The 70,944-nt window shown below is 51.0% G+C and overlaps 1 protein-coding gene and 1 long non-coding RNA gene across 2 annotated transcripts in view; one reads left to right on the top strand and one right to left on the bottom strand.

The window, feature by feature from the left end:
- LOC119086780 overlaps window positions 1-168 on the top strand; it is a 1,921-nt gene extending 1,753 nt beyond the window's left edge. The window contains exon 3 of the long non-coding RNA XR_005090135.1: window positions 1-168. This exon is cut by the window's left edge and continues 207 nt beyond it. This is a non-coding gene — a long non-coding RNA (uncharacterized LOC119086780).
- Window positions 169-28,164: 27,996 nt separating this feature from the next.
- On the bottom strand, window positions 28,165-45,188 carry Col6a1 (collagen type VI alpha 1 chain). The gene is made up of 35 exons (XM_028874288.2): window positions 44,746-45,188; window positions 43,860-43,989; window positions 42,375-42,575; window positions 40,720-40,879; window positions 40,271-40,399; window positions 40,168-40,188; window positions 39,974-39,994; window positions 39,845-39,889; window positions 38,946-38,999; window positions 38,433-38,477; window positions 38,287-38,313; window positions 37,811-37,837; window positions 37,668-37,712; window positions 37,327-37,380; window positions 37,068-37,130; window positions 36,620-36,682; window positions 36,482-36,535; window positions 36,358-36,393; window positions 35,956-36,018; window positions 35,511-35,573; window positions 34,322-34,384; window positions 34,039-34,101; window positions 33,698-33,748; window positions 33,455-33,490; window positions 33,133-33,195; window positions 32,892-32,957; window positions 32,653-32,688; window positions 32,210-32,246; window positions 31,890-31,898; window positions 31,302-31,435; window positions 30,795-30,904; window positions 30,501-30,684; window positions 30,206-30,386; window positions 29,708-29,737; window positions 28,165-29,555 (listed from the first exon to the last, which is right to left on the bottom strand). Exons 1-35 carry the CDS (start codon window positions 44,864-44,866, stop codon window positions 28,933-28,935), a joined length of 3,108 nt encoding a protein of 1,035 aa, XP_028730121.1. The 5' UTR covers window positions 44,867-45,188; the 3' UTR covers window positions 28,165-28,932.
- Between the last annotated feature and the right edge of the window lie 25,756 nt (window positions 45,189-70,944).

Genomic DNA, 70,944 nt, shown 5'->3' with positions numbered 1-70,944 from the left:
CACCATCCTTCCTCCACGCCAAAACACAGCTTCTTTCAGCATTGGATGAGGACCAGCAGTCTTTCGATTTACTTTCTTTAGTTTTTTTTTTTTTAAATAATGTCTTATGGTTTTGACTATATAAGCCATGTGCTTCTTTTATTTATTTGCAAGTGTTATCCTTTTTGATGTCCCTATAATACAATTGTTTCCTTAATTTAGCCTTGGCTTACTCATTTTCAGCTTATGGAAATACAGATGGTTTTTGCACATTTTTTTAAATCCTGAAACCTTGAAAAAGCACTTTATTAATTCTAACAGTTGTGTACATTTTGGGAATGTTCTATATGCAAATTCATGTAACTTGCAAATTTAGATAATTTTTTTATGTTTATTTGATATGCTGTCTTAGTTAGGGTTACTGTTGCTGTGATGAAACACCATGACCAAAAGTTGTGGAGAACAGTTTATTTCCCTTACATGTCCAGATAACAAACAGTCCATCACTGATGGAAGTCAAGGCAGGAACTCAAACAGGACAGGAACCTAGAGACAGAAGTTGATGCAGAGGCTGGGGAGGGATGCTGCTTACTGGCTTGCTCAGCCTGCTTTCCTATAGTGCCCAGGACCACCTGGGAGTGGCACCACCCATGGTGAGCTGGGCCTTTCCATCACTAATTGAGAAAATGCTCCCTATGGGCTTGCCTACAGCCCAATCTTATGGAGGCATTTTCTCAGCCGAGGTTGCCTCCTCTCAGTTGACATAAAAACTAGCCAGCACATAGCCATCCACAAAGACTTTGTTCAGATATGAGGTAGGGATGTTGAAAGCAGGACAGGAAAAGACCTTGCACCAGCAGCGTTTTCCAGGGGAGTGGAGCCAACAGAAGGCACATCTATATCCTAAAGGTCATTTGCTAGAGTGGCTTACAGTGACTAGGGGCTGCACGGTCTACACTGACTGTGTCTGCCAGAGGTCTCAGCTTTCCCAATATGGTTCTGAAAGCCTAGAAGATGCTGGGAGTCCACACTGGTCACACACTGTAACTTACACAACTGTGAAGATACTATCCTGATCGAGCAAAGTCAATCACAAAAGCTACATGTTGAGGGTTCCAGGACAAAATGCCTGCAACAGGCAAGTCTAAAGAGGTCAGTGGCTCCAGGTCCTGGGACAAGGTGCTGCTGGTGAATGACTTCTGGGGTCCCCTGTGGAGTTAGCAGGATGGATTGAAGTTGAGTACCAGCTATGGTGCTCATCTTGGTCAATGTACCACCAGGATGGACACTTGATAATGACTATGCTGGTGGTGACCCAGCTGTCCCTGCTGCTAGGTGAGGACAAGAAGGAATCTACTAGACAGTGTGATGTACTTAGGGGAAAGAGCAAAATGTTCATCCTCTTCAGTTTTAATGGCTTGAAGTGTTATCAGAACAGAAAAAGGGAAACAGAGCATGTAAGTGATGGGGTAGGGTCCTGATGCTGCCCCACATCCATATTCCTGGAGGAAGAGCTGTTCAAAGAAGCCTGGGAATCCAGCAGCACCAGTAGCCTCAGCCATTCTGGGAACAGTCCCCTCTGGGGGACCTCATGGGGGACTCACCCAGCCTGTAGCTCCTTCCTCCTTGGTTTTTCTGGTGTCACATAATTCTTGTCCATAGCCATGTACACAAGAGCAGGCACTCATGGGGTGGGAAGAGCCACTGAGGTAGATGGAGGGTGCATGGACAGTACACCTGAAGGCAGGACCTGTCTGCCTGTGGGTGCCCATGGTCCCTAAGGAGGCTACTCTGAGTATGGTGGTGTATTAATTTGCAGTGTTTATATTAATGTGAAATCTTGGGGAGGAAAAAAGGAAAGGGTAAGGCTGAACAGTGACGTGTTTGTGTCGTGCTGGTTGGTTGTGTGTCAATTTGACACACACTGGAGTCATCTGAAAGGAGGGAGTCTCAACTGAGAAAATGCCTCCATAAGATCTAGCTGTAGATCATTTTCTTAATTAGTGATGCATGCCCCCCCCCACCCATTGTGGGCAGTGCCTTAGGCTGGTGGTCCTGGGCTCTATAAGAAAAGCAGGTTGAGTAAGCCAGCAGAAGCAACCCAGTAAGCAGCACCCCTCCAGGGCCTCTGTATTAGCTCCTGCCTCCAGGTTCCTGCCCTGACTCCTTTCGGTGATGGACAGTGATGTGGAAATGTAAGCCAGATAAATCTATTTCTTCCCAAGTTGCTTTGCTGATGGTGTTTAATCACAGCCTAGTAACCCTGACTAAGACACATGGCTACAGAGAGCCTGGAATAAAGGGTCGAGGTCTGTGCCCCTCCTGCAGGCTGGGTACACCCGATCTCCCTGACAGTCTGCATTGTCCTCGGCTCGGTCCAGGGCTCCTGACTTGACTGTGGCCCCCCAAAGCCAATAGTCACATGACTTGGGGGAATCATTATGGGGGGGACAAGCTAGGGAAACAGTACAATAGGGGACAGTTGTCTTTACTTCTTGCAACAAGTCCCCTAGGGAACAGGAGCAGGATGCTGGCTGTCTCAGAAGGAACCCTCCCTGTGTGCAGAGGTGCATTTCAGCACCCCTGGGTCTGCAGCGTATAAAGAGGCAAAGCTCTCTCTCCACAGAGGGAGAGCAGAGGCTTCATTAGTAAAAGGGCCGCCTCCACCCCCAGCCAAGGCCCAGGGCAGGAGGTACCAAATCCTAGCCCCGCCCTGTGGAAGAGTCATCACCCCGATCACCTTGGGTCCTAGATGGTGGCCATGCTGTGAGAGGAAGACAGGGAGAAAAGGAGGGAGAGAGGGAGAGAGAGAGAGAGAGAGAGAGAGAGAGAGAGAGAGAGAGAGAGGGAGGAAGGGAGGGGGAGGAGGAGAGGGGGGAGGAGAAGAGAGGAGGGGGAGGAGGAGAGAGGAGAGGAGGGGAGAGGAGAGGAGAGGGAGGAGAGAGGAGAGGAGAGGGAAGAGAGAGGAAGGAGGAGGAGAAGAGAGGGGGAAGGAGGGAGAAGAGAGGAGCAGAGGAAAGGGGTGGAGGAGGAGAGAGGGAAGAAAGGGAGAGAGAGGTGATTCAATTGTGCCCCCAGAAACCCCTACAGCTGCCCCCACCCAGCCTTGGCCAACTACCCTGGGCCTCCCTCTCTCTCTAGTTCTGAGGAAGTGCCCTGCAGATGTGTCCTTCTTACTGGGTTTGTTTGGAGCTGGCCGACATGTTCCAGAGAAGGGATGACTCCCATCAGGGAGGAGGAGGAGGGTCAGCTTCCTGTGGGGGAGAGGCTGGCCTCATCCTGAGCATGGGAAGGCAGGGCGCTCAGTTTAGGGGCTCACCCTGTGACTTTGGGCTAGCCAGGAGATATCCAACATGTCTTGGCAGTTAATCCTCTTGCTTCCAGAGAATGAGGCCATCAACTTGGGCCTGACCTGTGAGTGGCTCCAGGGATGAGCTGCCCAGCAAGAGTAGCTCTTAGATCTTTCTGGACTCCTGTGAATGTCCTGAGACCCAAGTTGGAGCAACCATGGCATGTGAACCATGGTATGAGCCACACCTCTGTCCCCTTTTGCCAGACACCCAGGTAGTGTCCATCTCTACAGACCAGCACCATGAATGACTCCCAGCTGATGGTCCCAGGCACTTCGTAGTGAAAAGGCTCTTCCTACAGCAGGCTACTCAATGGGCCTGCCTCAGGCTTTCCTACTACACAGACAGCTCCTGGCCAGGCAGAAACCACCAAGAGGTCCTAAGGAGGTGATGTGAAAGCAGAGGTACCTCATGAGTGTGGTGTTTACGCCAACCACACTGGCATCCGGTTTTCTATGACAGGAGTAGAGTAGAGTCAGCAGGTCAGGCCTGAGGCTTGAGGAGGATGGTTGTGAGACACACAGACCCCACCTTCTACCTGCTCAGGTGATGCAGCTGTAGATGTAGGTTTCTCAGACCCTGGATCCAATACCCCGCCCAAAACCCCTTCCCAGGCCTAGGCCACATAGGAGGCTCAGACAAACTGATTCACTCAGAGGGAGTAAGGATTCCCTTTGGGGGGGGGGGGAGATGGGCTCTTGTTCCCGTGGAGTGATCCTCTTTTGCCGTCAGGAGTGAGACCCATGTCCTAGCTCCCAACATTTCACCTCTCGGGGCTCAAGATTGGCCGGTACTCGTGTTGGAGCTGCTCTGAGCATCAGAGCTGGAGCAACAGAATGTGGGGTCCCTTTGAGGGCCATTTGTCTTCGCAGAACGTAGCCTTTCTCAGCTACCCCCTCAGTCCTGCGCACAGGAAGAGCTGGACTCCCCAGGCTGCACATTCCTCCATGTGTCTGGGATGTTGGCCAGGCGAATGCATGACTTCCTGATGGCTCCCTTGGGTGTTGCCCTCACCCTGAAGAGCGATAAGCATGCTCCAGAGCAGCTCGCTAAGGCCCAGGCCGCCTTGCCCTGGGTCACAGATGGGGCAACAATTTAGGTAGGGTACAGCAGCTGTGTAGAAGGTCTGGGCCACATGTTCCCTCCAACTGGAGCTGCCTGGGGACAAAACTGATCTTCAGCCACCTCCTTAGGGACCCTTAGAGCCTGATGTGGGAACTCTGGACTGGGAGTAGGGTCTCCTCTGTCCTTAGGTGTGGGTGTGGCAAATCATTCTTCCTCGTGGCGCTGTTCTCCTGGTCTGCAGGTCCCAGACTTGGGCCTGGTATGAGGCAGGCCCAGCAACCGCTGCTCATGTTGTCTGGTTTTCATTAAAACCACAAGGCACATGTAAACTATTCTCACTGGTGGTCATGATACATTTGAAGATTAAATACTGAAGCTCTTTTTAAAAATTACTTGAATGGATTTTGTAACCAGGTAACCAGCAGTTAAGTAAAGCTGGATCGTTGGCGTCTCTGAGTCCCCATTCTCACGGTCTCCTCCGTCTCATATTCCTGCCCTCGAGACATCATCAGCTGGAGCTGGCTTTCCTGTGGTCGCATCTGCAGGGAGGGGAGAGATTTAGGGGAGGTAGTTGGGACATGGCTTTCATCTGTTTAATGTTTCTCTCATAGCTGTCTTTCATTTCACATTCTATCCCACATCCTGGGACATTTTCCCCAGTGATTTTAGACACTGTAGCTTTCTATACAATCAAAATTTGCGTTTAAACGTGGAGAAATGGGTACATAGAATCAGGAGAACCATCTAAGATCTGGACCTGCCTCTTCCTATTGGCAGGAGGTGGAGTTTGGTTCTATTTGTTTCCAAGCATTTTCTTTGAGAAATAGAATACTACTAATATAACAAAGCCCTTCACTAATCTCCAAAAGCACAGGCCGCTAAATTAAATAAGGGTTATGTTAACACCAATACATACATACATACATACGTATGTATGTGTGTGTGTGTATGTGTGTGTGTGTGTGTGAACTTGTGGGACTCCAGGGACAAATTGAAAGAAAATCTATGCAAAAGTTTTAATAGAACCCCCCAAAATACCATTTAATAAAATCCAAACTTCTCTTAGAACATGAATTATTATAAGTAGAAAGAGAAGGACATGTTCTTGCCCCGATAAAGGGTATTTATCAAAAGTCCATAGCTCCTGGAGACCTGTTGGAGGTGGTGGGTTAGAAGCATCCTAGGCAGCTGGAAGATGGGCCAAGTTGCCGCAGATAGCCCACTTCCCCTGGGGAAGGCAACCCAAGCTCAGGGCTGTGGCTCCTAGGTCCCTAGGGAAGGGACAGAGTGGAGACAGCAGAGCGGATGGGTGCCGCTTCTCTCTTGGTGGTTTCCATCAGTCTTAAATTTGAGTGTGGTATTTGCAGGCAGACCTCCAGTCCTGCTAGTGTTGGCCTGGCCTGCAGGTCTCTCTTGGCCATCAATATGGCTGGTTTTAGAGTATCTTCTGTGAACAACATGGACTGACCTTCTATCTTTAATATTCAAACTGTGAGTTTCATCTACTTACAATTACAGTAATGTCTTGCATATTTTAAACTTTCTTTTTTCCTTTTGTGTTGTTTTGTTTTGAAAGCCACTTTCTGCTTTGGGTCTTTGTGTTACTGGGGTTTATCCACGCCCTACATTTTTCTTTCTTTTGTTCTCAACTGCTGATGGATGTGTTTTTAAAGTTAGCTTCCCTTTGCCACTGGTTTGGAAACTGAGACCCGCACCTCTGTCTCTTCCTGCTGACCACCATTATCCCCAGGCAGTTTTCTGATGTAAGCTCACTCAGCATTTGAATTCTCCAGAATAGAGACCATCAACTTCATATCACCATCTACTTCAGCTGGCCTTTCCAAGAGACCAAACTTCCCACACATCTGTACCACAGGCCAAAACCTCCCACACGTCTGTATTATGGTCCCTGAAGCTGGACCACTTTTCTTAGAACTCATCTCTTGAGACTGCTCTTCCTGATTGTGCACCCAGCCCCTCATTATTAGTTAGCATGGCCTTTGGGGGCTGGTCTCTGCTCTGGCCCACAAGTCACTCCAGAGCAGCCCTGACCAAGCCCCCACCAGGTAGCCTGCTTGTAGCTCACAGGGATGGCGTCCCTCAGGAGGTTTGGGGTCTGGGCCAGCTCTCTAGACAAAATCAGCTCACATTCCTCTCTCAAGACCTTCCCAGCTGTCCCACTACAGTTTCAGTCTCCTGTTCCAGGCGGGCACTGGTCCTTAATCAAGCCCAGGTGAGAACAGTCCGAAGTTAAGTATCTGGTTCTGGGCACAGCTCCCCTTGTTCTGAGACTTGTAAGAAAAGAAAAAGATTGTTTTCCACCTCCTCCCAGTACACAGTGGTGTGACAAGAATAGGAGACTCGCAGCCGACCACCCTTAGGGAACACTGGTACCCCAGGGCCTTAGCTGGGCTCCCCCACCCCCTGTGATATTTTTCCTGGCCTCTCTGTCCTGTCCCTAAGCTCAGTGGACCTGCTGGACCTTACTGCTTTCCTAGGAAATGGCCAGAATCAGAGTCAAGTTTGGGGCTCCCCTTCTGCAGAAGTTGAGGGGTCCAAGGCCTGTAACTTGGTACATCTGTTCCTTCAGTTTGCATGTCTGAGGAAAGCCATACCCAGGAGCTCCACCCTTCAGTAGCTCCCCTGTGACCTGCTGTGGGGTTTGGAGTTCAGGATGCTGCTTTCATGATCCTTGTAGGAGGCAGACCCGTGACATCATTAGAGAACTGTGAATTGTGTGGCCTTGAGGCGGGGCTTTGGAGATTCCTGGGACAGTCTTAGTCTGTTCTTGCTGCTATAACAAAAAAATATCACAAACTGGGTAATTTACAGAGCACGTCTGCACCTCCCAGTGTGGGAGGCTGCAGGTCCTAAGCTTAAGGTACGGTGTCTGGTGAGGGTCAGCTTGTTGTGTCCTCGGTTGGTGGAAGATGGAGAGGAGGAGGCAGATGCTGTGTCCTCACACGGTAGAAGATGGAGAGGAGGTGAGCTAATGCTGCATCCTCACACAGAAGAAGATGGAGAGGGGCAAATGCCTCGTCCTCACAGTAGAAAACGCTGCATCCTCATACAATAGAAGATGGAGAGGAGGTGGGCTAACGCTGCATCCTCACACGGTGGAAAGCAGGAGTGCGGAGGGACAGACAGTTTGTCTGTGAGGAGGAGAGAACAAGCCCCTTCTACTGGCTTCATAATGGGGCCGACTCCCCTGCAGGTCCAAGCCTGCAAAACTGCTGCCAGCCTTGTTGCTCTCCCCCTGCTGATGGGGACATGGCGGCGGCGGCGGCGGGAGGCGGGGGGCGGGGGTTGCAGAAGCCATAGCTAGGGATTCGGTAGCCTTTCCTCGGCTCCATCTTTACTCTCAGTCCATGCCGTCCGTCCGTTCAGTGGCTGGGATCTTCATCCCACTCCACACTGAGGGGAGAGCAGGGACCAGCTGAGGGGACCGTCCCCTCTTACTGCCAGCAACGTCTGCCCCGCAGCACATCCCCGGCTGGCGCACTGCCTAGGTCTGCTGACTCGAGGTCTGCTGACTCCCGAGTGGACTGATGTGTCGCTGTTCCTGGCTGCCTCCTGTCATTTTCCAGGGGCGGAGGAGGTTTATGGGAGGAAGAAAAGCCAGGCTGCAGCCCCCGCCTTGCTGTGGGATTTGATTCCAGAGTCTCCAGTCAGTGTTCTCCAGAAATGTCTGGCGGGCACCACTGTGGGGAAATCGACCGCTGAGGAGGCCAGGGAGCTGCCTTCAGTACCTGGGTGAACAGACTGAATAGCAGACAACAATGGAGGCAGAGGCCTTGGTGCCTCGCTGTTGCTAAAAACAGCAATACATGTGTGCATTGGAAAGACATTCCAAATTCAGCCCTTCGTGATGAGCACAGTGGAGGTCGGAGAAGACCGTTGATTCACATCAGCATCAGTGATACGGAGCTCTGCTGTCAACTGTGTTAGGTGCCGCCGCCGGCTGGCCATGTTGGTCTGTGGTTGTGTGGCACTGGTGAGCAGCTGAATTAAAACCAGCAGAAGCGAGGAAGCATGTGGCTGGGAGCAAGCAGGAAAGGGCCAGATCTCTCCTTGGAGCCTGGACCCCATCCAACGACTGTTCCAGCAGATTCCCCAGAAATGAAAGCCATTTGTAAACAATGCCAGATGCTGGGTTGCACTTTGAAAGTTCTCTCAAGATAACCTCCCGGAGCTGGCCACATTTGGTCTGGAAGCCATGGCAAACACTGCATTTTCAGGGCTGGACTCACAGGTTCACGTTACGGGGGGAAAGACAATGGTGTTTTTCCACTGTAGGGCCACAGAGCCTGCCAAATACAAGCCAGGGCACAGGTACTGTACAGGGTCATGGAATTGTGAGTGGCTGGTGCATAGCCAGTCCCATCCTCGCTGACACTGGGTGTCGCCAGCTCTTTAAGTTTTAACCTTGTTTAAGTTTAGCTTGAGTTTGAGTTGCCCCATCCTGGATGTGGCCATGCGGGCCATTGTGGTTGACCACCAGGATTTGTGGATCTTCTGAGACGTGAGTCTTCAGGTTGTTGCTTCATTTCATTGGGTTCTCTTTTAATCACTATTGAGTTGTAGGGCTTCTTATGAACTATGAATATGTTATTTTCCATATAATATATATCATAAGTATTTACTCCAAGACCCACATGATAGGAGGAAATAGTTGATTCCTGAAAATTGTCCTCTGACTTCCACACATGCTGTGGTATACACACATATGTATGCATATATTAACAAATAAACAAACGCCGGGCGTTGGTGGCACACGCCTTTAATCCCAGCACTCAGGAGGCAGAGGCAGGCAGATCTCTGTGAGTTCGAGGGCAGCCTGGGCTACCAAGTGAGCTCCAGGAAAGGCGCAAAGCTACACAGAGAAACCCTGTCTCGAAAAACCAAAATAATAATAATAATAATAATAAAAATAAAAATAAATAAAAAACAAATAAACAAATGTAAAAGCAAATATCTCCACTAGTGAGAGCTCTTATTCTGATTTTTAGTACCATAGATTTGGTTTTCCTGTTCTCAGGCTTAATATAACCAGGCATGGGTGGCATACACTATTGTGACCGGCTTCTTTTGTTCAAAGAAAGCTTTGAGAATCATTCACATTGTCATGCATCCCTACTGCTTATTTTTAATTGTTGCATAATAGTCAACGTGTGAATTATGGTGGTGGACAATTAAATTGCTTCCTGCCTTTGGTTTCTTAAAATGTAGCACACACCTTTTATCCCAGAACTTGGGAGGCAGAGGCAGGTGGATCTCTGTGAGTTCAAGGCCAGCCTGGTCTACACAGGAAGTTCTAGCCCAGCAATGATACACAGTGAGACCCTGACTTGAAGGAAGAAGAGGAAGAAGAGTCAAGAAAGAAGAAGGAAGGAAAAGGAGACTGAGGAGGAAGGAGGGAGGGAGGAAGGAAGGGAGAGAGGAAGAGGAGAAGAAGACATTTGGTGAATGTCATGTACAGGTTACTTTTTGTTGGTCACTTCATTAATTTTTCACATAGGCTTGAACAGTTGTTCAGGACTATCCTCTGAGCTTCACTGATACCCTTTTCAGGAATTTCAATCATAGCTGGGCTTGTTGACTGCTGACACCCTCTCATGGGCGTGTTCAGGAAAGGTGTGGTACCCTCACCTGAGTATCCAGCCATCCTTCCCGACTAGTGTAAAATCCTGCCCTAACGGCCTGTGGCTACAGTACACAGGCGGAGGAGCACTAACAGAGGAGCTGCCCCGTCCAGTCCTGGAGGAGTCGCCATCCGGGCTGACCTGCCAGTGTGGTTGCTTTAGGGTCCTCTATGCCCCTTTCCACAACCCCCCACCCATCACGGTCAGCGAGCCTAATAAACTCATTGGTCCCCCACAGTGAACGTTGGTGGAATCAAACCTTTGGTTTGAGATGGTTGGAGGAAGGCATGACATTTTTCACCTCGGCCCCTGAGAAGGAATTTTTAGCAATACATGATGGAGGGGTGGAGCCTTGCATCTGTAGTCATAACCGAAGCCCCCGGTTTCCCCGGTGGAACCAGTCTGTCGTCCGAGAAGGTATGAAATTTCCAGCTATGTAACATCCCCACCGGTGTTCGGGGTTGTGGATCTGTTTAGATTTCTGCCGTGCTGTTGGTGGGCGGCAGTTTCGATGTATTTGTCCTGTGCTTCCCCAGTCTCGTGGCTGTGCAGAGTTCACCAGCTCACGTGCGCCAGAACTCACCTTGCCATTTCCAGGTTGATGGGCAGCATCGATCTTGAAAATGTTGTCTTATTTTAGACTCCTGGCCCCTCCGGAGAGCCCACATGCAGGGATTTCTGGTGGCAAGTGGGGCCAGTGCTCTGCAGAGCAAAGCTCAAAGGGACAGGCTGTGGGTGTGAGTGAGAGCTTGCAGTCTGTTCAGCTTTCCCATGACAGCCGCTGGAGTTATCATAGAGTGCTGTGGGATGTCCGGCATGCTGTAAATATATGTTGTATGACTGATAAATAAAACGCTGATTGGCCAGTAGCCAGGTAGGAAGCATTAGTGTAGGCAGGACAAGGAGGAGGAGAATTCTGGGAGGTGGAAGGCTGAGTCAGGGAGACACAGTGAGCCGCCATGAGGAGAAGCATGATGTAAGCCACGAGGCACGTGGCAAGGTATAGATTTATAGAAATGGGTTAATTTAAGATATAAGAACAGATAGCAAGCAGCCTGCCACAACCATACAGTTTATAAATAATATAAACGTCCCTGTGTGTTTACTTGGGGGACGCGAGTGGGAGAGATTTGTCCTGACCGTGGGCCAGGCGGGACCAGGAAAACTTCAGCTACAATGGAGATGCAGAGCTTCTTTTCTGAGGAGTTCAGGGCCCTGTCCCATGATGCCTGTTCGCTTTCCTGCCTCTTCCTGTGGAGCTCAGGCTCCCACCTCACACTGCCTGTTCATACTCCTGGCTCTGGAAACTCTTGTTTTGGATCATTGTTCCTTTGACACCAGCATAGATAGGATGCATTCCCTGGTGCTCCTCCTTAGCTGCCTTTTAGACAGGGCATTCTAAAGCAGCAGTTCTCAATCTGTGGGTTGCGACCCCTTTGGGGTTCAAACAACCCTTTCACAGGGCTCGCCTATGACCATCAGAACACAGCTATTTCCATTACGATTCATAACAGTAGCAAAATAACAGTTCTGAAGTAGCAACAAAATCACTTTACAGTTGGAGGGGTCATCACAACCTGAGGAACTATAGTGAAGGGTCGCCGCAGCATTAGGATGGTTGAGGACCACTGCTCTAAAGAAGCATTTCCCTGTCTGTCACCTCAACAATAGACCAACAGCAGAAACCACCCAGGAGGCCGCTCACCTCTGAGGTGGGTCCTCCTGGGGAACGTCAGGTCTCGCTCTGCTCTCTGCTGCTGAGATGGGAGTTGGAAGCTGCTCCCACTTAACTTTCCTTTTCTCTGGTCTCATCAGGAAGTTGTCCCTCATCTAGATCCCGTGGAATATTCCCTTTTAGAGTCCCTGATGCTGAAAAAGCTGAATGCTTCCATTCAAATACAGGACTTGAGAGGATAAAGATGGACGCAGGTAGGGGTGTGTGTGTGTGTGTGTGTGTGTGTGTGTGTGTGTGTGTGCCAAGAACCATCCTGAAATCCCTCCCTAACTACAGGATAGCGTAAAGAGTATGAGTTCCAGTCCTTCAATATTTGCCTAAACTTATGTATGTGACATCTTTTCTGCCATTGAGATGCAGGGACAGGATTCCTGGAGGATGCTGGGAAGGGTGACCTTTCCTGACAAGAGAAACAGAGCGTGTTGTGTTTTAGAACTCTCAGCCAGAGGTGTGCAGAGTATGAGCCCTGTCTGTGTGGTGTGAGCCTCTCCCCTGGGTTATGAGTCTTGTCCCCCATGTGCTGTGAGTGGTGAGAACACTGTCCTTGTATGGTGTCCCCAATCAGTCATGTCATCGGGACCTTGGGCAACATGGCCGGAAGAGGGACCAAGCTATGTTGACACTGGGGGTGGCCTCACCTTCATCTTGGCCTCTCATTTCTTTGGTTCACTGTTGAAGGCCCCCTACCATAGGGTGAATGCCGGTGACCTCACTGTCTGAGAAGCTGGTGTGTGACATTGCTTCTGCGGCCCGTATTTCCTCCAACAGCCAGTCAGGAGACTCACTATTTTGTTGAGGATGTTCTCTCTGTGCGGTGGGTGTGGCTCTCAGGGGTGCCTAGACACACAGCCTTATCTAGTGGTTTCTAGGTCTCATTAACATATGAGGAATGCAGCAACCCAGACCTGAGACCCTGGACTTGTCTCTAAGACCATGCCTGGGATCGAGGTGGCTGGTCCTGAGATCTCCAAGGGTCAAGGCACCAGGACTGAATTGGGCCTGGTGTCAGAATCCTTGTGAGCTCCTCCCCACCCAGGCCCTGTCCTCAGGTGACGATGCAAAGGACCTGACTGGGCTGACGGAGCCATCACTTGTGTGTGCCTGGTCTGAGCAGCCATCTCTATAGTGGCAGGGGACCGCTGAACACGTGGTCAGCCCATGTGTCTGGAGCTTCCTGTAGATTGTCCCCTGGGGCTCGTCACCTCAACTGCCCTATCCTTGCCATTCCCACCACAAAGGACCATTTTTAATGCTGTCATGGCCTCTGCCACATTTGGGGACCATCTTGAAGAGATCAAAGGCAAGCCTGTGGGCAGACCTCATTATCCCCAACTGGCAAAGAGAAGATCTGTGGAGGAGGGGGCAAAGCCCACGGAAAAGCACAAAGTCATCATGGCATTGTGATGGGCACCTGCCCAAGGACAAGCAGACAGGCAAGACGGGTACTTCAGGAGTTGACATTGCTCACTTCATCTCACGGTTATAGGTAGACTGACTCTGGGCTGGTTTACTTCCTGTGGTATTTTCTGAGGGGTGCCACCCTCACCCTTTGCAAAGGCCTGTCCGGCATCTCCGTGGACATGCTCCACATCAGAAACCTACAAGCCTCAGACCTGGGCTGAAGAGGTGGACTTAGACAGGTGCTGTCTTCCACAGCCATACTCTTCACATGGTGGCAGGCTGAGCCCAAAAGACAACTTGTCCGTCAGTGATTCACACATGGAGGGCTATCTCTTCATTCACAGGACTCAAGCCAGCCCTGCCCTGCATCCATGAAGGGATCCGAATGCCACAGGACGCCTCCAAAGTGTTTGTGGAACTACCCAGAGAAGGGAACAGGAAGAACCAGGTGTCTCCCAGACTCACCCTACCCACCAACTCCAGACTTGTCTCTCTCCTCCTGTGGTTTCCTTTCCCTGAAGCCCTGTGGCCTTACAGGCCGTGGAGAAGGGAGCAGATGAATCCATGCTGTCTGTCTCAGTGCCTGTCAGGAGTAGTTCATGGAGCTTTATCCCTGCGCCCCGAGAGTCTCCATTCTGTGCCTGGAAAGCAGCCCCTGGGTCTCAGTTCGGTCCCTGTCCTACAGGGATGGTATGATAACAAGACTGGCTAGCATGTGAGGGGTGGCTCACCACTCTATCTGAGGAGCTGAGGGACTCAGGCGCCTCTTCAGCAAACCTGGACACCTTCGTTCCTGCTTCACGGCCCCCCTGCTCTCCCAGAACAGATGGCCTCACCACGCTTCACAGCTATCAATTGACTTGGATGCCCTTGGAATGTTCTTTTCTGGTTAAGCCTATGAAAAATCCACCCAAGGCTTCAAAACACACACATCATCTGGGGGTTGGAGCTGGGGTCAATGAATTTATGAAATGGATGTTTTAAAAATGAAGTTTGTTTCTGTGCCACTGATCCCGGGTATGAATTGGATAACGTTGGCTTCTAAACATGGATTCTTCAGCAAACCCTCAGCCAGGAAGACTGGAGAGACCTGTCTTAGCCAGGCTCCAGCTCCCACAGGCCAGTGGAATTTATATCTTACCTCAGCTGTGACATAATGCTCCCTTCTTGGGAAAGAACACCGTAACTGACATGTGTTTCATAGGGCCTGAGAGATTTGGCTCTGGGGTACCCTTAGTTCATGTTCTATGAAAAGAGGAAGTGGCAAGTTATATGTGGACAAGATTGGTTGGTTTTAGAGACCTTCAAATCCATGTCTGGGCTCCCTGGAAGAACAGCATGAGTTTAGTTAGGGTGGCCTATCCTGCTGTTCTCGGGCTAAGGCCACTATGCTGGCCTGCCATATCCCCTCTAGTGCCCCACAGTCCTACCTGGGATTTCACAGAACTAGCCCCTGGTGGAACTCCTAGAGGTGCCCAGGGCAGGAAGGAACTAACATTCCTCTGGGGCTGGGAGGAGGAAATAGTCCCTTGTCTTTGGCAGAGAGTCACAGCTGGTTTGTCTCCAGGGCCGATCACAGTTTCCAAAGAAGCTGCTGGCTGTAGACAGAGACATCTGCTTTATGTAAGAGGCACAGCTCAAACTTGGCTAAACTGGTTTCTTCAGAGCATAGCTTTTGGATAGCATTTGTTATCTGAAAGTGTGCCTTTTCCGAATGAAGAAGGAACACTCTGTGAAAAGGGTTTGGGTCCACTCCCCTGCCCCTAAGCTCAGAATAGTCACCCCCTTTCTTGTCTTCACAGGTCAGCACCTACCCCATGTTTTGTCTGAATCAAGTTCCTTTCTTCTCCTCCTTCTCATAATTATCAACTTCATTTTCATTCATGAATCTTTGAGACTACAGAGGAAAGAGAATGATCCTGGGCCACTGTCACCCCTCTCTAGGCCACCTGCTGTTCATTTTGCCACATCTTTGTGATTTTGTGGCATCAGGGTGAATCAGAGACATCCAGCACATCACAGTCATCTCCACAATAGCAGGGTCTCTCTGAACCAATGTCACCCCCAAAATACTCAACCCACCTTAAACTAGCTGCAGAACTTTCTCTAGCATCCAGGCCATATCTCATCTCCCTGCTCTTCACATCTGTTTTTTTTATAGTCATTTTTTTCTTCTTCTAAGTTTTATGAAGCCTTGAGTTTCCTCCAGGCATCTCTGATTCCATGGCCCTTGGGTGGAGGTGGTGATGATCCCAAGACGTGGGACTTGTGTGATTTATGTGAACCACAGATAGAGTTAGATTTACTCATTTCAACTTGTTCTTTCACCAGGACATTTCTTCTCATAAATTTTATTTAAACGTTTCAAATACATAAAACTTGACCTGGCCAAAAAGACCAAGATTAAAGGGTCCACTGACCATTCTTTGTCTCAGAAGGAACTTGAAAGTTTCTGGGAAGTTCTTTTTAAAAATATAATATTTTTTATTAATTCTTTGAAAATTTCTTTTTTTTCATTTATTTAAAACATTTTATTTATTTTACATACCAACCACAGATCCCCCTCTTATCCCTCCTCCCACTCCCCCCAGCACCCCCCACGGCCCACCTCCCATCCCCTCCTGCATAAAGGTAGGGGCTCCCATGAGAAGTCAGCAAAGCCTGATACATTCAGTTGAGGAAGGATCAAGCCTCTCCCCTGCCTGCATCAAGGCTGAGCAAGGTGTCCCACCATAGTTAATGGGCTCCAAGAAGCCAGCTCATGCACCAGGGATAGATCCTGATCCCACTGCCAGGGGCCCCTCAAACAGACCAAACTACACAACTGTCTCCCGTATGAAGAGGGTCTAGTTCAGTCCCATGTAGGTTCCACAGCTGTCAGTCTAAAGTACATGAGTTTCTATGAGCTTGGTTCAGTTCTCTGTAGATTTCCCCATCATGATCTTGACCTGACCCCCCACACACACTCATGTAATCCCTCTTCCCTCTCTTCAACTGGACTCCTCCAGCTTGGCCTGGTGCTTGGCTGTGGATCTCTGCATCTGCTTCTATCAGTTAGTGGATGAAGGCTCTATGATGACAGTTAGGGTATTCACTAAACCGATTATCAGGGTAGGCCAGTTCAGGCACCCTCTCAACTATTGCTAGGAGTCTAATCTGGGGTTGTCCTTGTGGATTCCTGGGAATTTCCCTAGCACCCCTAACCCCATAATGTCTCCCTCTGTCAAGATACCTCTTTCATGGCTCTCCCACCCCTTCCCTCCCCATTGCTTCATGTTTATAATATATTTTGATCATATACCCCTGACACCTCCACCTGACTCCTTCTTGACCTATTCACATCCTCTTCTAACTTTGCCCATCTTTAAAAAACAAACAAAAAACTAAATCCAGTTTGTGCTGCCCATATACTCACAGGTGAGGAGCTATCCATTGGAGAATAGTTGACCTACTGGGGCCATGTTCTTAAAGAAAACTGACTCTCTGGTCCTCAGAAGGACCACCCACAATCAAAGGCTCCTTACCTAGAGGTAAGAGTTCATGAGCCCTTCCTTTGAGGTTCTTTGTGGTATGTTGATGGCTACTTTTATGTCAACTTAACACGATCTAGAGTCATTTTTGGAAGAGGAAATCTCAGTTAAGAAAATGCCCCCCACTAGATTGGTCTGTGGGCAAGCCTGTGGTACATTTTCTTGATCAAGGATTAATGTGGGAGGGCCCAGCTCACTGAGGGCAGTGCTGCCCTGGGGTTGGTAGTCCTGGGGGCTATAAAAAGGCTGAGCAAGCCACGAGGAGCAGCCAGTAAGCAGCACTGCTCCATGGCTCCTGCTTCAGTTTCAACCTCTAGGTTCCTGCCCTGCTTGAGGTCCTGTCCTGGCTTTCTTCAGTGATGGACTGTGATGTGGAAATAAAAGCTGGACTCAGTCCTTTCCTCCCCATGATGCTTATGGTCGTGGTGTTTTAACACCAACAATAGAAACCCTAACTTAGACAAACGTTGGTACCAGGAGTCAAGTGTTGCTGGGACAGACCTGACGGTGTTGTTTTTGGAAGGATTGTGGAAGGACTTTGGAACTTTGGACTGGAAAAGCCATTGAGTGTTGAGAGTTTGATGAACTGTTGTGGGAACCTGGGAGATAAGGCTGAGAGCAGTGCAGATGATGGAGGCCTGGCCTGAGAATTTGCAGAGGGAAACAAAGATTATATCAGAGCCATTCAGGCGATATTTTGGATTAAAAATCTATGGAAGTTGCCGGGCGGTGGTGGCGCATGCCTTTAATCCCAGCACTCAGGAGGTAGAGGCAGGCGGATCTCTGTAAGTTCGAGGCCAGCCTGGGCTACCAAGTGAGTTCCAGGAAAGGCGCAAAGCTACACAGAGAAACCCTGTCTCGAAAAACCAAAAAAAAAAAAAAAAAAAAAAAAATCTATGGAAGTGAAACCTGTTCTTTACTGGGACAGCCGATGGTAGTTAGCTGGAGCTGAAAAATTAGCAACAATAACGAAGAGATCAGCGGCCCTGGGGAGAGTAAATCTGCTACTATTCCCTCAGTCAGCAACTGAACTTGGTAGTGTAAGGGTCACCCACATGATGCTGGTTTTGAGGGCATGAAGGAATTATGGATAGTAGCTGAGGCTTGGCCAGTGTGGTAGGGCTGGAGTCCCTGAAGAGAGGCCAGAAGAGGCCATTGGTGATGGTGCAGCCTTAAGCTGTGCTAGAAGGTTCCTGTTTGAAGAGAGAAGTTGAGAATGAAACAGCAGGAGATCCAAGCATTTTGGAGATGCCAAGGACAGCAGCAGGTGAGGCGTGGAGTCAGCCTGAGTGTATGGAACAAGCTGTGTGTGATGTGAACAGTAGAGCCAGAAAAGTGCAGCTGTGCAAGTCCTTGGGAGCCCAGAAGGTCGTGCACAAATCTCAGCCATTGGACACTGAGTTGTTCAACACTATTGGAGTTTGGGTTTGCTTTGTTTAGGTTGTGATTGTGCCCTGACTTTTTTTTTTTTAAAGTGAGAAAGTATACAACTTTTATTTTCTTTTTAGGAGCCCACAATTGACAAATTTTGGAGTTTTAGAAAGACTTTAGATATTTTTAAAAGACTTTGGATATTGTAAAGAGATTGAACTCTTAAAGTATTTGAATTTATAAAGACTGTAGGAGTTTTTAAAAGTTGAAATGTTTTATATTGTGATATCAGTATTAACATGGGATCTTGGGGATAAACAAAAAAGGAAAGGTTGTGGTTGAATATGATGTATGTATATGTCAAGTTGACAAGAGGTCAGTTGTGCTGGCTAGTTTTATGTTAACTTGACACAAGTTAGAATCATTTTGGAAGTGGGAACCTCAATGGAGAAAATATCCACACCAGATTTGCCTGTAGGTAAACCTGTTGTACATTTTCTTGGTTAATTATTGATGTGGGAGGGCCAAGCTCACTGTGGGCAGTGCCATCCCTGGGGCGGTGGTCCTGGATGCTGTAAGAAGGCAGGCTAAGGAGCAATTCAGTAAGCAGCACCCCTCCGTGGTCTCTGCATCAGCTCCTGTATCCAGGTTCCTACCCTGCTTGAGTTCCATCAATGATGGACTGTGGTGTGAAAGAGTAAACAAAATTAATCTTTTCCTCACCAAGTTGCTTGTTGTGTTCAGGGCGTTTTATTGCCAGCAATTGAAACCCTAACAAAGACAGACAACTTTTTACACAAAGTGAACTTAGTTGTATTTTTGGAGATGTTTTGTATTATAATGCATTGTTTGGCAGTTTTTTAACCTTACTTATCTTTTGCTTAACTATTGTGTCTTCCAATTTTGTGTTTTTATGGGTTTTGTATGAGTGTGTGTTTGTTTCATGTGCTTTTTTGTTTGTTTATTTTTCTCTGTCTATTTTCTTTGTCTTATTCTGCTTTATTTTTTTTCTAGAGAAGGAAAGAAAGAAGGCATGGAGTTGGACAGGAGAGGGGAAACTGTCATCAGAATATATTATATGGAAAAAGTATTTTCAATGGAAAAAAAGAGATGGGTCTGAGGTCATAAGAAAATTACCATACAATTCAAACCATTTGGGCAAGGCAAACAGTTTGCCTTCTACTAAAGGCTATGTGGCTTCATTAGACAGACAAGTAAGCAAGAAGAGCCAACAGGGGCCCTGCTGTGACTTTGCTCCCACAAAGGGGTCCCGTGCCTCACTGTTGGCTGATTCAGAGCACCACACTTGATGATCAGAATACAACTTTGAGCACCCAGTTGCAATGTTAAGCCTATATCTGATTTCAACTTCTTGAGAATTTTTTAGGTGGCATTTTGTCTTATTTAACCTTTTTCATAGAAAAGGCATTACATTCTGTTTACATTTCCCACAAGGGAAACAGTTTGTTGGGGCAAGTAGTGCCCTTTGCCAGGCCTTGTCAATTTTTGGTGGCTGGAGGTACCCAGTTAGGCTCCCCAAATCTGCATAGCAATATGGACTGTTGCGGCTGCCATCAACCCAATGGATGAGAATGAGTTTGCATCTATCCAAGTCCAAGCAATGGCATTGGCATTTGCTTGTGCGTCAAGGGTCCTGGCAGCCATTGTCCTGACAGGTCCATTCATGACTTGCTGTACTCTTTATTTTTTTCTTCATGGTTCTGAAGACTCTTCATATGAAATGGATGCGTTTGTGTGACAGCTTGCAAGGGCTCCTAACTCACTACCCTCACATTTCCTCTAGTCGTAGAGAATCTTACACATTATTGGGAAGGGTTTTCTGTACCCAGGTTAGGAAGCAATTCCCAAGCTATTCTCATATTTGTATGACCTATAGTTTATTTCTGGTCTTTGATCCACTTGGAACTTGCCCTACAGTGTCTCATGTGACACGCGAGGACCACGGAGAAGCTCATGTGGCTCTGATTAAAAGCACTGTCTGCTCCTACATAAACCCTCTCCCTGCCGTGAGTATGTGGTTGATCTGGCCCTCTCTGCCTCTGGCTTCTTTATACGCCAGTGCTGCACTGTTCACTGTGGACACTTGGGAGTATTTTTAACATCTGCTGGAGACAGCCCCACACCCCTGCCATTGCCTAATTGTTTCCAGGGTTCTCCAGACTCTTCCTGCTTATTTTTTCATATGGGTTTTAGAGTAAACATGTCTGGAGACTTCTGTAGCCTTCACTGCTGTTTGTCTGTTGTCTGAGGACTATGGATTCCCATCAGTTTGATGTTTTGGGCCCTCATAATTCTTCTTCTTCCTTTGCCTTGTGTTTATAAGAGCCATGGTTTACAGTGGAGACAGTCTGCTTCTTCCTCTCTGGTCCCCATATGCTTAAGCACTCCAGCATGCCTCTCAAAGGATGTTGAGTGGGCACCTGCTCTAATCTCTGGCTTTGGTGGGAATGCCACACTGGGGATGCCAGCCTGGCTGTTTGTCTGTGGATGAATTTCCTCTGTGTGGGATGGTAATGAGATCTCCTTGTCTGGAAGCCCCTGAAGGGTGGTAACATGGAGTCTGGAGTGTGAGGAGCAGTTAGGTTTCTACTGAGCGAGTCTTATTGTTGGTTGTTTTTGGTCTTTTTGGGGGGGGGGTGCCATCCAGCTCCCAAATAAATTACACAGAGGCTTATTTTTAATTATAAATACCTGGCTTTAGCTTGGCTTAGTTTCTAGCCAGCTTTCCTTATCTTAAATTATCCCATCTACCTTTTGCCTCTGGGCTTTTTCCGTTCTCTTACTTCTGTAAATCTTACTCTTACTCCATGCCTTGGAGTCCTCCTCCTTCTCTGGCTCTTAGATCTTAGATCTCTTCTCAGTTTTCTTCTTCTATATATTCTCCCTACCTGCCAGCCCTGCCTAAGCTTTCTCCTGCCTTGCTATTGGCTGTTTAGTTCTTTATTAGACCATCAGGTGTTTTAGACAGGCATAGTAACACAGCTTCACAGAGTTAAACAAATGCAACATAAACAAAAGTAACACACCTTAAAATATTCTACTACACTGCTTGGACTTCCTGTAAGTTATGGGTCCCGGCCTCTTCAGCTGTGTTTGCCCATATCTTGTCCTGAGATGCTGCAGGCCCTTACCACCCACCTCTGCTTCTCCTCACCCGGATCCCTTTTTAGGATTTGTGTGTATCACATGTAATGATTTTACTTGTATTATGTGTCCTGGTTTTGCTTTGCAGTGGGCAGGAAGGGGCGGTCTGGACTAAACTACTTGTGATATTTTGTTGTGGTCAGACTTATGGCTAGCTGTCATGTCCACTCTGTGTGTAAGAGAAAAACCCTCCTGTCTGTCTCCAGAACCACGCCTGGGGAGAACCAGGGCCCCTGCAGGCGGCTCCACTCCTGCCCAAGCTCACGGAGGGGCTGCTGTTGGCTGTCAGCATGTGTTGTTTCCTGACCTCAGGTGGCTCGCTCAGTGGCTGCTGCCATGTCCCTGGGGTGTACCACCTGCCTCAACCTTATCGAGACAAAACCTACATGTAATGAAGTCATGATTTAATGTGTATAGTCAGATTAATCTCGACAAGCCCAGGACGTTTGTGTCACCCCGGAAGAAACTCTTCCCAGAGACCCTCCAACATGCCCGGCAGTGAGGACTTCTGATGCTGTTAGACCAGCTCTGGGAGCTGCATCTTAGGGGGGGACAGTGTGCGTGCTCTGCTGCCTGGCGCCTGCCACTTGACATTCAGATTTCCAGCTGTCTGCCATCACAGGCGGCAGGCCCTGCTCCTCTTGCTGCTAAGTGGCATGTCCCTGGCATGGTGGCTTGTCTTAACACACAGAAAGCACATGGACCTCCTTCCAGGTCTCGGGTTTCACGGGTGAAGCTGCTCTAAGCTTCTCCAAGCAGGACTTGGCTTAGACCAATATTTTTATTTTCTTGGAAGAAAAAAATACCTGAGGGAAGCAAGCTTCTGCTGAACACTTTCAGAAGCCATTTTCCAAAATGCGTGTCCCACTGAGGTAAGAGCTAGCTCATAGTAAAGGAGAAGGGTCTATGATTAAAAAAAAAAAAAAAAAAAAAAAAACCTCCAAATTGCTCCAAAATAGTCCAGTGAAAACACATTCTGGTTAAAGAAATATTAGGGCTAAAACAGTGAAGCCAGGTCAGGATGAGAAACAAGAGCTTGTAGCTGGGTGTTAACAAGCCAAACTGGGGGTGGGGGACAAGCCAAACTGACTTTCTAGGAGGCAGACGGGACCTCTAAGAGGCAAGGCCAGTATGGACAGGCCAGGCGGCTGGCTTCCACGGGGACTTCCTGGGGGAATATACAGAGACCACTGTAGTCTTTCTGATGCAGGAGAAACTTGAAGGAATAAAGTTGAAGGGATTTACTAATAAAGTTGCTCAAGCAATCTTAAGGCACACAAAGTAGAGTTTAGCTAACAGAGGTCTGCCTCTACTACCACTGGAGATAGGAGTATGCTAATCAGGCCGGCTGGAAACTGAGAAGACCGTACAGTAATTGAAGACTAGGGTTGCTGAGAACACATTTCTGCCCGTGTTTATTCACCAAGATTGACCTCCAATTAGGCTCCATGCCCATAACAAAAGGAGACACCCCTGACTTACAGCCAGCCATGGGGCCCGTCCCCATATCAGAGGACATGTCTCTAATGAGCAGCTCCAGGGAGGAGCACAAGGCGAGACTGTGATCACTTCTCAGGAAAAGCATCATTCTGCCAGGTGGGCAAGATGATCCGGGTGACAACTATTCCAAAATAACCACACTGGTGTACTTAAGGAAGAATTCTGGCAATGCCTTTGCTGTATAAACCTCCCATCTGCCCCAGCGGCCAGACTTGCAGTCTCCCGTCTGTTTAAATTGTTCAAAGTGTGACCTGGGGCCGGACCTCAAAGAGATTTAAGGATGACAACATATGTGAAATATATAAGCCTAAGGCCTATATAAACTGGTAACATTTTCTGTTCGAGGCTGGTTCCTTTTGTGCGTTAGCCAGAACCTGTGACGTGCTATAATTAAAAGAGTTTTCCCCTTCATTAACCTCTAAATGCATGAGTGATTTCTCATTGGGAAAGCATATTAATTCAGTAACATTCTCACATATTCTTGTTGCTAGTGCAGCTAATCATAGCAGACTACATGTAAGTCAGGAGTGTTTCTAAAAAACCTCCCCCTGTAATGTGAGGGCTGGAAGGCCGTCTGAGGGATCACCAAGCTTGTTCCATGGGACAGACAAGAACTGAGTGTCTGAGAAAGACAAGAGACCAAGATGCAGAGAAGTAACACCTTACTGAAGCATGCAAGCATCTCCCTTTGGGATGGGTGGGGTTCCAGAGCTGTAAGTCCACTGAACAGACTCTGGGGTGGGTGTTATATAAGGTCCCTAGGTCCTCCCCTTTACCCTATCAGTCCCATTTAGATACTAGCCCCATGATTTCCCATCATCCCTTCTTTGAAGGCTTTCTGGAACCGAGAAGCTGCCATTTTAGGGAGGCCGCTCTCACTTGCCCAGTCTAACTTCTAACTCTCCCTCAGATCTATTCCACAAAGAGACCCTGAGATTGTCCCGAGGAGGAATTGAATAGGAGGTAACCGAGGAGGAAAATTCCGACTCTATCTTTGTAGCCGCAGTAGAGAATCTACAAGCTGTGAGGACAAACAGTATAGTGTGATTCACAGTCAGGAAGACACCCACAAGCTTGACATTGGCCGAGGCTAGTGGCTAGCAGATGAGGGACGGTCAACAGCAAAGCAGGTCAAAGATGGGGCTTCAGACCATGACCACCCTGGATGTGGGTGGACAGTGTGTGAACAGCATGTGATCATTTTCCTGGCTGGACCAGAAAAGCATGCATAAAGTGGAGGGTCTGCTGATTGACCAACTCATGTCCAGTTCTTGCTACAAGTCCTATGAAAACATCTAGACACAAAAAAAAGCATCATCTTTTTTCCTCCTACTTTTTCCAATCTAAGGGTCTCTTTTTGTGGAATAGATGTGAGGGAGAGTTAGAAGTCCATAGTTTCTCTCATTTTCCCTTCATTTCTACCAATGAAATTTTCTTCCTTCTTCACTCTGCCCACAAGTGTCCATATCTTTCATCTCCACTGGCTCGAGACAATGCCTATCTTTTGTTTTGACTTTGGAGACAGGGTCTCGCTATGTGTATTAGTTACTTTTCTATGGCTGTGATAAAACATCATGACCAAGGCAACTTATAAAAGAAAGTGTTTCACTGAGCTTAGAGTTTCATAGGGGTAGAGTCCATGATGGTGGAGGGACCGTGTGGCTCCAGGACCAGCGGAGTGCTCACATCTCAAAACCACAAGCAGGAGGCAGAGAAGGCACTGAAGACAGCAAGGGACATTTGAAGCCTCGAAGCCTGCCTCTGGTGACACGCTTCCTCCAACAAGACCACATCCCCTAATTCTTCCCAAACAATTCCACCAACCAAGGACGGAGTATTCAAACATACGAGCCTATGGGGGCCATCTCATTCAAACTATCACACTATATAACTCTGGCTGGCCTGGGTCTCTGTATGTAGACCAGGCTGACCTTGAACTCCCAAGATCCCCCTGCCTCTCAAGTGCTAGGGTTAAAGGCAGACACCACATGTGGCCTTGAAAGCTGATGTCTAATGGCCATTGAGGGTCCAGCATCTCAAGTCTCTCCGTCAAACAAAACAGAATCAAGAAAGGTCCTCGTGCACTTTTGAAACTGTGTCACTATTTACATCACCCTCAGGAATGCACAGTAGTTATAGCCAGCTTCTCCCAATGGCTTCTTGACGCCAGGCTTGCTCATCACAACCCATGGGCAGGTTTATGCTTTGGTTTTCCTTTCCTTGATGTCCGGGGGGACTGACACTTGCTGTCCTCACGCTGTCTCCGCTGTGATCCGCCTACAGTTTACTCTGTTGCCTCCCTCTTGCTCTGGAGAGCTCTTGCCAGCCTGAGGTTGCAAACTACCCATGGTCTGCGAACTCCAGAACCATCTCAGGAACCAGACAGCCCTCAAAACAGCAGTTTCTGCTTGAGAAGAGCTGAAGGGGAGGCCAGAGACTTTAATTCCCCATTCTTGTTGGATATGGGAGAGTCAAATTATGGGATCAGGTAACAGAGGTAGACTACCCAGACCCTATGTCCCCAGAACTGGCAGATCCCAGTGATCTGAGCCCTGACAGTCTGCTAGGACACACAGTCCCTCAGATACTCTCATGGGCCACCTCCTATGGTTAGGAGGGAACAGTAGCCCCATACTCCTATAAGGAGAACTGGGTCCAGATGTTGCCTCCTCAACTCTGGTCATCGTGGTAGAGGCTTCTGACAAGTGACACTCCAGATTTCTCACCAACCCTGGCTTTTCAGAAAAAGGAAGAGACAATGACAGGAGACCTGCTGGGATCCCCAGATCATGGACTTAGGTGGGCAGTGTGGCCTGTACACAGCCCCGTGGATTCCCTGCCAGCCTTCCAGGAGTTAAAGACTCATTATCGTCTTAGGGGGAAACCCACGTGTCTGGTTCCCACTGTCCAGGAGAATTTTGAGCTGGCTCGAGTGACACCTGACAGCATCAGAGACCTTTGTCCAGGGAACTATGCATTGAGAGAGGCAAGGGATGGGAGAGGAGGATGTGGAGACGGCCAGAGCCTCCAGCTGTTGGAGCTCCCTTGGAAGGACAGCTGATACAATCTCAGAAGAATGGGGCATGAGCAGCTGGGCTCAGTCATCCACCAACCTGCAGCCTCTACTGGCCTTGTGGGCACCTTGTGCTGGCCTATGTGTGCAGAAGGGCTGACTGACTAAAGACTCACTCTGTGGGAGGCAGGGCATAGCCAGACGCTGAGAAGCTACTTGTCGCTGTCTGGCCTCCTGTTGTTATTCATGGCCAAGAAAAATCCAGGAAAGAGGTAGGAGGTTCAAAGGGATAAAGGAGAGGGATTAGAGATTCAGGGGGCTCAGGTTTGGGCCGAAATGGCCAAGGGTCCTGCTTAGGAATAGTTAGTAGATGATGTGGCAGGAACCACTGGCTTCTTGTGACAATGGCCAGGTCCCCCACTGTATCTCAATTTCTCAGTCTGGAGTTGATTCTGAGAGTAGTGATTTCCACTGGGCTCCAACAAGCATCTGTGACAACTAGGCCCAGTAGTCCCTCATGCCTGGAGTCACTGGTGACCACAGTAAGCCTCTGGGGTGGGGGACCTTGGGGTGACTGTCAAGGCCTACCTGGATCTGGGCTGCAGACCTGGAGTGACCAGGCGGTCTGGGTAGTAGGGAAGGGAGTACACAGTAAATACCTTCCCTGCTCCCTCCCAGCTCAGGCTCCTTGCCCTGCTCCAATCCAGCCTTTGGTCCTCCTCCTAGCTCCTGGGCATAGGGATGAAGGATGTGATTGGCTCTTCCAGGCAGCCAAGTGTCATGTGTTCCTAAGCTAGTTTGTGGTGGGGAAACTGAGGAAAGAGCTTGATGCCTGAATGGAGACAGGGTGGCCAAGGCTAGCAGCCCCTCTGGGTTCCTCACTGTGTCCCTGTCCTTGACTTTCCCCAGTCTTTTCTCTTTCCAGTTCTGCTTGGATACTTACCCTCCATCAGCAGAAAAGATCTAGTACAATGGTTCTCAACTTTCCTGTGGTGCGACCCTTTAATACAGTTCTTCACATTGTGACCTCCAACTGTAAAATGATTTTTGTTGCTACTTCATAACTATAATTTTACTACTGTTATGAATTGCAATACAAATATCTGTGTCTTCTGATGGTCTTGGGCAACCCCTGTGAAAGGGACATCAACCCTCTCAAAGGGGCCACAAGCCACGGGTTGAGGACCACTGGTCTAGTGTTTTTTGTTTGTTTGTTTTGTTTTTTTGTTTTTTTCTGTTGTGGGTTTTATGCCATGTGTGAAGCACTCCAGTGTGGATGTCCCCACACCCTACCCAGACACCACTGCCTCCCGGGTCAGCCATTCCACTTCCTGTCCTCCCAACTCCCCAAGAATGGAGAACACAGCTTTGGGGACTCTTATGGCTGCACTCATCCTTCACCACTTGGCCAGATTTGCATTTGCAGCCCCCACCCTGCCGGGTGCCATTTCAGAAGCCACAGGCCATCTCCAGGCCATAGGCACAGCCAGCGCCATGGCAGGCTCCCACCTCATTCTGAGGAACTATCAACCGATCCAGGCATCTTCTTCTTATGGACTTCTGGATTTTAGAAGCAGAATTAGTAGTTACTTGTCTATTGGGTCTTCATCTGGTTAGATCTGGTTCAATCTGGTTGGAGCTGGTTTAAGCTGTTTGGACATGAATTGATCTAGTATAATATGGTTCTGGTATAATCTGCTAGGATCTGAGTTGATTTGTTATTATCTGGTTTGGTCTTGTTTAATCTGGTTGGATCTGGTTTGGTCTAGTTGGATTGGTTTAGATTTATGTAATCTGGAGCTGGTATAGTCTGGTTGGGTCTGATTTGGTCCAGTTTAATCTGGTTAGATCTGATTTGTTTCAGTTTAATCTGGCTAGATCTGATTGGTTCCAGTTTAATCTAGTTAGATCTGATTTAATCTGGCTAAGTGCAGTTTGTCCTAGTGTATCTAGTTGGATCTGATTTATATCAGGTTTATATGTGTTTGGGTCCATGTATCATGTTGGATCTTATTAGACATGGTCTAATCAGGTTAGATTTGGTTAGGTCTGGTGTAATCTCATTGGATATCATTTGGTCTTATTTATTCTGGTTGGATATGATTTCATTTGGTTGAGTTTTGTTGGAACTGGAGTGATCTGGCTGGGACTAGGTGGTCTGGAATTATCTGTTTGGACAAGCCCATCAGGCCCTTGTGTCTTTTGAGTGTGCACTGCAGGGTGGTATGTACCTCAGCATCCCAGCTCCCTGGTGTGGGAAGGCCTTTGTGCCCCTGGGTTCTTCCTCTCAGAAACAAATGGGCCGTGTCCATGGGCCAGGGCAGCGTCTCCTCGGCCCCGTGGTCTGTCTGGCATTGGCTTCTTTCCAGGAGTGTTGGGTAGTGTGTGTGTGGATAAAGGGAAGAGGCACCGAGAAAAATGGAAACCTTTATTGGCAGAGATAGCCGGCTTGGGCCAGATGAGGGGAGCATGGGGGGACCATGACAAAACTAACTAAAGGAAGTCTTCAAAAGGGAGGACAAGTCACCAGTTTGAGGAACAGGAGCTCTGGGCTGGTTCTGACAGAACACTCGAGTGTGAACTGTCCAGGCTAAGCCTCTGCGTGGGTAGCACCTTTGCTCACAGAGTGCAAGGACAAGAGGCGGGAGCCAGCACTTCCGGCAGCTCATGCTGAGCCGCTCTTAGGGGCCAGGACCAAGGTCCACGTCGGTCACTGACAAGCACCTGATGAAGAGGAGCCGTCTGCTCCACGATTGTGTGTTTGAAAATGCTCTTGATCTCAGTTTTCCGAAAAGCCGTAACCCGGCAAGCTGGGCTCATGCGAGGTTTTGCTTCACTCTGAGTGTGGAAGACTCGACACAGACAGAAGCTGCAGGGATGGTGTGGAAATGGTTAGGGGCAGCGAGGAGGAAGACGAGATGGCTGGGGGAAGCCCAGATGCGGAGGGAGGTCAGCAAGGACAAATCGAGGGAGGAATATAGACAGGAGCTCGGGTGAGCCACGGAGGACATTATACAAAGCCAACAGTGTGCATCTCAGCATTCCCTCTAAGACAGTGGAACTGACCCGTTGGTCAGGAACATTTGGGTCACATTTCCCTACTCCTGTTTGGTCAGTGGTGGGAAGGGCAGGAAGGCCGGTCAGAGCGTGTCCCCACGCTCACAGCCACGTGCGTGGCCCTCTAGCCCAGTGCCACCTTCCTGGAGACTGTCTGGTAGAATACACCCCGAAGCAGGGCCTGGTAGTTTGGTACACGGAATAGGTGGCGCTCACCGAAGGCCACGTCATACTCCGCGGTCTTGCCGGTGACGAGCACACGGATGTGGGGCTCATTCACCTGGGGGCCCACCACCACCACAAAGATCTCAATGCCTGCACGCTGGGCCTCCTGCACAGCCTTCTCAATGGCCTCCGCTGTGGCCCCCTGTGAGTTGCCATCCGAAAACAGCAGGATTCTCTTCTTGGTGGCACCCGATGAGGCTTCCCGGTAGAAACGAGTTACATAGCTCAGGGCGTCATTGACGTCTGTGGCGTCATTGATGAAATCCATGCTGTCCACAGAGCTGGCCAGCACGGTGTAGTTCTGCAAGAACTGAAGAGCTGCCCGCCCTGGCTGTTGCTGGCCTACGCCACTGTACTGTACCACAGCTACCCGCACATCCTGGGAGGGGTCCGTCCTGCCTGCCGACAGGAAGCGCTCAGCTAGGCGCTTGGCGAAGACCTTGGTGGTTTCGAAGTTGTGGCTGCCGACACTGGCTGAGCCATCCAGCAGGATGGTGATGTCAGCCGGGGAGGAGAACGTGACTGTGGGGTAGAGACAGTGGCCTGAGACTGGATGAACTGAAAGGGACTGGCCAGAGAGCACCCAGATTCTCAGAGCTGCCAAGCCCCAAAGGAGAGAACCCAGAGCACTGTGGGGCCTTTCCCACCCTGTCCTTCCCGGTCCTTGTACTCACTTGGGCAGGTATAATCCGGACACTTCTTATCTGGAAAGAGAAATTGGAAGAAGTGAATGCCATGCCTCCGTGACCCTATGCACTATGCCCACTCTGAGCCTCAGAGGAGGGGAGGTGGTTTGAAGGTCAGGCACTGTACCATGCGACTGACCAACTACCCGTCATGCATGTGGCACAAACTGCATCCCTTGACCAGGTTGTCCACATTGTGGAGTCAGACCGACACGAGGTTGACATACAATGTACCCGTGGTGTTGGGGTGGAGACCTTGGCCCATGCGTGTGGGTACAAGAACACCTGCCCTCAAGTTGTTCTGCTGGGCCAGAGGTCACCCTGGACAGTGCCACACAGCCTAGTCACAGTCTTTTTTGAGGTGACAGGGTCAGGTGCATTCTGAGGAGGGCTATTCCTAGCCCAAACAGTCCCAGAAAGCTGAGGGGACACGTCTAAGACAGGCCCTGGCACTGCCCACCCAGCCCTTTGATCTCAAGCACGCACCTATGCAGATCTGGGCCGTGATGTTCTTCAGAAAGCCGTCGTCTAGAAGCTCGGCATAGTTCTCCTTCACCAGGGAGATACCTGGCCGGCCTTGTGACAATAGGCCTTGGCAGGAAATGACGTTGAGTTGGTCGGAGCCCGCGACAAAGCCAAACACATCCTTGATGCCCACGGAAACTACCTGCAGAGGACGGGTCGCGTGGGTCAGCCTGACTCTGTACTTCTTCCCTGGAGAACAGTCCCCATGCTTTCAGGAGGCCCTGTTCAGTCACTGTGGGGTTGTGCAGCCGCCCACCTGAATGTCTGGGCCACAGAGCACACTGAGGGGTGTTGTGTCCCGTTGAGTGTCAGAGCGCCCATCGGTGATGACCAGAGCGATCCGGTTGTTCTGGGTGGGTGGAAGCAGCCGGTCCCGGGTGTACTGCAGCGCTTCTCCCGTGAATGTGCCGCCAGCCATCCACTGCAGCTTCTTCACGGCTCTGCACAAGAAGACAGATTAGACCAGGGTCAAAGCCAGAGTCAGGCTCCTGGTTGGGCCAGGCCCACTCTAGGACCAGGGATGGGGCCGTGATCTGGGGAGTCCTCTCACTCTTTGAAGTCCTGGGCGTTGCGGATGTTGGGGCTTCGCATGTCCACGTGCTCTTGCATCTGGTTGTGGCTGTACTGTACCACACCTGCATGTGACTGCCCTGGCTCAAACTGTAGGAAAGATACCATCAGATCTGGAGTCCAACACCCCTGCGGCCTAGAACCCCAGCCTGCCAAGGGCCTCTGCCCTGAGGCCTGAGGCCCCGGATGCTCCTTCACGCAGGGCCTTCTATAACTACTCCCACGGGTCCCCAAGGCTCTGCACATAGCCCTCCCAGGTTCCGTCATTAAAGGGTGAGCTCTGGACCCATTGCCAAGATTCTCTGTGCCGCATGGTGAAAATGCATACATATGGCGTCCGTGGACATTAAACGTGCGTTTGGCTTTGCTGCAGGCTCCGACCAGCTCAATGAATATACAAACCAATGTATCCAGTGATGAGCCAGGAAGCTGAGGTGGCGGGGTTCAGCTCTCTGTTGGCTGTGAACCTAGGTTGACCTATACTCACCTTGACCAGCTCATCCTTGCTCAGCCGGTCAATGACCTTGATGATGAAGTCCTTGGCAATCTCAAAGTTCTGTAGGCCAATGCTCTCAGAGCTGTCCAGCACGAAGAGGATGTCAATGGGGCCGCATGTGCACTCTAGGAGGTGGGATGGGCCAGCCCTTAATGCCCTTCTACAGGCTTCTCTCGGTACCCCCATGGTCCCACCCCACATTGTGGATTATGAGTCTTCTCCCATGTCTCCTTGGGAGCTAGGCATGCCAGGTTGGCCTTCATTGACCAGACCCAACAGTTGCCCACCCTGGCCCTTCATCCTGACTCTCATCCTGTGGAAGAGTGAATAGGACAGGCCTGGAGGTCAGGTTCCTGCTCCAGCCTGTTGATGGTTCCTCAAAATGTTAGGGAGAAAGCACAGGGAATAGCAGTGTCCTGGGCCTGCGTGACCCCAGGGTACTGCTCACTGGGAAGGCAGATGGGTAAGAGAGCAAGGTGGATGAATGCATGGCTGCTTCTTTGGTAGCCCACTGCAGAGCCAATACGGGTCCACTTAACACTGCACAGGAATCCCCAGGAGTGGAGAGGTAGCACTCACCACAGCAGGCTGAGGAGAGAGGAGAAAGAGCGCTAAATAGAACAGCTCCACACTACAAAGTGTGCCCTGCCCTGCTCTGCCTAGCTTCACCTAGCTCTGGCCAGACCCTCAGCATCTCAGGGTCCCTGAAATCTCAGAGCATGTGGAGCCCAGCCCAGGTTCTCCCATGTGGGGGACCTGCCAATCTCAGTAGCACCTAGGCCCTGCCTGGCTATGCCTCCCACTCTCGGAGATCCTTCTGGAGCAGGATGCTGGGCCCCCGTGGCTGCCAGGGACTTGCTGGCTCATTAAGAAAGTCCCCCTAAGGTTCAGATACTCACAGCACATTTTCATGATGATATCCAAAATCTCGCACTCCTGGGGAGAGAGGTGAGAATATTAATGTGGCTTAGGCTGAGGCATCCCCGGTGGTCCCTGAGAAGCCCCTGGGGGTTGGATCTGTGAGGGACTTCTTACAGACTAGAGTGTTCCTGGATTAATGCCCCCCAAGAATGTAAGATATGATGCTGTTACCAACACATAGCTGTCATGTGTCCCCCATGGCTGTATGTCTCCCACGGCTATCTCATGTCCCCTATAGTCATCCCATGTCCCATGGTAATCACACATCCCTGCGGTCTTGAGTGCAAGGCTTCATGCCTCCTGTCCCAGACGCCCCCATCTGTGAACAGGGTCTGGGAGATCCAGGTTTCACTAATGCCCCATCAACATTCATGGCCACAGTGGGCAGCCCCCAGATCTCATTTGCAGACACCCTACTTACATCTGGCCCAGGTGGTCCCACATGTCCTGGAGGTCCCTGTCAGAGCAAGAGCAGACAACAACTGTAAATGGGGAGTTTGTGCCCAAGGATTCCTAAACTATTTGTCTTCTAGGGACCTCAGCGTCTCCAGTTGCCCTTGGGACAAGTCTGGTCCCGTGAGTCTTTTGGCTTTCACCTCTAATTGCTGCATATGGCCCTGTCTCAGATCCACCCATAACCCCTGCAGCCACATCACCTACCTGGGGTCCTTCTGGGCCTCGGTACCCCTTTGCCCCTTTGGCCCCACGGGGTGAAACGTCATTGTTCTGGAAGGAAACGGCGTGGGGTCAGCAGGAGTAGCTGTGTGTACCAGTTGCCCTCACTCTGGCCCAGCTGCTCCGGCTCCTCAGAGGACATCTCCAGCCTCCCCTGCTCCTCCGTTCCAGTGAGCAAAGCCTGCAGGGTTCACACTCTTGAAAGACGGCCCCTCACCCCACTTACATCGTCTCCCGGGTCTCCAACTTCACCCTCATCCCCCTTGAGGCCAGGGTAGCCTTTGGTGCCCTGCGGGAGACAAAACACATGGGTTAGTGGGATCTAGGATGTAGGGAAGGCAGAGGAGATGAATGTGAGACATGGATGGAGTGTCCTTGAAGTAGTCAGTGATGTTGACCCCAGAGTCACTTCTAAGTGCATGTGCATGCCGCCTGATGCCATGTGGAAAAGTGCTCACGGGGTGTTAATTGTGCAAGCCCATGCAGGTGCATGTGTGCAGTGTGAACACACATCTATGGCCTGACAGAGGCATTGTGGGGATACTCACGTTTAAGCCAGGGGGCCCTCTGTTGCCTGGATATCCCTGTGAAGGAAGATAGGATGGTTATTCCAGAGTCCAGTGAGGCAGGGGTTGACGACAGCCAAGTGAGAACCACAGGTGGATGGGCTCAGTCCCAAATGCCTGGACGAGCTGATGGCTCTGATCTATCTCATCCAGCCAGGTGCCTGGGTGGCCAGAGGGATCCCAAGTGGGTCTTGGTAGATACGTAGGGAGGCCTATAGCACTCACAGGGAAGCCGGGGAAACCTTCTGTGCCGTTTCCTGGTGGACCATCTTCACCCTGAGAATGGATAGAGCTGCCGTCATCATGTGAGATGGTGGCTAGATGCCTGGGGGAAGTCCAGGACAGCTGTGTCCCCAGCCAGGTGGAAAAAAACCCTCCCCAGGTCTGCCCTGGATTGAACTTTTAAGTAAGAGGGTCTTGCCTGAGGCATCCTCATCCCTGAGAGCTGACTGTGGATCCGCCCCCTCCCAGCACCTCCCCAAGGGGCCGAGTAAGGCAAAGCCCAGCTGCTGAGTCTCTGGTGACCCCGCAGTAGGCTCAGTTGGGCTGTTCTCCCAAATGCTCACCCTTTCACCCATCAGTCCCGGGTCTCCAGGGGGTCCAGCAGGTCCTGGAGCTCCTCTGAGACCCTAAAGGAGAGGAACAGGTAACAGCCAGGCCATAGACAATGTGAGTTTGTGGCACACTATGCCCCCTGGGACCCAGTCTCTCCCAGGGCAAGAGAGGGAAGACCAGGTTCAGAAAGGTGGGATGGGGGTATGGGAGATGCTACAGGACCAGGGTCATCCTCAGGGTGACACTCAGGGCTGGCCTCCTAGGTGAATAGCAACGCAGTGGGCATGTACTCACCTCAGGGCCTGGAGGACCCTCATCACCTCGGTATCCTTTAGGTCCAATGGGGCCAGCCTCACCCTGGGGGATTAAGAACCATGGGAGCTCAGCTCACTGTCCCCAGGCCACACTTGTCTTCCTTCCCTGAGAACTGAGAGTCCCAGACCATGGGGGTTCTATCTCCTATGGAGAAAGTGGGCTCCACCACTGCCATCTAGGACCCCTGGACACAGGGGTGGAGGACCCTCGGGGCCTCATGACAGGTGGGGTCAGTGGCCGGCATGGGGTGTGGTCAGGGTGGGCTCCCTGCTGGTCCCTCCTCTCCGCTATCCAAGCTGGCGCCTTCTCTTTAGGTCCCAGGCTATGTGGCTGTCTTCCTTTTGTTCATGAGCCCTCAATGGCTGTACTGGCCTGGGAGGGACGTCTACCCCTGGCAGTACCTCCATAAGTAGTCTCTCTTAACAAGTCTTCAGCCCCTTCCTTACCAGACGTCTGACCACATGGACACAAACAAGGACAATGACAGACTCAGGCATGACGTCTGACCTATCTGCCTAGTTCCCTCCTGATGGCTCTGGAGACTGTACCTGGTCTGGGGAGCTGAAGCCCCAGTGTCTCTGGGTTGAGCCTGGCTGTACCAGCCCTGGCTCCCTGAACATGAGCTCTGAAAGACCTTACCCACACCCTTAGATTATGGAACCTCTTGTGTGTTAATTCTCCCAAACTCACCTCTATCCAGTCTCATACTCATGTCTCCCAAGGACTCAAAGAGCTCATCTCCATCCACCCCACAGACTAGGGACTCACTTCTGGTCTCATGGCCAAAGTCTCTCTCCCTGTGTGGGTGGCCCGGTCCCGATTACCCCTCACTCCCACACTACCAGGCCCTGTAAACATAACAGCTCAAGGCCAGAGATCTAGGGTGGCATGGAGTCTACAAGTGACCGTGTCCCACAGCCTCCAGGACATCCCTTGGCCTCGTGTTGAGTACTGACGCACATCCATACCCAGCCAAACCCAGGCTAGCTCTGAGTGTGGACATTAGGTGTCAGCAGGAACACACGTCTCTAGGAGGTCCCCCATGCTGACCCACCAGGAAAACTTCTTTCAGAAGACCCGAATGAAGCACTTAGCTTAGTACTGAGCAATGTGTGAGCCTACAAGCTTCGAGGCCTCACGGTTCCCTGCAATACGTTAGGCTTCCTACCGAATCTCCAGGGATGCCGACAGGACCTTCTCTTCCTTGGTCACCTTGTGGTCCAGCTTCACCCTGGGGAGAAATGAGCCCATGAGTGCAAAGGTAGAGGCCACATGGCCACCAGCAATGTGCTCTAGGAGTCGCAGGCTATCTCGGTGGCCAGCACTTGAGGCACTCTGGTGAGGGTTGAAAGAGCCCGCTGAACTCAAAACTGTAGACCAAGGCTGGCTCTAGATTCTCCTCCTCCGGTCGGGCCCACCAATGAGCAAGCCTCTGATGGGATACGGCTGATGCCCTACCTTGGATGTGCAGAGCCCTGGACAGTTCCAGCCCTCCATAGGAAGGCTGGAGGGCTGAGGTCTAGACACCAATTAGGCTGCATGGTTGGCTCTGTAAATCTATGTTCAACTCCAGCCTCAGTGTGTCCCTTAGATAGCCTCAAGGCATGACTCACCGGGTCTCCCCTTGGGCCCCTCACACCAGGGGTCCCCCGAGGTCCTCTTTCACCAGGGCCACCCTGTGTGGAGAAGAGCAGACATGAGGCTACCTGAGATCCAAAGCTGGGAAGGGTGGGAGCTTGAAGGCCAGGCCCAATCATTTCCCCAGTTGTCTCTGTTGCCAGATGGTTCCAGAGGTAGGCCTCTGTGCTCTTCAGGCCACCTACCTCCATAGACTGCCAAGTGACCCAAGGCCCAGCACACAAGGTGAAATCTAGAATGGCTAGGGTCTGGCTTCCTGCCTAGCCAAGGTCTATAGAAGTACCAAGGACCTACAGTGGTCAGGCCCAGGCCAGGCTGCACAAGCCTTTCCTGTTGATGGTGAGGACAGTAGTGTGGTGCCCATTCAGCTGACTCACCCTCTCTCCAGGGGCACCATCTGGGCCAGCGTTCCCCTAGGGCAAGGAGAAATAGCGTATGTTAGTCTGTGCACAAGCCTGTACTCAGCCCGCAAGTGGGGATAGACAAGGATGGGGTGTTTACCTCGTCACCAGCCTCTCCTTTCTCTCCGGGGGGACCAGGCTCTCCCGGATCACCCTGGGGGAGGACAAGTTGAGAATGACCACAAGCCCCAGTGTCCACGAGGCTCATCCCATCTCCTCATATGTCACGTCATCTCACCTCATCTCCAGGTGGCCCTGAGCTCCCTGGTCTCCCAGGCTCACCGTCTGCTCCAGCTTCACCCTGGGGAAGATCAGAGAGGTCATGGACGCTTGGTCCATGGTCCCAGGCACTGGAAGCCACATCAGGACCTGGGTCCAGTGACTACACTCTCTTACCCAAACCTCAGGTCACCCCAGCCAACTCTGGAAGAGTTCTGACCTCCCAAGGTCCTCACAATTCACCCACATCTGCATAGCGCACCCTGGACCACTTCAGCCTTAAAACTCCTCAGGTCCAGACTGAGATGCTTGATGGTTAATGGCAAACTTGAGCCTGCCTGTTGAGGCTCCATGGCTGCCCTTCTCAGAGCCAGGCTTGTCCCTCACACTGTGGGAGCCAGGAGGAATGGGACCTGAACCTTAGTGGATGTTGAAACCCCCATTCTCTGGGGCTGCCTGTCACCTACCTTTTCTCCTTTCAGGCCAAAGGCACCAGCATCCCCCTTAGGACCTGGGGGTCCTTGAATGCCCTGGTGGGAAGATGGAAATGCAGGTCACAGCTAGCCAAGACCCCCATGGGCCCCAGATAAGCGCCACCCGCAGACTGAACAAGCGAATCAAATGAATTCACATACAGCCATTGGGCGGAGTCGGTATAGCAAGGGTGGAACCAAATCCCCAAGCACTATGATTCCAAAATATAGGGGGGAAGAGGAAGTGACTTACATCGAATCCTGGCGAGCCCTTGCAGCCTGGTAGTCCCGGGAACCCCGTTTCCCCCTGGGAGAAGAAAACATCAAGATTGGAATGGTTGAGCAGAGACTTGAGCTCTGTCCATCCAAGCCCCTCCCAGGAAAGTCAGGAGCCCTCTGAACTTAAGTGAGTCACTTGAGGTTTACTACGACCTGGGTCCAGGGCAGGAAACATCACCTGACTCTCACTTCCAAGTTTCCCAGGAAGGCCCACCACAGGAACTGCACCTGCGCACTTGGGACGGCCCCTGGCTCTGTCCACCTTTCTTCTTAGACAGCATACCCACCCTCTTAGCCCCCCTGCCTTGTGATTACCTTCATGCCGTCCACCCCGTCAATGCCACGCTTGCCTTTCTCACCCTGCGAGACGCGGAGACAAAGGAAGGTTAGACAAAGGGCAGATGTCTCTCGCACTGGCCCATGAACAACACTTATTTCCTCGACCCAGCCATACTCACCTTGTAGCCTTTGGGTCCTCTGGAGCCCTGTGGAGACAGAAGAGGGTGAGAGGTAGTCCCCTCGCTGGAGCAGAGGGCAGCCTCCACCACACCTCCATTCTCCCATTAGGTGGGAGTGAGGCGTGTGCAGTATGGTGGACCCACTGTGAATGCAACACCATCCCTTCGACCCAAGAGAGCAAGAATTGTGGTGATCGGGGACACAGGACAGAATGGGCTGGGAAGAGGACAGGGCCTGCATTTGGAGGCTCTCTGGGAACTTCCCACTGAGACAAAGTGACATTTTCCATCCCCCGTCCTCTCTGATCCAGGTGGCCTGAGGTGGCAGCAGAGCTCAGGAGACCAGCTGCACCCCCCCCCCAGGCACTCCCCCATGCTCCCCGTGACAGAAACACTAGCTATCGCCCTGTGATGGTCATCAGTCAAGATAACTCTCCGTACCCAGAGGGACAACCCTGAAGCTGGCTCTCACTCACCTTCTCTCCACGGCTCCCTTTTTCTCCCTATGAACCAAACAGAAGAAGAAGAAAGGGTACGTTATTGTACAGACCAGTTTGCACCTGGCCACCAAACCCTGATCCATTCCACCCAAGAGAGGTCACTGGGCATTCGGAACACGTACCTTCATACCCTGGTACCCGACTGGTCCAAGATCCCCGGGTCTTCCCTGGAACAGAACAGGAGATAGTCAGACATCCCTGGAGAGCAGGGGAAGGTCCCACTCAGCCCACCTCACCTCTCACTGCAGAAAGACCCACATAGGATCCTTGAGTGATCTGCTGTGAGGCTCCCTAGAGGGTCTCCAAGATCTCATGACAAGGAGGAAACCCAGGACACCCAGAGGGAGGAGATGGGGAGGGACACAGTACCCCAGAGGAGAGGGAGGGGAGCCAGGTCACCCTGAGGAGGCCTAGATAAGAAGGGGAATTGCCATGAGACTGATCATGGCCCAAAGCAGAGGTCCTGGGCTTGTTGGCTTGACCCCTGGGGCAGCCTCTCTTCCCCCATCAAAGGACAGGCTGTGTGATCTCTGTGTTCAGAGCTGCTGTTCTGGAAGTTTCTAAGGCTCAGATCCCCAGCCTCAGGCTTCTCAGCATTTGTCCCCATCCTCATGCAGACAGTAACCCATACTCACGGGGTCTCCAGCTTCTCCCTTCTCTCCGGGAAGGCCAGGCTTTCCTCGTTCCCCCTGGAAGGCAGAGGAGATGAGCTCAGGAAGACCAGGTCAGAAGCCATGCCCATCTGTTCTGGAAAGCTGGGCAAGACCCCTTGGGCATGAAAAGGGTCTTCAGAGCGATTCCAACCAGGCTCCAGAGTTCTTCTGGCCATGCCTGGGTTCTGGGAGTCCTCCTCCCGTTCCTCATGCTGTGTCACCCTGGCTGGACTTGGGCCTAGAGCTGTGCCTCTGCCCCCAAGTTCTCGGGGCTGAGCTGGTGTGCTGCTCCAGGTCCAGAGGAACAGGAGGACCCAGCATGGATGCTCCCTGAGGGGGCCGTAGCTCAGCCCTGTGAATGATGGCCATGTGGCAGGAGAGCCACCCTAGACCTGACCTCAGCATCTCCCATGGTGTTCAGATTTGTCCCACGTGAGTCACAGTAGGGCCTGGACCCCCGGTTTCATTCCCAGCTCCACCAGAAGGCCCTTTGATTTCAAGAATCAAGCGGATGTCGAACTGACCCTTGAGCCCAAAGGCAGCCTTCTGGATCACAAGCAGAGGGCTCTGCAACCCCAACTCCCACACCCCAAACCCACTTTCTCCCCAGACAAAGGCACCTGCCCAGCCAGTGTTGGGTGTACAAGGTTCCCAAGGAGGTGGGCACAGAGCTATGGCTTCCAGTGGTTCCATCTTTTTGTTTTGTTTTTTCAAGACAGGGTTTCTCTGTGTAGTTTTGGTGTCTGTCCTGGATCTCGCTCTGTAGACCAGTGACTCGAACTCACAAAAGATCCGCCTGGCTCTACCTACCAAGTGCCGGGATTAAAGGCATGCGCCAGTGGCTCCATCTCAATAGAAGCAAAGCAATTTCAGCCACTCACCTCATAGCCAGGGTCACCTCGGGGCCCAGGAGGTCCTCGGGCAGCCTGAAAGAAACAAGAGAGACCCTATTCATCCCCAGACCCTAGACAAGGGTCAAGGGGCCAGCAGGGAAGGTGGGCCACACTTACCTGGCACTCAAAGGTACAGCACTGTGGAAGAAAGGGGTAGGAGATCAGTCAGAATCCAAAAGCAGTGGGTGGGTGCCCCAACAAGGACAAGGAAGGGCTTCGGGACACTCACTCCAACAGGGGGACCCACTGCCAGAGCTAGGACCCTGTGCCAGACTCAGGCCCTGACTCGTAGCTCAAGGGGAAGCACTTACCACTTGCTCCACATTATTTTTCTGAAATGGAAACCAAAGCGTGAGTTACTCTCTCCTCTGGGCACAGCCCGCCTTCCCCCACCCCCAAGAAGTCAGTGCTCACAATCATGTCCACAATGGTGTCAATAGTCTGGCTGATGGTCTCTTCTGCATCGCGGCTATGGCCCCAGTCAGCGGCTGTGAAATTGCGCCGGTATGTGTGGTCTGTGGCGATGATGCTTAGGCGTGGTTCCTGGGCACATGGAGGAGGAGAGAATCAACTACCTCCAAAAAAGTCTGTGCGCCACTGTGAACTGGGTAGTGGTTACAGAGCCAGTACGGAAATACCCAAGCTCCTCAGTGGGGTGGGGTCAGCCCTTTGAAGGGCTAGGACTATCTACTGGGATGTCTCGACCCAGGGGCCCAGAGAGGGAGAGGCTTTGAAACAGACGGTCTGTGTGTACCCAAACAATAGCAGAAAAGAGGGCGCCAGTGGCTCAGGGACCCAGCAGGCAGGAGCCCAGAGGCCCTCCATCTTGTGCGTTGAGGGCGTAAAAGGAGGTGGGGTCTTACTAGGTGGTCAGGTGTGATGGCCACAGAGAAGACTTTGATGCCCAGGTGTTTGGCTTCATTCACTGCGTCTTCCAGGCCCCCACACGGTTCCTTGTAGCCCTCTAGAGGGTGCCCATCCGTCACCACGATCAGGTACTTGTTCTCCTTCAGGTGGGAGCCCCTGGAGAGGTGGGTAGCATGAGGCCCCGCTCTAGGGCTCAGAGCCTGGGAGCCAGAGCTGAGACCCTCAGAGCTGGTGGCCAGAGGTCCAGGAGAAGGACCCGAGGCAGCTCTGGACATGCTGTCCCCTTGTCACCCAGGGACCAGGATTCACCATTGATTGTAATTATAAAGTATCAGGTCTTGTTGCATGTCCACATCTTTGAGGTGCACACTTCCAGGAAAGACACGGGTCCTCAGTTTGCACTCTAAGTGGGCATCATCTCAAGATGCCTTGGACCCCAAACCTCTGAGACAAGAGAGCCAGGAGTGACCCTGGGCTACTTCAGGGAGGGCTCCTGTGGAAGGCAATTGATGTAGGAGGTAGAGGGACTCACAGATAGCCTGGAATTGTTTCACCCGAAACAGTGCAATGGGCCTCTCTGAGGAAGGGGTCAGAGTGGGGTCGGGGGCCACACAGACATCAGGGCTTTTCCACATGCTGGAAGCCACACCACGTGCATTCTAGAACATCCACCTTCAAGTTTATTCTGTGGATTGTACATGGCGGCCATGCTCTAAGCCATGCCCTCAATCCAGACACTCTTACAGCTACAGAGGGGAGATGGGGTCTTGTCCATCCCGTGCAACGTCATCATGCATTGGTGTTAACGTGGAAGGGTGAAATGGGCCTTGGAATGGGGCTCAGCCCTGCAGCCTCACAGTGCTGGGGTATCTCAGTGAATACCACAGAAGGGAGGAGTGGTGAGGGGCAGGGATCTCTCCCCTGAGCTGGCTGCACTGGGCAGCTGATGCCGTGGGAGGCTGGGTGGATGTGTAGCTTGTGCCTACCCTACTGGTCATGGGGCGTCCTGGGAAGGAGCAGGGTCACAGCCACCTGTCACCCATCAGCTCAATGCCTGGGTCTTTGTGGGAAGGCATCTAGCCATATGAGGAAAGGGCCTCAGACCCACACATGATAGGAAGTGAAGCGGAAGCCATTCTGTCCACTGCTGAAGGATTTTGGTTGGGAGGTTCCAGGCAAGCTGGACTGCGGTAACTGGTCTCTCTCTCTCTCTCTCTCTCTCTCTCTCTCTCTCTCTCTCTCTCTCTCTCTCTCTCTCTCTCTCTCTCTCTCTCTCTGTCTCTCTCTCTCTCCTTCTCCGTCTCTGTTGCCGCTTGCTCTGGGGGGTGACCAGGGCCATTTAGTTCACCAGCTGAGACAGTGGATAGACACGTGGGTGGGTGGAGACTGGGGCATGGCCCCGCGCTCTCTGGCAAGGTGAAAAGGTTGGTGGCGATAGGCACACTGCCCCCTGAGATAGAGTCTCTAGACCCCAGTCACTTCGGTGCTCGGTGGGTGACAGGCAGCCTGGCGGAAGTTCACCTGGCCGTGAAAAACAGGTAAGGGAGGCCCCGTACATAGCCCACGGGTTGAGACGGCCTGTGTCTGGAGTCGCCCGAGACTGGTCCCGGCTGATAGGGTCAGACTCTGAGAATGGCCCTGCACCACTCACCCTATGAGCAGCTCCTCCAGCCCCTTCTTAATGGCGCAGTCCGTGTAGGTGCCTTTGCCGAAGTACTTGATCGCATCCACGCTCGCCTTGAGCTCGTCGCGGCCACTGGGCATGCGCGTGAGCCCTCGGATGATCTCCACCTCGTCACTGTAGTGCAGCGCACCCGCATTCCAGACCAAGTTGCGGTCACAGCGGTAGTACCTGTGAGTCGTAGGGGGGATGAGGTTGAGGGGAGCGTCACCCTGACCTTCAGGAAGGGACTTGCTGTCCCACGCGAGGGTGCTGCGTCCCCATCTCACAGATGGGCAGGTGGCCCAGGGGCCTATGACAGAAAGGGGCGGTCCCTGTCCTGGAGCCACACAGTAGGCCTAGCTGGACAAACTAACTTGAGTCTCAGCTGAGCTGTAAGCATGACCCCAGCTGGGGTTCCGGACCCCCATGTACTGCAGAGGGATAGGTGAGGGTAGAGGCAGGCACGGGCCAGTTCTAAATAGGACATGGGGAGCTCTGAAGTGGGTCCAAGTTGCCTCTACCCTGCTCGGTACACAGCTCTCAGAGGTCTGCTATGGTGGCCCATGTGGTTTTTCAGGAGACAGGGTGACCACGGCCTCTGTAGTAAAAGGTAATTCCACCCATATCATGCGTGGGATCCTGAGACATAGAAACCGAGTAAAGGGACTGAGGACACCTCACTGCCTTCTGCATTTGGACCTCCCTTTTCCTTCCTACGACCCCAGAGACATTCTCTCTAAGTTCAGGTTTTTGATCTCCAAGGTCCCTGATGTGGGCAGCCCTGGGGGTGGATGGTTCACTCCAGTCTTCCGGGGACCACGTTTCTGTGGGCAGGACCTGGGCCCTGGATGGGTAGTTAGTAGGGTGGAGGCTTGGATTGGCTGAGTGCCTGTCTTCACACTGACTGACCACTGTGCAGGAACCTTGATGGGGGGGGGGGAGGCTCACCACCTACACCCTTCCTCGGGACCTGTCCCCAGCCACACCCTCCGTCCTCAGTGCCCCATGGAGGAGGCAGCGAATGAAGTGTGCTATGTCCCCTCCCCCCCCTCCTCCCCGCCTGTATTGAGGACACTGGGATGTTTGGCCCAGGACTTAGGCAGAAACTCTGATGGCCGCGTGGACCAGGTGGGGTCCAGCTGCATGCAGGGCTCTAGGCATCAGGCATAGTGACACATCGGGCTGACTCCTCAAACTCCTGTCTGTGTTTGGAGTACGGAGACTCCAAGTCTCTACACTCAGCATGGTCTCCTCAGTCCTGCTGACAAGATGGCCCCTCCCCATTGTTCCGTCCCACACTTACTCCTGCATCCCCTGCACACCTGCCCCCACCCCCACCCCCACCCCCCAGCTGCATTCACACAGGACGGAGCTCTGGGCTGTGGCTTCTGGAGTGGGAAGTTAAGGCTCAGCTCTGCATGCAGGTCCACCCCCTCCCGAGGTCTAAGACCGGCCAAGGCAAGCTCACACTACCTGTCTCTCAGGTTGTCGATAAAGCGCTTGGTGAAGGATTTCACCTTGTCCACCAGGGCCCCGTAGGGTTTCAGCCTCAAGGCCACGCTTTCCGAGGTATCCAGCACGAAGAATAGATCCACAGGGCAGTCTGAGCCAGGGAAGGTCCCATAAGGTCACTTAGCCATGCCCTGAGCCCCGCTGGGAGCACCAGGCCCCTTCACATATCCCCATTTGGGCCAGGGGCTCCCTGAGGTACCATCCAGTCTCAGCAACAGAGCTCTGGGCAGGTGATGGCGGCCCACCCCATCACCTGCCTGGTAGACAACACCCAGCGGCGTCTGAGTGACACCCAGGGTGTCCTGCCCCTTGAACAGAGCCTCGCTCAGTTAGAGTGGCCTTGGCCAGTTGTGAAGGGCAGGGGCTGCCTGGGAGAACTGGATTATTTCTCATTATGTTCTCAGGTTCGACTCCAAGCCATGACCTCATGCTGAGGTGTGAAGGGACAGGTCACCTATACCGGCTATCAAAGAGAGAAGAGCAGTTCTGGGTCTCCCCGATGGTCATTCACTCAGGACAGAAAACGGACCGGGAGTGGTGGCCACAGGCTCCCCTCGGTAGGTCCCCCTGGGGTTTCCCAGCCTGGTCACCTCCCTAGCGAGGGGTGACAGGACTCCAGGGCCTTGCGGCTGGGAGCTGAGTGTTCCGCTACTTCAAGATGGGAACTGGGTGGAATGCAAGCTTGGATAAGGGACAAGGCCCCTTCTTGGTGGCTCTCCACGGGACGAAGATGAAAGAGGACCAGGGACAGTACCCGGGTCGGGGGAGGGGGGTGGGCATTGAGTCTATCTCCTTCCAGGCCTTCGGGCAGCCAAATACAGCTACTCAGCACCACCAGTTCACTTACCTTGGAAGGCAATAGCTTTGGAGTCCTGGATGTCCTGTGCGGCCACCCAGCAGGCCTGTAGCAGCAGGGGCAGCAGAGTGTGGGCCAGCCTCATGTTTCTGGCTGGCCTGCAGGTCACCATCAAGTGTGGGCCAGGGTCAGGGTGGGCGCTGGTGATGAGAGAGGAAGAAGTTGTCTCTGCTTGCTGCAGTTAGAGCCCAGGGCTGGCTGGCGGGAGGGTGGAGGGAGGGATGGAGGGAGGGAGGTGCCGGGAGAGGAGGGGGAGAGGAGAGGGAGGGCCTCAGAGCTGAGTGAGTCACAGCATTGGGGCTCCGGAACCCTGAGGAGAAAAAGCCCCTCTCCTCTGGCAGACTGTGATCTGAGATACTCCTGGGCTGTGGGATTCCAATTGCCACAGCGTGTGGGACGTTTGCTCGCTCGTAGTCGACTGCCCTGTGTAATAAAGAATGAAATGTAGTGTGGACGAAATATGTGATCCCAAAAGAAGTTTCAGGAAATATTTCTGGCAGTTTCATTCCAAACACCGCCTGTGGGACTGACCAGCCCAGTTTACTGGTGTGAGAGCTGACTCCCACAAACGCTGTTTTCTCGGGCGTTGGAGATGTTCCTATAGCTGCCTCTCCAGTTTAAAGACTTGTTTGCCGAAGGTATTTTGATCTTTACTAATGGGAAAACGAAGTTGTCAGCAACAACCATATAGATGGATGTGTTTGTGTAAGAGTCTCTCTCTCTCTCTCTCTCTCTCTCTCTCTCTCTCTCTCTCTCTCTCTGTGTGTGTGTGTGTGTGTGTGTGTGTGTGTGTGTGTGTGTGTGTACACTGATAAAGTCCCTGGAGGAGAGGGCTCCAGATAAAGCCAGGGCCATCCTTGCCCAGAGAAGATTCCAGAAGAGTGCTGTAGTTGTTATAGCACAAAGCTTGATTACAAATAGTAACACCACTAATAGTAAAAGTTCTTTGAAGAAAACAACAGTGACGCTTGATCCCAGGACTCCATGAGATTGCCTCCTTAGTTTCCACGTCTGACCTACAGAATGTGTCACCGTGGTGGACACATGGTCTTACTGACACTAAACTCATGTACCCCCACCCTGTAGCTTCAGGCTGTGGCCTCATGCTCTCCATACGGCTTTCTTATTTGGGCTTTGGAGGCCCACAAGCTGGGCTGTTTCCTCCATAGGGTGGTGACCCTCGTGGGCTGACATTTGGGGAACAGAACAGGGATACGGAGCAGTAAAGACAGCTCAAACCCTTCCAGCCAGGGCCTGGTGTGGCTGTGTTGATGGATACCCTGGTGGACACATGGACAGATACACGGACAGTCGCGCTGATTCCCACGCTGGGCTCTCAGGAATGTGCTCTCCTGAGCCAGAGAGAGCAGAGGTCTGTCGTGCGCAGCAGTGATAGCGGACGCACAGCATCACATGGGGACAGTCACAGAGGTCTCCTGGTGGGGTTTAAAGCCATACACTGCCAAGCAGGCCTGGAGGGTCTTGGGACAATAAATAAAGGGTGGCCAGGGAAACACAGGGTACCAGTGCTGACCCCCCAGCAAGCGACACGCCAGTGGCGGGTACTGGACCACCACCCCTGCTTCACTTAGCCGGTGTTTCCCAGGATGGGTGGATGATACTGCAGAAGAAGCCTCGAGATGGGAAGTGCAGCCCAGTGGTGCCGCCAGCTGTGGCTGGGGGATGTTCTAACCAAGGAATTCAGGGCAGACCCTTCAAACGGCTTTATTTGTCCTTTTATAGCTAGGCTGGTGCTGAGACATTGGCTTCATACAGTGGAGGCGGGCGGGGGTGGGGGGCGGGGAGCTAGTGCTCTGCAGTCCTCAGCCCAGGCATACACGCTCACCGTCCCCGTCCCCTCACCCCCAGGCCCCCAGCAGCCCAGGACACCTTCTTTTCCTCTCCTCAGGTTGTCTCTGTGGACAGACAGGAGAGCTGTGATGGAGAGAATACACATCAAGTCCTGGAGAATCCAGCTACCTGGTCCCCCCACCCCCACTACTGCTACTGTTGCAACTCCACGGCACTCCGCCCCAACCGCGACACTGTTCCTTCATCCCTACAGTCTCTCCCTCCATCCTCTCTCTACCTCCTTACCTTTGGGTTCTGCTGTCTCCCCCCCCCCCCCCCCAGGATCCCTTTAGGCCCCTGCCGAGTCTTCTCAGATCATCTCTGGCCAAGCTCCTTGCTACTGACCTCCCCGACTCAAATCTTTGCCAGGCCGCGGGTCACCTTTGGGGGTATCTCTCCTCGGCAGTGTGCTCCTGAGCCAGCCGGGCCTTTAGTGCTGGGAGAAAACTGCCCTATGGAGCAGTCATGGGAAGATTGGGGCTGGGAAAGCGTGGGGTACCAAGGACCTTGAGACTCAGCCCTGTGTAAGTAGATGCCTAAATCCGTGTGTGTGTGTGTGTGTGTGTGTGTGTGTGTGTGTGTGTGTGTGTTTGTCCAAAAAGGGCGGAGCAGCAGCAAGCCCACGACTATCCCTGTGACCTGAGGTTTTCTCTTCCTTTGCAGACTGGCGTACAGTCCCTGGGGGGCACTCAGGGCCAGGTGAGCCCTGGATCTGAAGTTCCAAACCAAGTTCCAGAGGCTTTGTCAGGTCTCAAGCACCCAGGCATCCTGGTTGGGGGTCAGTGAGTCAAGTGGGCAGCAAGGAGACCTGTGGGCACAAGGCTGCTAAGCAGAGGGGTCAGGCCTGAAGGGGGAGGGGGGTCACAGACAGGATGCCCGAGAGGCTCTTTCCTAATCCCGGCTCCCTTGCGATGGGGATGGGGTGGGGTGGGGGTGTCGGGCTTTTTACACACCTAAGAAGTGAGTAGAAACTGTAGAGAAGGAAAACCCACTGACATCGCCCTTGTCAACCCTTAGGTGGCTCTGGAGCGAGGCTCTGAAGTCTTGGGCGTGGCCAGGAAGGAGTGGGGAGCCACTTTTCTCCATGGAGCAGCAGCGCCCCCTCTGCCTGCAGGGGACCAGCCCCGGCAGCACGTGGCCTCTTTTCAAAGGGTCTTTTCTACCAGCTCTTTGAGAAAGACAAAAACAAAACTTTTTTTTTAAAGCTTGCTTCGGGGGAAGATAGGGGTATTTAATATCACTCAAATCCTGCTCAGTGTATGCAGCCCCAAATGTCACAAGGGCACCACGATGGGAATGATCTCGGTGTCTGACTTAAAACAAATGTCCTTAAAACTATACTTACTCCAAATAACATACTCCAAAGCACGAGATTTGTTTTTAAATATATGGTCTATTTGTAGTTGCAAAAACAAACAAACAAACAACAAACCATTTTAGAAAACTAAAAGATGAAAACCCCTATGTGCTTTTTGTCTAAGAACTGCAGTGGTTTCATGTGACCCACGATGGGTGGCAGGTCCCTGCCTCTGTGGTACCTGCCTGCCCGGGCAGACATACATACATGGCATCTTCTACCAAGAAGGGACAGGCTGTGACCCAAGGGCTTCATGATGGGGTGGTGGGGTCTTCAGGGAGAAGGACTATAGATAAGAGAGGCCTGGGAAGCCTCTGATCTTGAGCCAGCGTGCCCTGGCAGTGACCCACTGACTAGGCCCCGCTGTTCCTGAGCCCCATAGCCTCCAGAGAGGGCTACCTGTGAAGAAGAGCCCTATAATCTGTGGTCTCAGTTGGTGACTGCCACGCCAGTCTGAGTTCCTTGCATCTCTTGCAGTCTCTCAGTACCTGCCCACCGTTGCAGACAGCAAGGAACCCCCACAACACACCCGGTTGTACAAATCAGGCTATCGCCCATGTCACCCGGCAGTGGCAGCACTGGCCTGTGTTAGTTCAGAGTCCAGAGCATGTGACCCACTGACCAGGACCTTCTGGAACTCTGGTGGCTCAGGGACCTCTTAGCCATACTCTTTGTAGTCTGGTGGCCACTTGGCCAGCTATATAGGACCAAGGATAAGGGGCTTTTGCTGTGAGACCTGAAGGCTGTAACACACATCCCCAGTGCCCTGTGGTTGGGTGGGTATTGTAGCTCAGATACAGAGTCCCCTCGAGTGGAGGGCTGGGCTCTCTGGTCCCACACCAAGTTTCTGGCTTTAATGGCATATTCAAAACCTCAAACACCGGTGCCAAGGTTCTAGCCCATGCCTTGTAGTTTCCCATTCTGACAGAATTGGGGAGGGCTCATCCTATTTGTCCAACTGAGGCATGTGGTTGATGTATGGCCCAAAGAGATAGGTCCAAGTTTGGGATTCTGCTGATCCCCGGCCCTATGGGCAGCTTTGTGGTCACCTCCTTACCCTCCCAGGACAGCCCAGACATGAACTAGTGCCCTCCATGGGCTCCACCTGCCAGAACTGGTTAGAAAAGGGGTCATAAAGGCTGCGAGCTTTGGGGCAGAGGACAAGCGTGGAAGAGTGTTCCCTGACCCGAGGCTTTATGTCACAGTCAAGGACCACTGGCTGCCTGCTGCACCGACTCCAACTGCTTGACCCCATTCCTCAAAGGGTGCTAATTCCCAGCGTCTTCACAGATGGCCTAGGCATTTCCAGGTGTCTCTTAACCAGATGGGAGTCTGTCCATCCTGTACCACCAGGCAAGGCCGGAAGAAGAGAGATCTGGGATTTTCCAGCCTCAGAAAAAGGCCACACGCCTTCAGAGAGTACAGCGACAAGGAGTCCAGAAGGACAGGCGTGGAAGCCAAAGGATGGGGTTGCCCAGTGTTTGAAGAGCCCACTTCGGGATCTTTGGGATCTCCGGAATGTCTCCAGCCTTCCCCAGGGTGTGGACTCTGGAGAGATGGCTTAATGGCCAACACCAAAGACCCAAACCCTTTTCACATCGGCTGAACAAAGACAGCGTTGTTCTCTTTGCTGCCTCCACTGTCTAGTGAACTTTCCTCCCAACTTGGAACATGATTCATCAAAGAAAATAATGTTTTCCATGAGCTACACTCTGTTTCCACGGTGCCTCACTGTGGATGTTGGAACTAGCAGGGATGCCTGGCAAGCATGTGGCCCCACCCACAGGCCCCCACACAGGGGACTCCCCTGTTCCCCTGTCCTGCACCTCAGCGTGGACAACGATTCTCCTCCGTTCTGGGGAGCCCACATCCCTGCAGCGCTGGTACACAGGGCCCTATGATCTAGCTGGGGCCAGACTGGGCTGCGCGCCTGAGGTACACCGTGGACAGGGTGGCTCCTGTCTCTCAGTTCCAGTTTACCAAATGCCAAGTGAGTCACCTGGGCAGGGAGCACTCCTGGTGAAATTTACCCCTGGGGCCGGGCAATGCTAGCTGTCTGAGTTTCCAGAGCCGTCAATCAGAACTGTAATCTTTCCTGGAGCCACTACCAGGGATGACCATCATTTGAACTGTGGGTCCTCAGCAACCCACTTGCTGCTTACTAGCTGACAAAGAACCTCTCGCTGATGACCAGACTGGGAAGGCAGTGCTCTGGGGAGGAGCATCATAACGCTGGAGAGACACTGATCTGCTCATGGGGAGGAAATAAAGACCAGCACTCTAATATCAGGTTGGAGATATTACACCCAGCTGTTGGTCCCCATCACTGGCACCAATGTGGGGACAATATTGTCCTTCTCAGGGTATGCTAAGTGGACAGGGTAACTTGGTAGCATCTACCCAAGTGACACGCACATTCACAGCCAGGAATGTCCCCTAGAGATGGGCTGTAAAATCATATCAGCATGTGAATCTGTATGGGCTCCACAATGTTATAACAACAACAACAAAAAAAAAATCAGTAACACTTGAAGGTACAGCAAGAGGGGCTGGGCTGTTGGATAAGCCAAAAGTTGTACAATAGCCCTAAGGCCATGAGACTGACCTGGGTGGGCACTGGAGTACAGGGTGTCACCAGGGATCTACAGGGGACATAAATGGAAAGGTCCTACAGAGCCAGCTAGATGGGGCCTGATTTGCACAGGGGTGGCCTCTCATCATGAGGCAGATAGGCAGCTCGCTGTTACAGACAATGCCCATGGCACCCAAGTGATTGCTCCATGAAGGCAGACCCCTCCTTTGGCCCCCCACAACCCCCCGCTGGGCTCAGTGACTCCAACTTATTAGGCCCCGAGGCTGTACATGGACCTGATTTATTTTCGTTCTCTTGTCTGAAAACTGACGGTTTTCTTTTCTGGTGAGAAGCAGACAAGGGAGCCCTGGCTGTGTGCAGTCATTTGAAAGAGACGCTACAGAACTGAAATGAGTTGTGTGCACGGTGCCCCGAGTGACTGGCGAGACAGAGCCAGGCAGCCAAGGGCAAGTGGGGAATCCCAGGCCTCCCTTTCCAGAGACGCTTGGCTGGGAGCTCAAGGATACAAGGTGGTGGCATTGATGCTGGCCACTTGGCCTGAGGGGCGCCGAGGCTGTTTGGGACTATCCCCAAACCCACAAATCTGAGGGTGGATATTCTGGGAACCCTGGCTGGCAACGACGCCTGAGAATTCATGTCGCGCTTACATTCCTCTTCCCCTGAGGAGGAAGAGGCTTCTCCCAGAAAAGCAGCTGACCCACGCCACGGGGTGACCCACAGCACATGGGTGTCGCCACAGATCCCTGTGGAAATCTTGTCTCTAGACTCGGAGTCCCCACTGCCGAAGCGCCATCCATGGGAGCATGACCCCTGACTCTGAGGACATGCAGACGCTTCCCCTGGGCAGAGAGGCAGGAAACAGACACTTTGCTAAGACCCTCCACGCCAGCTGGAGCTAGTGCTTGAAGACCCAGAAAAGCATTCAGAGGGCAGGCATCTTGGGAGCCACAGGCAGAGCTTTCTGCTCTTATCTGGTACACACACACACACACACACACACACACACACACACACACACACACACACACACACGTACTCACACCATCCCCGGCCTCACCACCCAATCCACACAGAGCCCCTGCTTGCTCTCTGTGGAGATACCAGAGCCCTGGGAATACAGCCAGCCAGGGCAGCTGCACAAGCCATAGGAGAATGCCATAGTTACTCTGTGCTTGCTGCCGGTGGCCATCTAGGCCAGAAGTCAGGGGGCAGAACTGGCCGCATCTCGTTCTGGACCCCAAGGCCTCTTGCAACCCTTTGGTTTCCTCAAAGTTTCCAACATCCACCCAGAGGACAATGACTCCCTCCTCTCTGGGAGCAGATTGGGCAGTGGGACTGACCTTGGGGGTGGGGGCAAGGGCTCTGAAAAGCAGGGACCCTTGATGCAAAGATATTTCAGAAACACCCATGTGCAAGGCAGGGGCTGGGTGCCGTGGGTGGCAGACCCACAGTGAGCAGAGTCATCCACAGGGGCTGCTGTGAGCTCCAGTGTCCCAAGACCACTCGGGGACATCCTTGTACAAAGGATCCTTGGGCCCTCACCGCTCCTCAAGGGACCCTCTCTGCCTACTTGCTAATTAGCGTGGCTGGCTATAAACATGGTGGCTGGGGGCTGTGGTTCTGGATGGGTTAATCTTTCCCATTACCTCATACTGGCCTCCCGCCTGCAGAGAGAGCAACATCTGGCAGAGAGATTTCTCCAGCAGAGGCCTGGGCCTCTGGAGGAGCAGCCTGGCTCCACACCAAAGGCCAGCTGCAGGCTTAGGCAGGACTCTAGGGAGGGGGCTTCCCGGAAAAGGACAGCCATAGTGGTGCCTCACCACCTGGGTCCCCAAAGCCCACCCTCAAGGGTCTGGAAATGATAGCCAAGCATTCCTGCGAACCAGAGTCACTTCCTGTCCTGCTAACCCTGGGAAGCTGCTGGAGTTGTGGCATGGGGGATGGGTTCAGCAGTGCCCTAGGAGTTCTGAGGGCCTGGTAGGGACAGAGCTTCCACATGAGATCTATCGAAGGCTCCGGACCATGCTTGGGACCACCAGGTCTGGGGTCTGCCCTCCTTGTCTCTATTCCCCAGCAGCCACAAAAGTGGGCCCCCATCCTGAGTCTATAAGTGATGCCCCAGGGACTAGAGCCCCAGCCCGACCCTTCAGCACATCCAGACTGCTGGCCCACGTTCAAGATGGCTGCTTTCTTCAGCCAAACAGGGTGGGCTTCAGAGCAGCCCTGGGCGTACACCCTGTCTAGGCTCCGTGTCTCTGCAGAGACCCTGGTACTTGGACAGCAGGTCCCTCTGTATAAACCTCACACTGTCCGCACTGGATCGATGTCCTCCCAACTACCCCAAGACTCTTGCCTGGAAAGCTGCTATAACCTGAGTCCTACTGAGGACAAGCCCATTCAGAGGAGAAATCTTCCTCACCCCACTCTGCTTCATGCAGGAGAGAACAGGACACGGGCAGCCAAGCATAGGATACTCCGGGCCCAGTTCACTATTCACCTCAGGCAACCAGAGGATTTCCACAGGGAACCTCAAGATATGCAAGGGACTGCTAAGACCCTTGGTCTCTGCTCAGTCACACTGGGGCTTGGAGAATCTTCAGCCTGGTGCTTTAGGGCGGCCTGGCTGGCCACCTTGTCCCCTCATTCCACCAGGCTTACCACCGAACCATGGGAGACCCTTCTCCCTGGTCCTCTCTGGAGATGTAGAGGAGACCAAGGGACCCAGGATTGGCCAGGGCAGCAGGGCAGGCTACGGGAGGTGGTCAGGGTCATTTCTGCCCTCTGTGCTCTTGCCTGGGGACATATGGAACCAGGGACACTCGGATCAGGGTTGGTTCCAGCTCTGCCATCGACTAGCTCTGTGACCCAGGGCCAGGGAAACGAGCAAAACTTGTTCTGCCAAATGGCCAGGAGATGCCCCTCTTGGTTAGTGGGAGTTTGTGATGGGGTCATAATGGCAGTATCAGGGCAGGACCATCTCGATTCCTTACCAGGAGGCCACAATCCACAGACCCCTGTGCAGACCCTGTCCAGGCAGACACTGGACAGATGTGTTACGACAGTGGTTCTCAACCTTCCTAATGTTGTGACCCTTTACAACTTTGCTACTGTTATGAATAGTAATGTAAATATCTGATATACAGGATATCTGATATGTGACCCCTGTGAGAGGGTCATTTGACTTCCAAAGGGATTGTGACCCACAGGTTAAGAACCATCATGCTAGGAGGTATCCTAGGACCTTCTACCTGGCATCTGATTTTCATTGCCCCAACCCAAGGAGGCCTCTTGCCAGGCAGATGTGCACTCTGGGTCACATCTGGAGTTCCTAGGAACATCTCTGTGCCTACATGACTTCTCTGACCTATCTAACCCTGGAGCAAGTGATGTATCTTGCTGTTCTATGGAAAAGGGACTTTGTTCTTGCTACAAGGTCTCCAGGGATGGAGGGTCCATTCAAGCACTCCCAAGTAAGATTATCTTTTAAAAAGTAAAATATTGTTGATATGCATATGCCAACAGAATTAAAACCCACAGGGAGTGAGATGTAATTGTCCCTGTTCAGGGCCTGTCTGGGGTCCCTGGGATGTTGGATTCAGGGGCCTGGCTCAGATATCTTCTGCCCTGGGAAGCAGAGTCCCCCAAATTCAGCACTAGCACTTGAGGTGCTCATGGGTCCTGGGTTATACCAGCTTCCTCCCCAGCACAGCCTGGACCCCTCATGTTCTGGTGGTTAGTGTCTGGAGGGAGAGAGATGGGCATGCAAGGCCCCCATGTGGGCAGGCCAGGATAGCAACTGGGCTGGCATGGGTGCCATGCAGCTGAGGCCACTAAGGGGACCAGCATTTGTAGCTGGAACCTCTCTGAGAAGGGATCAAGTCTAGGAAAACCTTCATCACCAGGACCAGCAGCCTCATCAGCGTCTCAGCTTGGAGTTCAAGGGCATCAGAATGAGCGTCCTGCCAGGGCTTTTGGGACTCCAGTGGTTCTCGACATACAGCAGTGTGTAGCCTTCTGGGAGCCCAGGCCAGCTAACCAGCACCACAGCCTAGCACAGACAATACATGGGGAGCAGTGGGGACTGCATAGCACCCCGAAAGTCTGGGACCTGCTCTCCAGCCTCCTCTCCCTGCTCCAGAACGAGGGATAACCTGGGAGATGCAAAGGCCTGAGGAAGTGAGGCCCAGAGGCTCTTGGGGGCCAATATGCTGGGCTTGGGCGCCCTCTGCTGTCCAGCTGGGCACTTTTGCTGGATGCTCGGAGTGGATAAAGGCTGAGCAGCCCCAGAATGGTAGCGACTATTGCCTTCCTCAGGCCTCTCTGGCTTGCCCCAGGCACCTGGATCGATTCAGCCTAGGAAACACTGAAGCCAATGAGGCCTCCAGAGAGATTCACGATGTGTTCTCCAGTCCTCAGTCCTGCTAAGGCACATCATGGCTGTCCTATCTTGACATGGGTGGAGGGAACTTTCCTACCAGAGGTTGGCTGGCCCCTGTCGTCTGGTAGGTCCAGTTCCAGATGCAGAACAAGTGTGCAGCCTCAACTCTGTGACTAGCCCAGCTGCTCCCAGCCTCTGCTTGCCTGTTCCAGAAGTTTCTAATCTGCCTGAGGCTGAGAGCTCTGTGTACAGAGGAGTCGGCCAATTTCATGCCTTACCTGAGCCCTGGGCATCCCAGATCCTGGGCCCATAGTCCTGTGCCATGACAATGTTTTCTAGGAGCTACATGGGTATCTAGACATTATCAGAACTTCCTATGGGAATTCTTAGCCCCAGAACTAGGATCATAACCAAGGAGGCAGCGGGAGTCAGGGTTAGTGTTGAGATTAGAGTTAGCTCCAGTGAGCACCTTGGTCCTATTGGAGACCCCACATGACAGAACCCACCACCATGTGTACTCCCAGGATCAGGCCCAGAGGCCAAGTCAATGAGAATGCAACTATTACTCTCTGGAGCTGCCTCCAAAGGGTGAGGTCAACTCATTCAATCTTCGAATTGAAGATGAAGGTCTAGGGCCTCAAGATGGCTACCAATGCCTCAGGGCCACAGGTTAGGACCTGTGTTTTCTCTCTCTCTCTGTCTCTCTGTCTCTCTGTCTCTCTCTCTCTCTCTCTCTCTCTCTCTCTCTCTCTCTCTCTCTCTCTCACCTACCTTCTTCTCCACCCCATTCCTTGCTTCCTAGTTTCCACAAGATACTCTACATTAGGCAAACTGAACTAAAGAGTCGAAGCTAGAATCCTCATAAGAGAGAACATATGATACTTCTCCTTGGGGACTTGGGTCACCTCACTCATACATGTTTTCCAACTCCATCCCTTTCCCTGCAGAGTTCATGAATTAGTTTGTCCTTCAAGCTGAGTAATATCCCCCTGTGCCTTGTGCATATGCGCCACCTCTTTATTACCCAACCGGTTGATGGGCACTAGGTTTCTTATCCCTGATTGTTGTGAACAGGGAGGGCAGCAGTGAGCATGGATGTGCAGGTGTCCTTGTTGTAGGCCGTCGAGTCCCCTGAGTGGTGCATCTGGGTTATCCAGCACGTTTGTTTCTAGTTTCTTGAGACACACACACACACACACCCCGCGACTGATTCCTCCCCAAGTGGCACACTGGTTTACACCCTCCCCAGCAGTGTATAAAGAGTCCTTTCCCACATCAGCACCAGCATTTGTTGTAACTGCTACGCCTGATGAAAAGCCACTCTGGCGGGGGGATCGGGATTCTTAAAGTGGCTTTAATCTGCATCTCCCTAAAGGCTAAGGATGCTGAACACACTTTTAAAAGCGTTTCCTAGACATTGTACATCTTTTAAAAGGAAGTTTCTGCTTCTTCTGCAGCCCGTTTAAAAAACACTGGGTTGTTTTCTTGGTGGTTAGACATTGTGAGTTCTCTGCACCGCCTCGTCGGCGATGCCCCGTCAGAGGTGGAGTGACCGCTAGCGTGCGGGCCCATTGTCTTGGCGCTGTCTGCATTCAGTTGGTACTTCCCTTTCTTGTACAGAAGCTTTCAATTCCATGAGCTCACATTTGTTGTTGGTTGTTTCCTTGTCTCCTGAGCTTCTGGGGTCCTATTCAGAAACCCGCTACCCACACTTACACTGACATGTACCCCCACATCCCCCCCTAGCAGTTGTAGAGAATCGGGTCTTAGGTTGAGGTTGTTGATCCATGTGGAGTTGAGGTCTTGATACAAGATGAGAGACAGGGACCGAGTTTCAGTTGTTCTGTATGTTGATTCCAGATTTCCCAGCATTCAGTGATTTCATGCTAGGTACAGGACAGCCACTGACTATTATATGTTGATTTCATATTCTGCTGCTTTTCTGAAAGTGTTTTTCAGGTCTAAGAATTTTCTGGAGGAGTCTTTATGGTCTTTTAAGTATTGGTTCATGTAATTTGCAAATAGGGATGATATTTTTTCCTATGTATATCCATTTTAATTCTTTTTCTTGCCCATTGCTCTAGCTGAGACTTCAAACACTATTGAAAAAGAGTGAAGAGAATGAATACTCCTGCCTTGTTCTAGATTTTAAAGGAAATCTGTCAACTTTCGCCCATGTGCTGGCTAATTTTATGTAGACTTGACATAGCCTAGAGCCCTCTGAGAGGACAGAACACCAACTGAGAAAATGCCTCCATAAGGTCGGGCTGTAGGCAAGATGTGGAGCATTTTCTTAGTGATTGATGGGGAGGGTCCAGCCCATTGTAGGTGCGGCCACCCCTGGGTTGGTGGTCCTGAGTTCTACAAGAAAGAGGGATGAACAAGCCAGGGAAAGCAAGCCAGTAATCATCACCCCTCCATGGCCTCTGCATCAGCTCCTGCTGCCAGGTTCCTGCCCTGCTTGAGTTCCTGTCCTGACTTCCTTTGATGATGAACAGCAAAATGGAAGTGTAAGCCAAATAAACCCTTTCCTCCCCAACTTTTTTTCCTTCTGGTCTTGGTGTTTTGTCACAGCCATGGCAATCCTAACTAAGACAAGGCAATGAATCCAGTGCTCAGAGCATCCTAGAGCTCTGGGAGACCTGGGGCTGGGACTCTCACTTCATTACTCATCACTGATGAACCGTGATGAGGAAGTGTAAGCCAGATAAACCTCTTCCTCCCTGAGTTGCTTTGGTCATGGTGTTTCGTCACAACAATAATAACCCCAACTAAGACGAGTTGGGACCAGGATAGTGTGGCATTGCCATGACAGGCCTGCCCATGTTGTTTTGGGGAGGATTGTGGAAGGACTTTGGAACTTTGGGCTAGAAAAGCCACTGAGTGTTGAGAACTCAGTGAGCTGTTCTGTCGGATCTTGGAAGATAAGAATGTTAGAGCAGTGTGGATGATGGAGGCCTGGCTTGTGAAGTGTCAGAGGGAAGCAAAGACTCCACCAGGCCTTTTGTGGGAAGAATCAGCTGTGATTAATGAGGGAGCAGAACCACTAAAGTGAAACCTTTGTTTTACTGGGACAATTGACACTGGTCAGCTGGAGCTGAGAAATAGCAGTGATTAAGGACCAGCATCACTGAGGTGAAATCTTCTGGGAAGTGTTTCCTGAGAGTCAGTGCACAGAACCTGCTTTCCAGAATCGTCCAGGGTTGCACCTCTTCTTGGCAGCTGAATCTGGTGATGTAAGAGTCACCCAGGTGGTGCTGGTTTTGAAGTCATGAAAGGGGCATGGAGAGCAGCTGAGGCTTGGCACTGTGAGAGTCCAGAAGAGGCCGTTGGAGATGGTAAGGCCTCAGTAGCAGTTGAAGACCTAGCTAGGACTGAAGGGGTCATTCAGAGAAGCTGAGGCATGGCACCATAAACAGAGCCCAGGAGAGGCTGTTAGTGAAAGTGCAGGCCAGTTGCAGCAGAGCCCCCAGGATTTTGGAGATGCCAGTGCCACCTTGGGGTGACCACCAAGGACAGTAGCAGCCGTGGAGCGGAGTCTGCCAAGATTAGGGGACAGACTGTGTGTGCTACAGTGGGTGGAGCTGGAGAAGTCCCTTCCAGGAACCCAAAGGGTGGTGAGTGAATCCTAGATTTCTGCAATTGAGTTGTTTACACTGTTGGAGTGTGGTTTTGCTTTGTGCAGATTGTGACTGTGCCCTGGTTCTTCCCTCTTGAAGTAAGAAAGTACTTAGCTTTTTTTTTATTATTATTATTATTTATAGACTTTGAATTTTTAAAAAGAGATTGGGGGTTTTAAAAGAGTTTGGATGTTTACAGAGACTAAATTTTGGTGAGATCCTGGGGATGAACAAAAAAAAATGGGGGGGGGGAGTTTGTCTTAAAAAATATCGTGAGTCAGGTTGATAAGAGGTCAATTGTGCTGGCTAATTTTAGGTCAACTTGCCATAACCTGGAGTCATCTGAAAGGAGGGAACTCCAACTAAGAAAACACCTCCATTTTGCCTCCCATCCATAGGATTGAGCTGTAGGCAAACCTGTGTAGAGGGTTTTCTTAATTGGTGATTGATGCAGAAGGGTGCAGCCCATGGTGGGTGGTGCCGTCCTTGGCCTGGTGGTCCTAGGTTCTATAAAAAAAGCAGGCTGAGGAAGCCATGGAGAGCAAGCCAGTAAGCAGCACCCCTCCATGGCCTCTGCGTCAGCTCCTGCCTCCAGGTTCCTGTCCAGTGTGAGTTCCTGTCACTAATGAACAGTGCTGTGGAAGTGTAAGGCAAATTAACCCTTTCCTCCCCAGTTGCTTTTGTCATGGTGTCTTATCACAGCAGTAGTCACCCTAAGACACCCCACTTAGTTTACCGCTGGCCACAGGTTTGTTGTATGTAGCCTTTTATTATGTTGAGGTGTGTTCCTTATATGACTGATGTTCTCAGAGGTTTCCTCATGAAGGAATAATGGATTTTGTTCTGATTTCTGCATCGACTTGGATGATCATGTCTATTTATTTGCCAAATTGCACTTATTAGTAGGTCATACATGTCTTGGATGTCTGTTAGATTCATTTGCTCTGCCGTGTAGTTTGACTTTGGTTTCTTGGTTGATTTTCAGATTGGGTGACATCTAGGGATGACAGTGGGGTACAGAAACCAGCCACCATCATTGCATCAGGACCAACGTGGCCCTTTAAGTCAGTTAGTGTTTTGTGAAATTGGGAGCCCCGGTGCTTGTGTATATATTTAAAGTCGTTACATCATGATAGATTGCCTATTAACATGTCGTGGCCTTCTTTTTTTTCTGACTAGTTTGTGCTTTGAAATCGACTTTATCAGAGATGGAGCAGCTTGACCAGCCTGTTTCCAGCTGCGTTCCTTTTCCTGGGTTGTTTTTCATCCTTTGCGTCTCCTTCTGTGGGTGTCTTTACCAGCAATGTGTATTTACTAAGGTGTCTTAGTGTTTCTACTGCTGTAATGAAAGACCATGGCCAAAAGGCAGCTTGGGAAAAGGGTTGGAAGTCAGGGCAGGAACTCAAGGCGGGAACCTGGAGGCAGGAGCTGATGCAGAGGCTCTGGAGGAACTCTGCTTATGGGCTCACTCTCTCTGGCTTGCTCAGCCCGCTTTTTCATGGTACCCAGGACCCCCAGCCCACAGGTAGAACCACCCACGGGAGGTGGGGCCCTCCCCATCAATCACTAAGAAAATTTCCTACAGGTTTGCCCACATCTTTGGAGGCATTTTCTCAGGTTCCCTCCTCTCAGGACATAAAACTAGCAGCACACTGGGCACAACGGGAAGTTGGGCTTCGATTTTTAATCCATTCAGCCATCCTGTGTGTCTTCAGGGGTGAGCTGACACTATTTACACTGAAGATTTTTCTTTATTGAGAAATGCTTACTAATTCCTGTAATTTGTCTGGCTTTCTTCCTGGTTGGTTGAATTACTGTTTTCTTTTACTATCTCCTCTATGGTCAGGGGTTTGCTGGCTTACTGTATTGGACACGATGAATCCCTCCCCAGCTCTCCTTCGGGCATCCATTCCTCTCATGGATTTTCTTCTTTCCGGTGATCTCTTCCTCCTCTCATTCTGTAGTACTGGCTTGGTTGTGAGGAGTTGCCCGAGTTTGCTTATCTTGAAAAACCCTTATTTCTCAATTTTAGAAGCTAGCTTTTCTGCAAATACTCATCTTCATTGGCCACTATTTATTTTCAGGCCTTGAGGATTAGTGCTGCTTGCTTGGCTTTGAGGATTGCTGCCGGGGGATCAGATGCTGTTGACATCTCTCTCTGCCTTTGGAGGTGAACTGGTGGTTTCTCTTACATCTTCTAATGTTGCTCCTTTGCTTTGAACTTTTGACCTCTTGACTCTAGCATTCCATGGGAGGTTCTTCTCTCCTCTTGTCCAATTTGGGTTTTAAACACCTCTGGGTTTAGGGTGTTTTCTGTCATGATTTCATTGGCTAGCTTTGGAATATGCCTTCGGTGATCATCTCAGCTCCTTAATCTACCTGTGGGTTCATAGGTTTGGTCTCTTGATAGGATCTCAGAGGTTATTATAGTTATCATTATTGAGACAAGTCTTCCTACATAGACCAGGCTGGCCTGGAACTCACTCTGTAGACCAGGCTAGCCTTGAACTCACAAAAGGCCACCAGCACTTAATTCCCAAGTGCTGGAATTAAGGTGTGTGCCACCATGCATCATGTCCCAGAGTTCTTGAAGAAGTGGTCACACTATTTTTTTCTTCTCGCCATTTGAATGCAGCACATCACCAGCCTTGTTCTTCATCCTTGATATTATTATTATTATTATTATTATTACTGCTTAGTCTAGTCTGTTGATGACATTTTCCACTGTGGTGAGGAGAGGGAGAGAGAGATGGGAGGCAGAGACAGAGAGAGATGGAGGGCAGAGACAGAGAGATGGAGGGCAGAGACAGAGAGATGGAGGGCAGAGACAGAGAGATGGAGGGCAGAGACAGAGAGATGGAGGGCAGAGACAGAGAGATGGAGGGCAGAGACAGAGATGGGAGGGCAGAGACAGAGAGAGAGAAGGGGGCATGCAGAAAGAGAGAGACAGAGACAGAAATTATGGGGACACACACAGAGGTGGACACACACACAGAGGTGGACACACACACACACACACAGGTGGACACACACACACACACAGAGGTGGACACACACACACAGAGGTGGACACACACACACACAGAGGTGGACACACACACACACAGAGGTGGACACACACAGGTGGACACACACACACAGGTGGGGACACACACACATACACACAGGTGGGGACACACACACACACAGAGGTGGACACACACACACAGAGGTGGACACACACACACAGAGGTGGACACACACACACAGGTAGGGACACACACACACACAGGTAGGGACACACACACACACAGAGGTGGACACACACACACACACAGAGGTGGACACACACACACACAGGTAGGGACACACACACACAGAGGTGGACACACACACACACAGAGGTAGGGACACACACACACAGAGGTGGACACACACACACAGAGGTGGACACACACACACAGAGGTGGACACACACACACAGAGGTGGACACACACACACAGAGGTGGACACACACACAGAGGTGGACACACACACAGAGGTGGACACACACACACAGGTGGACACACACACACAGGTGGACACACACACACAGGTGGACACACACACACACAGGTGGACACACACACACAGGTGGACACACACACACAGAGGTGGACACACACAGAGGTGGACACACACACACAGAGGTGGACACACACACACGCAGAGGTGGACACACACACACACAGGTGGACACACACACAGAGGTGGACACACACACACACAGGTAGGGACACACACACAGAGGTAGGGACACACACACACAGAGGTGGACACACACACACAGAGGTGGACACACACACACAGAGGTGGACACACACACACAGAGGTGGACACACACACAGAGGTGGACACACACACACAGGTGGACACACACACACAGAGATGGACACACACACACAGGTGGACACACACACACAGGTGGACACACACACAGGTGGACACACACACACACAGGTGGACACACACACAGGTGGACACACACACACACAGGTGGACACACACACACAGAGGTGGACACACACACACAGGTGGACACACACACACAGAGGTGGACACACACACACACAGGTGGACACACACACACACAGGTGGACACACACACACAGGTGGACACACACACACACAGGTGGACACACACACACAGGTGGACACACACACACACAGGTGGACACACACACACAGGTGGACACACACACACACAGGTGGACACACACACACACAGGTGGACACACACACACACACAGGTGGACACACACACACACAGGTAGGGACACACACACACAGGTAGGGACACACACACAGAGGTGGGGACACACACACAGAGGTGGACACACACACACAGAGGTGGACACACACACACAGAGGTGGACACACACACACAGAGGTGGACACACACACACACAGAGGTGGACACACACACACACAGAGGTGGACACACACACACAGGTGGACACACACACACAGGTGGACACACACACAGGTGGACACACACACACAGGTGGACACACACACACACAGATGGACACACACACAGGTGGACACACACACAGAGGTGAGAGGACACACACACACACAGAGGTGGACACACACACACACAGGTGGACACACACACAGGTGGACACACACACACAGGTGGACACACACACAGGTGGACACACACACACAGGTGGACACACACACACACAGATGGACACACACACAGGTGGACACACACACAGAGGTGAGAGGACACACACACACACAGAGGTGGACACACACACACACAGAGGTGGACACACACACACAGGTAGGGACACACACACACAGGTAGGGACACACACACAGAGGTGGGGACACACACACAGAGGTGGGGACACACACACAGAGGTGGACACACACACACACAGAGGTGGACACACACACACAGAGGTGGACACACACACACAGAGGTGGACACACACAGGTGGACACACACACAGGTGGACACACACACACAGGTGGACACACACACACAGGTGGACACACACACAGAGGTGAGAGGACACACACACACACACAGGTGGACACACACACACAGGTGGACACACACACACAGGTGGACACACACACACAGGTGGACACACACACACAGGTGGACACACACACACACAGGTGGACACACACACACACACAGGTGGACACACACACACACAGGTGGACACACACACACACAGGTGGACACACACACACAGGTGGACACACACACACAGGTAGGGACACACACACACAGGTAGGGACACACACACACAGAGGTGGGGACACATACAGAGGTGGACACACACACACAGGTAGGGACACACACACACAGGTAGGGACACACACACACAGAGGTGGGGACACACACAGAGGTGGACACACACACACACAGGTAGGGACACACACACAGAGGTGGACACACACACACAGAGGTGGACACACACACACAGAGGTGGACACACACACACAGAGGTGGACACACACACACAGAGGTGGACACACACACACAGGTGGACACACACACACACAGGTGGACACACACACACAGGTAGGGACACACACACACAGGTAGGGACACACACACACAGAGGTGGACACACACACAGAGGTGGACACACACACAGAGGTAGGGACACACACACACAGGTAGGGACACACACACACAGAGGTGGACACACACACACAGAGGTGGACACACACACACAGAGGTGGACACACACACACAGGTGGACACACACACACACAGGTGGACACACACACACACAGGTGGACACACACACACAGGTGGACACACACACACAGAGGTGGACACACACACACAGGTGGACACACACACACACAGGTGGACACACACACACACAGGTGGACACACACACACAGAGGTGGACACACACACACAGGTGGACACACACACACACAGGTGGACACACACACACACAGGTGGACACACACACACAGAGGTGGACACACACACAGAGAGGTGGACACACACACAGAGAGGTGGACACACACACAGAGAGGTGGACACACACACAGAGGTATAGATGGGGAACAGAGAAGGACAGAGAGGGAAAGATTACCACTCTCACAACACGGAAAACTGTCCATGAGCAACGGGACAACGTGTGAAGGGAAAACAAACAAACACTTTTAAAAAGTGAAGGAGAGGAGGAGGGGTTGGGGTGGCTTCTTCCTGGGTCCTGAAAGGGGAGGCGCAGCTGTGTGTGGGGTGCGGAAGGCAGTCGAAGTCTGTTGCTGGGTCTGCACTGACACACTCATGGCTACTGTCCCTGTGACTGCTGTGCCGTTGTCCTGTGGATGTCGCATGTGGCTGGGGTTTGACACGCAGCCTCTGTCACACAGGCGGATCCTGGCTAGTGCACAGGCCATCTCCATACCCCTCCCCCTTCCCTCCTCTCCTGTGCGTGCTCTAACTTTAGAAATAGTGTGCGATGAACGATGAGCTGGGACCTCAGTTCATCCTCACGCAAACTTCGCTGAAATTCCTTCCAGTTCACAGTGCTTAGCGCTAAGAAATCACTCATTTGCTGGTTAGGACAGGATTCCCTGTTTTCAGGACTGGGAACGTGTTCTGCTTGTGGTGTTTCCAGATATTCAAAATATAATGTCCACATTTGCTAGTTTCCTGGGCTTTCATTAAAATATTTTATTAGGAATTTTTTTTCTAGTATCAAGGAGAACTAAAACATGAGAAAGAGACACACAAAGCTGTAGGTGTACAATATAGCTTGGGTAAAGAAGGTTAAATAAAACATGCTTTAGCTGAAAGGGGGCTCCGCATGGTGAAAGAAAATATTGCCCAATAGGGTGTTGTTCTAGAACGAAAAAGAGAAATGAGGACAAACGTTATAATAATAGAAATTCCATAAATGATACAATCTAAAGATGATATGTGTGTGGTTAAGTTCCCTAAGGTTAAAGGTTGTTAAAACTCCCTTGTGAATCCTGGCCTGACGGATCTCACCAGACTTCCCACAGGGAGTGCGGACGGGTCTCTTGCTAGGTTTATATTTACTCACAAGGCTGAAATTCTCCCTTGTCAGAAAGCTACTGACTCAGGCAGGGGAGGAAACGGTCTATTAGAATTGTTCCTGTTTAAGAAATTCCTGCTGAACTGCTGAAGTATTGTGAAATTCATTTTACTAGACAAGGTTTTAAATCCATCTGTAAAACTTGGCCTGTTGCACAGAATTTTCATTGTGCCTACAACCTGCAGGCCTCCGGATTGGATGAATGTAAAAAAAAATCAGTTGGCAAATTAGCTGAAGTTTCCTGCTTCCTTAGCCAAGGGCACTCTCATTAATTCTCCTAAATCTAAAATTCACTTCTCTTGAAAACATCAATTATCTTCATAGGAAATGACCACAGAGCATCCATGAGAATGGACAAGGGCCGGATGAGCCTCTGCTAAAAGGAGATAATGTACATGATTGTAAAGAACTTACAAAAAATAGGAACTACGAACTCGAAATTGGTTCTGGAGTCCTTCCACAATGAGCCCTGGGGGGATGTGGGGCTCTGTCTCCACCACACAACCCCACGAGGAAAAGCTAAATGAATAAGAGTTGAAATGAGTGATTTCAGCAACTGGAAAAGATAGGATATAAAAAGGGAAAGGGGAAATGGGAAAGAAAAAAGAACCTTCCACCTTCTTGACAATGTATCATTTTTCAAATGTTCCATATATTAAAAAGTTATAATAGAAAGTGAATTTTTCAAATGTCATGGGAAAAATAACTCTAGATATGACTGAGAACATCTGGGACTGCACTTAAATTCTGGTTTCATAAGCCAACATCCTGAGGCAGTAGTCCCAGTCCTGGCTTACTGGTAGGGTAGGTATACTCCCCGTTAATGGACTCAGCATCTGTTTGGAAAGTTCTGGAAACCAAACTAGTGAGGAGCCTTTTGCTTATATTTCTGCCTCTGTCTTCAGCATCTCATGCACATTGCTGAGCTGGAAACTTTCTGCAGCAGCATGAGGTATGGACATCTTTCCCCAGCTCCCTGTAGAGGTAGCATGTCTTTCCCCAGTTCTCTCCCCCCCCCCCCGTGTGTGTGTGTGTGTGTGTGTGTGTGTGTGTGTGTGTGTGTGTGTGTGTGTGTTTTGGGCAGAAGTGCAAGAGACAGGCCTTGAGGTTGCTCAGAGCACAGCCCAGGGCCAGTGATCCCTACATTTCAGGCAGATACCTTCTTGATGTGAGGAAAACTGGGAGCTGCTGGCCATGCCCTTGGATTGACCACTGCCCAGGGATTGCCTCAATCCCCAGGGGCTACCTTGTGGATGAGAGGACCGAGCAGACATCATAACAAGCTGCTCAGTCTTCTCTCAGAGATCAGGCCTCAATTTCAATTTTCTGAGACTGGACAGGCAGTTTCTGAGGAGGAGCCATAAACAAAGGACAACCAAACTCCAACACCACAACAGCACAGAGGAGGAGGCCTGGTACGTGCAGTCCAGGCCTGAGCCATAAACAGCTCAAAGTGATAACCAAATATGGACAAAGCCTTGGATTTGTCTAGGCCTGCCCCTCTCCCCCCGTACTCCCCCCCAAAAAACCCCACAGTATCCCTGACCAGCCCTGGCCAATTAGAACATACTAATATGATTGCCACTTGCTTGAGCCAATCATATCTATAATGACCTAAATGCTCTAGGACCTCCCCTCGGCGATGCTTTAAAGGAGCCCACACATCTCTCTCCGGGGCTTTGCCATCTTGCCTTTGTGTGGGATGGCAGGCCCCAGCATACTGGCATAATAAACACTCTTGCTGATGGCAGACATGAGAGGTGATCTTTCGTGGGACTTCTCTGGGACACTAACAGTGGATTCATTTTCATTTGCTCTAATGAATTTAGTATAATTTCTCAATTTTATTATTTAAATGTTTTATTATTTAAAGCAATTTTAATTTAAAAATCTTTTTATTACATATTTTTAAATATTTTTAAAATGTTTTTTATTATATTCTTTCCCTCCCCTGAGTCCTAGGTCCTCCCCCTCCCTAGCCACCCAACTTTAAGTTCTTTTCTCAAAAACAAAAACCCAATACAACAAAATCCCCAAAACCAAGAAAAGAAAACATTCCATAAAAGAAAAAGAAACAAAAAACCCACCAAACTATAACCAAATAAAAGCAAACAAACAAACAAACAAAACCCTGGATTCCAATATATGTTGGTTAACTACTCTTGTACATGATCATGGCTTGCCCTGGAGTTGTTGATGTACCCAGTGTCACACCACTGGAGAAAACTGACTTTCCCTCTCCCAGCAGGAATAAGTGACAGTTCAGTTGTCAACCTTTGCCCCAGTGACTACGTTTCCATTTATTCATTTTTTTTAAATATAGCAAAACAGAATATAATAAAACAAAATATTATTATAAAACAAAATATCACTTCAGAGTTGGACGAGACAAACCAACAGAAGGAAAAGAGCCAAAGAGAAGGCACAAGAATCAGAGACTCACTCATTCAATCAATCAGGAATCCCATAAAAACACTAAACTGGAAGCCATCATATATACACACAGAGGGCCTGGTGCAGACTTGTGCAGGCCCTGTGCTTGCTACTTCAGTCTCTGAAAATTCATGAGTTTTCCTCACATTGATTTAGAGAAGAGGTTCTCAACCCGTGGGTCACAACCCTTCTAGGGGGTCACACATCAGATATTCTACATACCTAATATTTACATTACAATTTACAATAGTAGAAAAATTACAGTTATGAAGTAGCAATGAAAATAATTTTGTGGTTGGGGGTCAGCACAGAATGAGGAACTGTATTAAAGGATCACAGCGATAGGAAGGTTGAGAACTGCTGCTCTAGATGGCCTTGTTTCCTCGGTGTTCTACATCCCCAGGGACTCTTACACTCTTTCCAGCTTCTCTTCTGCAGGGGCCCCTGAGCTCTGAGGGGAGGGATTTGATGGAGAGATCCCATTTAGTGCTGAGTGTTCCAAAGTCTGTAATTACAAAATGTGTAATGACTGGCTGTGGGTCTCCATATTTGTCCTCATCTGCTAGAGGAGGAAGCTTCTCTGATGATGGCTGAGCAAGGTGCTGATCTATGAGTATAGCAGAATATCATTAGGAGTCATTTTATTACTAATTTTCTCCCCCCCCCTTTAAAATTAAAAACATTTTTTTTTTCATTTTACACACCAACCCCAGTTCCCTCTTCTTCTCCTGCCCCCTAGCTCCCCGACTCCTCAGGGGAGTAAGGCCTCCCTTGGGTAGTCAACAAAGTCTTGCATATCAAGTTGAGGCAGGGCCTAGCCCCTCCCCCCTACATCAAGGCTGAGCAAGGTATCTCACCATAGGGAATGGGCTCCAAAAACCCAGTTCGTGCACCTGGGATAAGCCCTGGTTCCACTGCCAGGGCCCCCGCAAACAGATAAGCCACACAACTGTCACCCACATTCAGAGGGCCTAGTTCAGTCCCATGCAGGTTCCCCAGCTGTCAATCTGGAGTCCATGAGCTCCCACTAGCTTGGGTCAGCTGTCTCTGTGGTTTTCCCCATCATGATCTTGATACCCCACCACCACCACCACCACCTTGCTCATATGATCCCTCCTCCCTCTCTTCAACTGATTTCCAGGAGCTTAGTCCAGCGCTTGGCTGTGGATCACTGCATCTGTCACAGAATGACTGGGTTTAGTCAATGGAATCTACAAATGGAAGTAATTTAGAGCTATGAAGCCCAAACCACATGCTAAGCAACCCAGATTGTTTTGCAGGTTATTTTAGCTGTGTATCATCTTCTATACCACCACATACATGTTTGCTACACTGGCCTTGGTTCTCAGTGATGTTCATGGACTCTTATTGGCCTCATGAAAATCTCATGAGGTGCATACTATAAAATCACTAACCACAGATGAGGAACTGAGGCATAAAGGTAAAGATCCTCAAAAAACCATTCAGATTCTGTTCTGAGCCCCAGGCTATAGGACCCCCACTGAGAACCATAGGACCAACAGTTGTGCATGAACTAAGCTAGGTGCTGGGACAGAAAGTGGATGTGCAGGATTTCACACAGATCAACCACAGCCAGGGAGGTACAGTGGAAGGAATGTTCTTGAAAGTGAGAAAACACAGCTAGGAGTGCAATTAGCAACAAGTATGACTATGGATAAAGAAAGGGAAAAACAAGACAAGAAAAGCAAAAAATGAATAGACAACAAATGTTATGATTTTGCAAACACAGACTCCATTTCACAAAGCTAATGTGTGGTGCACAGTTTTGGTTATCAACTTGATTGCATCTGGGATCAACCAAGAGACACACCTTTGGGTGGGTCTGAGAGAGCAGTTCCTGGAAAGATTATCTGAAGGGGGAAAGACTCTTCCCCCAGAGTGGGTACTACCTTCCAGGAGTGGCCTGGATCTAAAGAGGTCTTGGGGAAAAACAGAGCTGATTTTGCCTCCCTGCCTTCACTCCCAGCATGTGATCACATCGACTCTGTTGTCGATGCTGCTGCTTATGTCATCCTTTGTGGACACGGAACCTGGCTTCTTTAGCCTTCCAGCGTCCACCAAAGACCTCCAGGTCTCCAGGGATCCTCTAGACCATCTTCATGGATTGAGTAGCTGCTGGGTTCTCAGCCTCTGCAGTGCAAACAGCCACTGTTTGGCTTATATAATAGACTGAAAAGTCTATCTAGTAGATCCCCTTTGTAATATACATGCGTTCTCTACGTTCTAGAGAGCCCCGAATAATGCAGAATGTTTAGTATAATTCTGTGGAAAATATCATTAGACTTTGAAGTAAGCAAGGTTATTAAAGATTATTGAAAAACAAACCAGGATAACCAAGGGATTTTTTAGGGGAGTTGTTGGAGTGGGCATCGGACTATAGAGTGCCATTAGGCCTAGAGTTCTCAGAACTGGATTTTTGTAGATAGCTGAATTCCACTCAAGAGGTTCTTACAGACGTAGAGCAGAGGTGCCATCTCCAATCACAGAGATGTTCAGGACATGACCAAACAAGGTTGACTTTCTCAGCAAGTGGGCAGAATGTTTGTTCCGGCAGACAGGTGGTACAGAAGCCCACCACAGAACTGTCACAATCTCAAAGTGTCAGGGTCAGGCGATGACAGATATAGAAGGCAGTGTGCTCAGATCAGTAAGGGGATCTCGTCTATGAGCAGCTAACGTTTTACCAAGGGCCTCTGGGTAAGTGGGAATTTTGAGGGAGAGTCCAAACTGAATGATACTGTCATGTCCAAATTATGGGACACAGCTGAAGTAGTGCCTAGAAATCCATAGTCTAACAAGTCAGGTGAGGACAGCATCCCAGAAGTCAAGTGACAGAAGTAAGGGCAGTGAAGCAGAGCATATAGAA

This window comes from Peromyscus leucopus, chromosome 16_21 (genome assembly GCF_004664715.2).
Source record: "Peromyscus leucopus breed LL Stock chromosome 16_21, UCI_PerLeu_2.1, whole genome shotgun sequence".
NCBI lineage: Eukaryota > Metazoa > Chordata > Mammalia > Rodentia > Cricetidae > Peromyscus > Peromyscus leucopus.
Note: the sequence above shows the minus strand (reverse complement) of the source record. Positions and strands in the feature narration are given on the sequence as shown.

What these genes read in the sequence shown, in the direction of transcription:
- Col6a1 (XM_028874288.2), bottom strand. Translation starts at nt 44,866, where the DNA reads ATGGTGACCTGCAGGCCAGCCAGAAACATGAGGCTGGCCCACACTCTG. An exon ending in ATCGACAACCTGAGAGACAG is followed by an intron (nt 42,576 to 43,859) that starts GTAGTGTGAGCT and finishes TACGACTCACAG; the next exon opens with GTACTACCGCTGTGACCGCA. An exon ending in CCATCACACCTGACCACCTA is followed by an intron (nt 40,400 to 40,719) that starts GTAAGACCCCAC and finishes CCATGTGCCCAG; the next exon opens with GAACCACGCCTAAGCATCAT.